This window comes from Neophocaena asiaeorientalis, unplaced genomic scaffold (assembly GCF_003031525.2).
Source record: "Neophocaena asiaeorientalis asiaeorientalis breed wild unplaced genomic scaffold, Neophocaena_asiaeorientalis_V1.1 scaffold484, whole genome shotgun sequence".
NCBI lineage: Eukaryota > Metazoa > Chordata > Mammalia > Artiodactyla > Phocoenidae > Neophocaena > Neophocaena asiaeorientalis.
Genome location: NW_020171830.1, coordinates 2,815,660 through 2,887,748, shown reverse-complemented (window position 1 = coordinate 2,887,748; position 72,089 = coordinate 2,815,660). Strand labels below are relative to the sequence as shown.

General features: G+C 37.6%; 3 protein-coding genes across 9 annotated transcripts in view; all 3 read right to left on the bottom strand.

Annotated features, from left to right (window-relative positions):
• ANXA7 (annexin A7) overlaps positions 1 to 9,478 on the bottom strand; it is a 23,208-nt gene extending 13,730 nt beyond the window's left edge. For 2 of the 4 annotated variants that reach the window (XM_024740526.1, XM_024740510.1), the window contains exons 1-6: positions 9,340 to 9,478; positions 5,784 to 5,838; positions 3,328 to 3,550; positions 2,625 to 2,726; positions 1,948 to 2,012; positions 1,455 to 1,520 (exon numbers count right to left, since the gene is read on the bottom strand). In XM_024740526.1, the coding sequence (XP_024596294.1) occupies positions 1,455 to 1,520; positions 1,948 to 2,012; positions 2,625 to 2,726; positions 3,328 to 3,550; positions 5,784 to 5,837 (510 nt within the window). In that variant the 5' untranslated portion in view covers position 5,838; positions 9,340 to 9,478. The remainder of the gene's footprint in view (positions 1 to 1,454; positions 1,521 to 1,947; positions 2,013 to 2,624; positions 2,727 to 3,327; positions 3,551 to 5,783; positions 5,839 to 9,339) is intronic. The other 2 variants (XM_024740520.1, XM_024740532.1) reach the window with 2 other exon arrangements.
• Positions 9,479 to 14,188: 4,710 nt separating this feature from the next.
• On the bottom strand, positions 14,189 to 18,979 carry MSS51 (MSS51 mitochondrial translational activator). The gene is given in 8 exon segments (XM_024740544.1): positions 14,189 to 15,413; positions 15,718 to 15,813; positions 16,126 to 16,351; positions 16,354 to 16,689; positions 16,895 to 17,032; positions 17,826 to 17,968; positions 18,250 to 18,283; positions 18,286 to 18,979. Coding segments are annotated over 8 exon segments (1,377 nt in total). The 5' UTR covers positions 18,470 to 18,979; the 3' UTR covers positions 14,189 to 15,193.
• A 7,529-nt stretch (positions 18,980 to 26,508) lies between these two features.
• Positions 26,509 to 60,380, bottom strand: PPP3CB (protein phosphatase 3 catalytic subunit beta). Of its 4 annotated transcripts, none has more exons than XM_024740782.1 (13): positions 60,180 to 60,380; positions 59,358 to 59,482; positions 55,754 to 55,865; positions 53,802 to 53,947; positions 53,398 to 53,537; positions 53,217 to 53,294; positions 53,017 to 53,111; positions 50,093 to 50,218; positions 42,360 to 42,437; positions 35,198 to 35,282; positions 34,369 to 34,466; positions 29,538 to 29,567; positions 26,509 to 28,127 (listed from the first exon to the last, which is right to left on the bottom strand). In XM_024740782.1, the coding sequence occupies exons 1-13, from the start codon at positions 60,328 to 60,330 to the stop codon at positions 27,949 to 27,951; spliced, it is 1,443 nt and encodes a 480-aa protein (XP_024596550.1). In that variant the 5' UTR covers positions 60,331 to 60,380; the 3' UTR covers positions 26,509 to 27,948. The 4 variants fall into 4 exon arrangements, with proteins under 4 accessions (XP_024596550.1, XP_024596558.1, XP_024596566.1 ...); XM_024740790.1 differs by having other exon boundaries at positions 35,198 to 35,279; XM_024740798.1 differs by lacking the exon at positions 29,538 to 29,567.
• Between the last annotated feature and the right edge of the window lie 11,709 nt (positions 60,381 to 72,089).

Genomic DNA, 72,089 nt, shown 5'->3' with positions numbered 1-72,089 from the left:
TAAGAGAAACTAACCCTCATCATGCACTATTTGACGACTATCATTTTCTGTCATCCTCTTGTTTCTAAAAACAAACAACCACCAAAAGACTTATTCCATTTTTCATCTGGAGGGAAAAATGGTTTTGTTTTATTCTTTGTTGAAAGTCTAAGTTTGAAGTGAATCTTCATCAAGAATACTATCATTCTGCAGGCATTATACTGAACTCAAAGAAATCAGGGTCTATATTCTTGAGGTCAAAACTCTAACTACAGAGGATTTCTCAGCACAGCAAAGCCCATACTATCTGCCACCAAAAGTGCCACCCTTTGCCTTCCATTTCATTCCAATCTTCCTGCTGAAAAACTGCCGTAGAATTAGAATTGGGTCAACCAGGAGATGTCACCTGGCCCCAAGACAAAAACTATCTTTACATCTTCCTACACACACACACACACACACACACACACACACACACACACCAACTTCTATCAGGGGATTTTCAGTGACAGGGAGCTCACCCCTCACAAGGTAGTCTATTTCACTTCCATCTATTCCACTTTCCATCTCCCAAAATCTACTGCTCTGTAACTTCCTGGTTTCAATTTAGGGTCGTAATTGTTATGCAAGATAAGCTGCACGTGTATGTATGTTTTACTTTTAGTGTTTTTATGTTTAAAAATCTTTTATATTCAGTCATAAAATGATGTCTTTAAAAGCAAATGCATGCTTAAACTAAACTAAAATAAAAATTCTCATAACAAATGATTAGAATAACTACAGATTTATAATATGATTAATAATCAACAATTTTTTTAAAAAAGGATTGAAAGCAATTTACTATGGGCTTTGGAGGAATATCATTTACTGTATCAGCAAAGTAGCACTGTATAACAGAGACCACTGGTCTGAGAGGCAGAAGAGCTAGGATCTAGTCTCAGCTTTGACTTTCACTAGCTGTGCGGCCTCTCTGGAGCTCAAAAATTCCTCAAATCTGGAAAGGAAGCCAGAAAATGGCTAAGTTGTTTTTCTTCCAATTCTGTAACCCCTTACCAATCCCAGCCTAAAAAAAGCTTTAAAATGCTAGATCTTTATGAGTAGACAATATGAAATGAGAAAATCAAGATAAGGTAAACATAAAACTGCTTATGTTCCTAGTAACTTGCATAGGATATAAAAGAATTAACAAGTCAATTAAAGAATAAAACTTAATATTAAAATAAGGAGCTATATTGAGATAGGGCAAAGATTTGATATACGGGAGACCTTCTGAGACTCCTGAAAAATCAATTTAACAGACATTAATTGACTACTGTATTTAAAGCCCTGCCAAGCACTACCAGGACATAAAGATAAAAACAGATACAATGAGCCCTCAAGGAAGTGGTGAGAGACAAATACAGGAGAAATTAGAAACAAATGAAGGCATATACAGGAGATCTAGTGATTAGTGAACATTAAAAAACCTTACTCACTTCACTGCTATAATCCAGAGAAACAGGAGAGAAAACAGGATAGGAAGGTAAGGATTCTGTATTGATCTGAAAGAAGAGTGGAAAGTTATAAAGGTAAAAAAGGAAAACAAAACCATACTTCATAAAACACTGCCAGAAATATCAACCACCCAGTCACCTGAGTTCATAGTTATACTGCCAGCAAGGGAGGAGGAAAAAGAACTAAAATCAACGCCAAGAGTCCAAGTGAATCACTATGAAAGAGTATGGGTGTCATCACCTGTGAGAAGGGACCTATGTTTGTCTTATTAAAGTCATCAGGACAGTACTTAAAAGCAGGTGGACCAAAGAGCATGGAGTCTAACAGAAGCAAAGATTAAAGTCTTAAGTGAACTGTTTTAGACCATCTCCTCTGCTTCATGGAAACCTCTAATGTTAGCAAAGGAGTAGTGCCCTTCTTTAGCATTATCCAGTTACCCAGACTAAATTTAAAAGGTAGGAAAAAAAAAAATACCTGACTAGGGTAAGGAGATTGTCCTCCAGGGTACTGAGAAGGCATCGGTCCCCCAGGAAAACCACCTACATATTAAGAAAAAATACAGCAATCAGGTCTTAACTGATTTAATTTTTCAAAACAGCACTGATTTATTATGAATACGGAAACATATGAGAATATTCACACTATTTATTCACTAGGATAATTTTTAAGTTTTATAATTTACTGAATCAAAAACCAACTTTGGTCACAAGGACCTTTTAAAATATTCCATGTCCTAATTTCTTTAAAATAATTTAACATAATTTCTTTATAAACAATACTCTAAAAAAAGAACAAAACACTTGAACCAGATTAAATTCTGATTCCATCTGGAAAGGATGACAGGACATAGTTCTGGGGGTTGTTTCCTTTGTGCTATACTAATGAGCAGAGAAGTTCCTGAAGGTTTTGCTTTTTGGCTTCAGAACAGATAATTTTTTTTTGATTGAAAAAATAGGTCCTTATTACCATCTTGCTGATTAAACTTTTTCATCAAATTAATACACTTCATGAAACCATATACTACCTAAGAAGTATTTAGTATAAACGTTTACTAAAGACGATCCCAAACATAAACTACTAAGTTCCTTCAACAGCAACTGCAAGATTCAAAATATCAAGCTACTGTTTTTCTCTGGACAGTTAGTACATACCAGGTAGTGGGACCTGGGATGGGCCCCCGCCATAAGACTGTGAGGGTGCCTGTGGATAGCCAGAAAAGCCTGCTCCACTTGGTGGGGCTCCAAACCCTTGGCCTGGAGGAAGAACAAGAGAAAAAAAGAAACAAACTACAGTGACAGTTCTCATGATTGAAGTGAAAACTTTAGAAACAGTAGAAGAAAATATACTATTAATGCTATAGCAGTAGTCCCTTTTGGTCTAAATTCAATTTCTCAACAAATCCTTCCCCATTAAAAAATAAATTAAAAAAAAGGTTACTTCATTCATCTGCCTTAATAACTTATAATACAAAAGTGCTAAGATTTTTGTTTGTTTGGTTGGTTGGCTTGGTTTTTTACATACTGTGGACAAAGCTGTCCTAAGGTCACAATCATGCCAAATGAAATATCTTAATCATTTCTTAAGATTACAAATTATCAACCAAACCATTATATATTGGTCCTTTATTACCATGAGATTTATTCTAATTCCTTTCACAACAGAATTTTGGAGACTGCTCCCAGCTTTCATGCCTCCTGAGAACCTTTATCCTTCTATCTTGCCAGCTAGGTCCTTACTGTCTAAGGTAGAAAGTAGGCTAAGAGCAACTCTGACCTCGTACAAAACAAGAAGGAACCGAGAGGATTAAAGAGAGAAGAAAAAAATGCTATACTAATTCCACAACCCAGGACTCACCTCCAGGATAGGATGGAGCTCCCCCTGGCTGTGGGACACTGGGATAGCCTCCAGGGGCAGGGTAGCCTCCAGCTCCTGGGTAGCCTCCAGCTCCTGGGTAGCCTCCAGCTCCTGGGTAGCCACTACTTGGTGTTGGTGGGTAGGCACCTCCTCCCACTGGAGGAAAGCCACTAGGATAAGAATACTGACCAGGAGGAGGAAAAGATGACTCCTGACCCGCAGGCTGAAAAACCAGAAAAATTTTCAAATGAATGTGATACCCAAGAAATAGAACCTAGCTAAGGAAACAAACAAAGATAACTGTTAAGGTCTAGCTTATTCTTTTACATATTAAAAAGCCCATTAGAAGTCCTGGTATCTCATACTAGTTTATCAGTATACTAGTTTTTCAGGACACTTGTTTGTCAGAATTCAGTTATATTTAAATCTACCTGTGTTAGGCAAGAAGGGTCTGTTTCTTTATTTGGGAGTAAGAACCAGGCTCTTTCCAAACCTCAAGCCTTCAGGAACAACTAGCAAAGCTCATTAGTTCCTTCATTTTCCTAGCACCTGGAAATAATAGGAAGATTTGCCTCTCTACTCTAAAGAGAAGAATTCATGGCTTTCTTGCAACACATCTGGACCTGTGCATAACAGGTGGCGGGGGGGAAAGGTGACCTGAGTCATACACTGGGTGTGACATTTTGGACCTCAGTTCAGATCACACAATGTCTAAGTGTGGAGAGACTGTTACATGTTCACTAAACTTTTTCCAAGGCCACAAAACTATACTACATTTCCCAGGACCCCGTTACAGTTAAATAGGACCATATGACTGAATACTGGTAAACGAATGTGGACAGAAGTAACATACACGACTTCCAGCCTGGTCCCCTTAACTTTCTGCCCAATCCTCTAAGCTCTCTCTTCCCCTCTCTTTTCCTTCATCTGCCAGCTGGAAGCAGAAGATCCAGTGGAGGACTCCAAGGCACTAGAGGATGGTAGAGCCAATATACCAAGGCAACAGAGGATGGAAGGAGCCTGGGAACCCGCAAGACGACATGGAACAAAGCCTCCAGCTCCCCACCACACCCTTCCCCTGGCCACCCCCACCACTGACTTCCAGGAGACTGAAGTAAACAAGTAATAAGTTTTTATTGCTTTAAGTCATTGGGATGTTAGGGTTGTCTGTTTTAACAATTAGCTGATATTGACTGAAATGGTGGTCAGAGTCCAGTTTAGTACATAGGGACCTGGAAACATATTCATAATTCTCATCTCTTCAATGATAAATTCAGGAGAGCTATATATTCACTTTACATAAGAATATACAGATTATCATTAATCTGTATAGGCCCCTCTTTCTGTTCTCCCAGAGTTAGAAAGAAGCCCTGCATACTTATGAGCATAAAATTGAAACACAATTCTTACTTATGCCTCAGCTATGAGGTTAGTCCTCAGAACAGTATAGACATTAACAAGGCAGAACTTGGTAGCACATTTATAACGTGCACGCCAAATACTAAAAGTCTCAGAAGTACTAATCCAGGGACCTCTAATCCACTGCAATTTGTTACCTATGAGTCAAGCTCCTCTTAAGTTTTTTTTTTTTTTTAAAGATGTTGGGGGTAGGAGTTTATTAATTAATTTATTTATTTTTGCTGTGTTGGGTCTTCGTTTCCGTGCGAGGGCTTTCTCTTAAGCCCCCTCTTAAGTTATTTTAAATCTTCTAACACAAAGATTAAAAACCAGTAACTCAGGACTTCCCTGGTGGCACAGTGGTTAAGAATCCGCCTGCCAATGCAGGGGACACGGGTTCGATCCCTGGTCCGGGGAGATCCCACAAGCCGCTGAGCAACTAAGCCCGTGCGCCACAACTACTGAAGTTGGCGTGCCTAGAGCCCGCGCTCCGCAGCAAAAGAAGCCACCATAATGAGAAGCCCATGCACCACAACAAAGAGTAGCCCCTGATCTCTGCAACTAGAGAAAGCCCACGCACAGCAACGAAGACCCAACACAGCCAAAAATAAATAAATACTTAAAAAAAACAACAACAAAAAACCCCGGTGACTCATAGGATCGATTTAGCTTACCTACATGTTGTACTGAATCATACAGCATTTAACATTTTAAAATATTCATTTCTCAATTTAAAAAATTGGGCAATTTCACATAAAATCCAGATTGTTGGCTTTACTTGAAGATATGGAATTATCCAGCAACACTGGGTCAGACTCCCTGCATGGACACATGTGGCTTAACCTGACTAACTGCTGCCTTTCCACAGGTGAGCCAACTCCCTGTAGTTCCCCACAACACCTGCCTTCACTCATGAACTCTACTCAGTACTTCTGGCCATTTGAATTTATGACCCCTGCTCTAGCATGTTTGTAAGATCTGTCATAGGCTGGCTAGTTCTATACAAGATCTGTGCCAAGGACATGAGCTATTTTAGTATCATAAGTGGCAATACTTACAGGATATCCAGGGAAAGCTGGGTAGCCTGTGGGGGGATAGCCCGGGTACGACATTCTGTAACAACAATAAAAAATGTCTTCTGTAATTTCCTATAAGGATTAAGGCCTTTGAAGATATATTTTGTCATAGGGTTTAATCAAAACACATCTTCTTTCAAAAGAGTCTAGCAGGCAGACTGATTCAGTAGTTCTGAGATGGGGCCCAAGATTCTGTATTCCTAACTAAGCTTCCAGGTGATGCTATTGCTGCTGGTCTGTGAATGATATTTTGATACCAGAATATTTTGGCATTTCTGAATCTACCACCTAATTTGCCAAATTTTTCAATATGTGTTTTGGCTCGTTTCCCCAGTACAGCTATAAATGATTTGTATTTCTTTTTTATTAAGACCCCAAACAATGACATATACACACTACTATATATAAAACAGATAACTAATGAGGAGCTACTTTATAACACAGGAAACTCTACTCAATACTCTGTAATGGCCTGTATGAGAAAAGAATCTTAAAAAGCATCAATATATGTATATGTATAACTGATTCACTTTGCCATACACCTGAAATTAACACAACATTGTAAATCAACTATACTCCAATAAAAAAATTTTTTAATAAAGGACCCCAAACAAATCCAGTTCAACACTTACAAAAGCCCACTATTTAATAAGCACTGTCCTAGGTGCTGATACAGAGATGCGGGGGGCGGCGGGGGGAGGAAAATGAGAAAATAAATTTAAGTTATTATAGTGCTCCTTATGACATAAGCACAGTATAGAAGCTAAAAACTTGCTAAATTGAGAATGAATGGGCATATATTTAGTCGAAGTTGAAAGAAAATAAGAAAACTGATCCAGTCAGTTTTAAAACGGTCATTTGGAATCCAAAGACCTGGATGCAAAGGACGTTAAATCATTTTTTGCTGTCTTCTTCCCCAAGCCCAGTTGATAAAAAAAAGGAGTAAAGGAGAAACAATATCATCCAATATCATCAGATGGACCAAGGGTAAAAGAGGTCAGGGTCGAAATAAAGTGAAAAAGTCTGAAAATAATTTATGGGAGAAATTAATAATTATTTTATTATTATTATTATTTTTTTTTTTTCGGTACGCGGGTCTCTCACTGTTGTGGCCTCTCCCGTTGCAGAGCACAGGCTCTGGACGCACAGACTCAGCGGCCATGGCTCACGGGCCCAGCCACTCCGCGGCATGTGGGATCCTCCCGGACCGGGGCACGAACCCGTGTCCCCTGCATTGGGAGGCGGACTCTCAACCACTGTGCCACCAGGGAAGCCCAATAATAATTTTAAAGGCAACAAGTTTTATAGCACCAAAGACTACAAAAACAATTTAAATTTCTAAATCTCAGGAACTGTTCCAGTGACAAAGTCCTATTTCTACGGCCTTTAGCTACTACATTAAATCTTACCTTTAAAGGCACTAGAGGAATTACGTCAACAAGAGTTTCTGAACAGAATGAAGATAAAGATTATCCGTACATGAGAAAACTTAAAGCAACTTTAAGAAAATGAATCTGGGTACATTTTGAAATATAATTATATAAAGGACTAGAATGCAATTCTATTTCCAGGATGTACCTCATAAAAATACTTACACAAGTGCAAAATTATATACGTACAAAGCTATTCATTACACACTATTTGTAACAGAAAAAGGTTGGGAATTCCCGGGCAGTTCAGTGGAGAGGACTCAGTGCTTTCACTGCCATGGGCTGGGTTCAATCCCTGGTCAGGGAACTAAGATTCCGCAGGCCAAGTGGCATGGCCAAAAAAAAAAAAAAGACGGTTAAAAACAATCTAAAAGTCCATTAATAAGGAACAGGTAAAACAGATTATGGATAGCCATACAATGAAGTGTCAGGCAACTATTAAAAATGAGCAGCTCTCTTTTTACTCATATGTGAAACCACTCTAAGTCATATTAAGTGGGAAAAAAGCAAGATGAAAAACTACATAGATAATTTGCAACCAAATGTGTAAAAATTACATTTATTTGCTTGTATATAGAGAGAATATCCCTGAAAGTATACTCAAGAAAGTAGGAAACAGTACTCCACTGCTGCCTCTGGAGAGGAGAGCTGGGGCATAACAAGGAGACTTTTCAATGTACTAAAAAAAAGGGCTAAGTGTCCTTTTGGAATTATGCATGTATCATCTATTCAAAACGCAGATTGAAAAAGGTTTTGTAAAAAGCTGAAACAAACCCGAGTTGGTGACTCAACAAACTACTCAACTTTGCCCAAGGAATAATCAGACTATACCAGTGAACCAGAACTTGTATTTCCTTTTCAACATCCTCCGTCAGCAACTACTTTCAAAAGACTAGAAAAGCATTCTTGGTTTTCCAAACCATCTCCACCCAGTGAGTCAACTACTAAAAGGGGTGGGTCTCACTATTCAAGTCTCAGAGATGGCATGAAGCCCAGGAACACAGGAGGCAGCTGTTGCAAATTTATGAAACAAATACAAAATAGAAATGGTGTATGAAGATGGCCAACAGCAGATACCACAATTTTCCAAAACCTGCCTCTTGATTGGGAAAGACCATTTAAATCTGTCAGCAAGGGCCCTTCAATAAAGAATTGGAGGCACGACTAGGCTCTGCATGGACAGGGTAGGCAGTCACCACCAGTGAGGACTGAAAGGAGGCATCACTTTGCAGTGGTCAAAATTCTCTTCTACCTCCCTATCTAGTACTTGAACTCCTTCCCTGCCTGATAGGTAACTCATTACACTCATTATCTAATTAGGACAGATTATCAGATCAGCTCCCCACCAGCTGGCAGAAATTAGAGAGTTTAAAGGCAGTTGGACGACTTCTTTTCATTTCTGTCACTTTATGGTGGACATCAGCCATCTCCTTCTGTAGAATTGTTCACACAGGTTGGGCTCAAATCAGCACACGTTTGCTGCTGCTAAGGTACTAGGAATCAAATCTGTAATGCCACTTCCCTGAATAGCTCCCAAGAATTATAAACCTGAACCAGTGTACAGTTTTAGGCTTCCGCATTCTGTCCTAGGTTCACTAAGCAAGTACAAACGTCCCAAGTTTCCCTAAATTTGCTGTGTCACCAGGAAGTCTAGTCACCAGCCGGACTTAGCTTTCGGTGCTGCTCACCGGTTTTCCTACTCAGCCCTCCTTGGGGTCGCTTCAGCAGGGCCATCCTCTGGCCTCAACCCCTCCACCTGTGGTCCACCTGCCTGCGCGGGAGGCCCCTCGGGCAGTGAGCTCCCTCGGACCTCCGGACAGCCAAGGGGCACAGGCGACCGGCGAACAGGACTTCCCGTTACCCGAACGCCTCGCCGATCCCGCCCTAATGCGCCCCCGCCCGAACGCCCCCACCAGGCAGCCCGGGTCCCAAAACGCGCACACCGAGTCGCCGGCCACTCCCGGGGCCCACAGGCTCCTCCAGCGCCCCCCGGCTCGTGGACACACGCGGGGCCCCGCCCTCTCCCGGCTGGCAGGCCTCAGAGCAGGCCGGGGCGAGGCGACCGAGGGGGACGAAGGGTGGCAAGAGTAGGGTACGCCGTTCCTCACCTGACCCGGTGGAGCAGCGTCTCGTCCCAAACTGATCTCGGGCAAGATGGAGCCGGGGGCGGGCCCGGGAAGGGCGGGGCGCCGAGGGCCGCCGCCCGAGGCCGTTAGGATCGCAGGGGGCGGCGCCGACAGGGCTAGTCCAGGCGGCTGTCGGTGCCGCTGCTCCGGCTTTCCCTTCCGCCCCGCCTCGCCGCTCCACCTGCGAGAAGACGCTCTCTTCGGATGCACCAGCCAGTTTTATCACAGTTCCTTCTGGGCTCTCTCAAGCCATTTGGGAAGTTGAAGCCGTCCTGAGGAGTCCCGAAGCCCCTTCAGTGGTGGGCGGCAAAGAAGGGCTCGAAACTGGGAGGCCAGGGGCAGCCTCTCCGCCTGATGTGCCGTCCTCCCTATCTTCTGAGGACAAAGACGGTGTCTTTTATTAGTCCCTTGTGAATTGAATTAATATTTATGAGGCTCCTAGATAGTGGGAACAGGAGATGCACTAATCAAAACCACTCCAGAAGGGAGTTGTTAGGTGATTCCAGGCTCCCCTCACACTAGAGCCCTACCATTAAATATTTGAGGCCAATTTCAAGGGCCCAGACCAGTATCTTAAACTCATTAAGAAAGTTTATATTCCAGAGCAAAGAACCAGTTGGCTACCTTTTACAGTGGTTCTCAAACTGTGGTCCCCAGACTGGCAGCCACCACATTACCTGGTAACTTGTTAGAAATGCAACTCATTGGGCTCCACCTTAGACCTAATGAATTAAATTCTAGAGATGAAGCCCAGCAATCTGTTTTAACAAGCCCTCCACGTGGTTCTATGCACACTAAAGTTTGAGAACTATTAACCTATTACTCCACATGCTTTTCTACCCAAAAGCTTCCTTATGGGGGTGGGACAGGGTGGATTAAATTTTTAAGTGGCAAAAGCAAGATATACATGGCCCTAAAACAGGGGTGAAGTGGAAGGTACTTGAGAAAGGTCACTGCCAAATTTAAACAAAACTGCACAACACTCTGGATACCCAGCATTAATTCCCCAGCTCTCACCAATCTGTCTGGAAAATATTGGGCCTTTCTGTCCAATCTGCCTGGAGACCTCTGGAATTTAAGCATTCCCTAAGAAGCCTGTCCTTACTCCTTTGCTCTACATTACTACCTCGGTGATCTCATCCCCATCCTTCCCTCTGCCTTAACTATCAGCTTGAGAGGTTATTTTCCAAACCTCCTATTTCCCGCCCACTTTCCTGAGCTATAGGCCCAAATATCCGATAGTCTATTCAGGTAGATACCACTAGATTTCCCACTTCATCCTTTCAATTTGTCCTTCTTTCTTGACATACAAGGCCCCCCAGGGCCAGAGACCCTTTCCTCATGCTGCCTCTGCCTAGAAAGCACTGCCCGCCTTTTAACAATTATGAATCTATTAAGACTCAATTCAAAGATCACCCATCTCCTTCCTGCCTCAAGAAGCTTTTCCTGACCTTCTTTTCTTTACCTTCCCTTGGGTAGACTCCCTTTTTTGCACACAAGAAAACCTTTTATAGATGTCTGCTGTGACACATTTAACAGTAGTCATGGGCTTCCCTGGTGGCGCAGTGGTTATGAATCCGCCTGTCAATGCAGGGGACACGGGTTCGATCCCTGGTCCGGGAAGATCCCACATGCCACGTAACAACTAAGCCCGTGTGCCACAACTACTGAACCTGCACTCTAGAGCCTGCAAGTCACAACTACTGAGCCCACAAGCCTAGAGCCCGTGCTCCGCAACAAGAGAAGCCACCACAATGAGAAATCTGCGCACTGCAACAGAGTAGCCCCCATTCACCGCAACCAGAGAAAGCCTGCGCGCAGCAACAAAGACCCAAAGCAGCCAAAATAAAAAAAAAAAAAACAGTAGTCATAGCACATGAGTATTTAACTTGCCTGTATTCAACCACATGAACTTAGGAAAAACAAAACACCTCTGAAGGTCATCATATGCTCCAGAGTTCACATAAAATAGGAGACATTATGCTTCTCCTAATGTGAATATTCCACTGTGTTTAAACACACATACCGGACTTCCCTGGTGGTTCAGTGATTGAGACTGTGCTTCCAATGCAGGGGAGCGTGGGTTCAATCCCTGGTCAGGGAAGTTCTGCATGCCAAGCAGTGTGGCAGCAAAAAAAAAAAAAATATATATATATATATGTACACATATATATATATATATAATTAAAATAAACACACATACGTTTTGTACAGACAGAGCAGTAATTTTGTCCCCAAAGGGACATTTGGCAATGTCTGGAGACGTTTTTGGTTGTCACAACTAGGGAGGAGGGTTTTACTAGTATCAATGGGGAGAGGCCACGGATGTTACTAAACATTCTACAATGCACTGGACATCCCCCTAAAACAAAGAATTATTCAGCCTGAAATGTCAGTAGTACTGAGGTTAAGAAACTCTGAGTTAGACTAATCTTCCTAAATAACGGATTTGGTCATATAATTCCCTTGATTAAACTCCTCCACTAGCTTCCCACTGGAACCAGAATAAAATCCGAACTCCTAGCCATGGTCTATTAAGCCCCATATAATCTGGCTACTGCCTACCTCTCTGATCTCATCCCTCTTCACCTTCCTTCTCAAGCACTAAACTCTGGTCAAAATGGCCTTCTGTCTAAACATACCAAGCTTGTGACCAAACACACCAGAGATTCTCAGGATCTTTACACTTGTTATTGCTCCTATTTGCAATGTTCTCTATTGCATGTTACATCTCAAATGTCATCCATCTCCTCAGAGAGGTATGTATTCCCTGAACATTGTAGCATTAGTAGCCCCACTGTCACTAACACCACCACCAGTTATACACACTAATTACCCTATTTAATTTTCTTTGTAGCACTTAAAAGCATATAAGATCCTGTATTTACTGTTTGTCATCTCCCCCTGCTGCCCTCGGAATGTACACTCCTTGAGAACAGGGATATCTCTAGAGTCTAGAAATAAAATGTTCAGTAAATACTTGGGGGCTTCCCTGGTAGCGCAGTGGTTGAGAGTCCGCCTGCCGATGCAGGGGACACGGGTTCTTGCCCCGGTCCGGAAAGATCCCACATGCCGCGGAGCGGCTGGGCCCGTGAGCCATGGCTGCTAAGCCTGCACATCCGGAGCCCCGCGTACCGCAAGAAAAAAAAACAAACAAACAAAACAAACAAACAAACAAAATACTTGGTTGACTACAACAGGGCCCCCCAGACTCAAGTCAATTATTTCATCCAGTGATCAACTAAATAAACAGAGGTCTGTTTCCAATAGTGGAGGAAATAACTGGCTCTGATAGACTTGTTGAGATAAGGATATGTTGGAATCCACAATGGAGTGTTATCCTAAGGGAATTTCAATGTAGTTTTGAAAATACAGCTTTTTCACTTCATATGCTGACTTTAGAAAATGTAACTCATTATATTGCCCCTGCTTAACATCAGTCTTTTATTAAACTGTAAACACTCTAAGGGTAAAAGCCATTTGGAATCCTCAGCATTTAGCATGAAGCTAAGGCACTTTTATGTACTGTCACCACCACTCTAAGCTGGAAATTTTTGTGTCACCTGTTACTGTGTGGTTTCTGTCTCCTGATTAGACTCTGATAGATATATCACATTTCACCCAAAACAATCAGTAATTAAGCCCTATAGATTTTACTTTCACATTCTAGCTACAAAATATTATCTACCTGTTTACTTTCCTTGTTATAGCTAGACCTCTTCTTTTCCCTAATTACTACCATTGGTCACTTTAGCTGATACATGCATTACATCATCTGAACCACAAAAATGGCATTCTGACTGGTTTTTCCATTGTCAAACCATCTTGCTCAGTAAGTTCAATCTATTTATGTTACTGAATAATATTCAAAGTGGTATGTATTCAATAATAGCTACCATTTATTAAATACATACTATATGCTAGACACTGTTAAGCACTTAAATATTCTCATTTTTTACACTGATTTAAAAAACTGTTTTTGGTAACAGCTTTATTGAGATATAATTCACTGATGTAAAGTGTACAATTCAATGGTTTTTAATATATTCAGAGTTGTACCATCACCACAATTTTAGAACATTTATATCACCCCAAAAATAAAGCCCATACACTTTAGCCATCATCCCCAATATGCTCACCATCCTCATCTCTATGCTGCCACTCATCTACTTTCTGTCTCCATAGATTTGCCAACTCTAGACATTTTATATAAATGCACTCAGACAATATGTGGTCTTTTTTTTTTTTTTTTAATATGTGGTCTTTTATGACTGGATTTTCACTTAACATGAACATGGATGAGTGTATTTTCAAAGTTCATCCATGTTGCAGCATGAATCAGTACTTCATTCTTTTCTATGGCCAAATATTTCATTATATGTATATGCCACATTTTGTTTATCTATTCACAAGTTGATGGACGCTTGGGTTATTTTTACCTTTTGGCTATTATTTATAATGCTGCTGTGAACATTTGTGCACAAATAGTTTCATTTCTCATGAGTACACACCTAGGAGCAGAATAACTGGATCAAATGGTAACTTAATGTTTAACTTCTTGAGAAACTGCCAGACTGTTTTCCAAAATAGCTGCACCATTTTACATCCCAACTAGCAGTGTATGAGGGCTGCAATTTCTCTACATCCTCGTTAACACTTGTTATTATCTGTCTTTTTTATTGTTGTCATCCTAGCAAAAGAAGCACTTTCTTTCATTGTGGTTTTGATTTGTATTTCCAGATGACTAACGATGTTGAGCATCTTTTCATGTGCTGATTGATCATTTGTATATCTTCTTTGGAGAAACATCTATTCAGATCATTTGCCCACTTTTAAATTGAGTTATTTGTCCTTTTATTATCGAGTTGTAAGAGTTCTATATATATATTCTGGATGTAAGTGGAGAGGCTGAGGTCACAGCAAGTTGTAGAAATGAATATCTAGGGAATATCCTAATCCTGAGAGTGTGATAAGAGAAGGATGACAACAGACAGGGTGTGGTAGAATGGCAGACCCAAACAGAGAGCTGATGTTAATCACTCCTTTGGCAAGACAGAAACCTCCAATCTTGAGATGTTCTGTGTAGACAAGTAACACTTGGCAGTGAATAGGAAATAAGATAAAACAAGTGACTTAAGAAGCCCCAAACGGAGTTTATTGTGGTATAGACCAGGTGATAACAAACTCCAGTGTATTCAAGTAACCCTGATACACTCTGGGATACCTAAAATACAACACAAGGGCAAAAAGCTGCTCTAAAATTAGAAGTCCCCAAGAGAAAATAGGAAAATGAGACATGTATCTTGAAAAAGCCAGGAAGTAGAACAGTGTGCCAATCCTCACAACCTCCCCCATGTTCCCAACCACTTCTCTGACTTCCTCATTTTTCCACTACTTCAAGTCATTAAGACTTCTGCATTTTTTAGCCCAAATTGCTGTATAAGAAGAAAGTCTTTTTCAGAAGAATAAGGTGCCATTCTTCTCCTTGGGGCCATCCGGTTAAAGTCAAAACATATAACTTTCTCATGAAGGAAACTCTTAGGAACTTAAGGCTCTACAAAGATTGATATAAGGGCCTTTTGCCACACACTAAATCTAGAATCCTGTCTCCACACACTAAATCTAGAATCCTGTCTCTAGAAGCTACATGTGGCTAACCTCTTGGAAATGAGTCACATCATACAGGATCTCCCATTCAGCTTAGAATCTACCAGGACAAATGAATTAAGTTTACGATATAGTGGATTTGAAAGTTGGCAATAATCTGGCATCAGCAGGTAATTTCATCACAATCTCTGCATTTTCTAGACATCCAGTCAGGATCTGGCTCAGCTATTTATACCCTGCCATTTACTTTCTCTTCCAATTGCCTCTTATCCAGCTGGCAGGAGCTTCCAAGAAACATGATATAGTAGGCACTGCAGTATACTGGCTGCTTGTTGGGGTTGGAGTAGACCTGTTCAGGTTTGAGGGACGCAAAAGGATTAGCTCCACAGGCTGTGATGTGTGTATCCAGGTCCACCAAGATCTGCAAAGAGGCTGCCAACTCCTGCTGGCTATGGGAGACAGATAAGAAAAATTGCTCTGCTGATTATGAAAGAGATAGGAGAGGAACTGCTCATCAATCCCAAAAATTACCTAAGGCTGGACTAACGCAACAGCTATCCCTCCCTCCCAAATGTCTAGACTAACTACTCAATTAACTAGCATAGCACTTTGAAGGGATGAGAAAGCCAAGCATGGGAAGGAAGAAAATCCTCACCAGAAGGCAGAAGATGAGCAAGGGGGAGAGAAATGAGCTCATCTACATAGAGGTGTGAGTGAATTGGGGAGGTATCACAAATAGGAGGAGGTCAAAACCTGTAAACAGTAATCATTGTAGGGATCTCATAATCACGAAGTAGCAAGAGGGTGGACAGCCAAGCCTCCATCAGGTCCGGGGAAGCATGGAAACCTATGGAACAAAAATGGAGATGCGAATAGAAAGGGGAAACGCTAAGGTAGACCCTAACCAACATACTTCTTTGACTGCGTCCACCCCTCACCTTGCTCATCTCCAATGCTCATTTACCACCATCACCCGCCCCAGATTCTTTAATGGAAAATTATGGACCCAGGTGTAGCACATGTGGCTAATGATCAACCAAGGTCTTCATTATATTACGCTTAACCTGACCAAATGAATGGGGTTCCAAAGGTACAAGAGCCAGGATGGAAAACTCCCAGAGGACCGACCCTGTATTCCCCCAAACAAATGACTCTTACCCTGGATGGAATGCCACCACCAAATCTGGATGGGCTATCTGCCCAGACTCTACTTGCTCCTCCCAGAAGTCATGTTAGAGGCCCCTATGGCTACTAAGCTGAACTGTGCCAGGTTCCAGGAGTGAAGGTGAGGCACTCTGTGAAAAGCCAGCAGCTACATCTACACCCACCATGATTACATGGAGGCCAAGGTGCCCAGGAAACACGTAGCCAAGTTCATCATAGTCCCAGGGTGAGTGAGGAATGTCTCTGCATGAGAAGCACCAACCACGTGCACTGTGCTTCCCCCGACCTTCCCAACATTTATCCCCAAGGCCCGAAGCCCAAAGCCCAGTGTCAAGGGCCGTGACAGGGCATCTGTCAGCAACCGCTTCAAAGAGCCCTGCAGGACATCTGGATCTGGCCCTGGCCATCCTACACTGGCCCACAGGGTGGTCATGGCCTGACTACCAAGCATAGCATCCAGAGTAGCCTCCAGCTGTAAACGTCACATAGAAAACCAGGTGTCCCAGCCCTGTGCGCCTTCAGTCAGCCAAGACCAAGGTCCTGAGGGAAGGACAAAATCACCTGCAGGAAAGAAGGAATAAGAAATGACCTAATCCTTCCCTGGCTTCAATATTCCCTCCATGTTCATTCTCCCAACCTGTCCCCAAGACTGCCCTGTCCCACTCAGTTCCTCATTTTTTCCTCAAAACAACATGCTTTCATATATTTCTCCAAGTACCATCAACTATGACCATTATGGCAAAATTCCCCAATACTGTCACTCCACCTGTGACCAGAGGCCATTCCATGAGACGGTCCACAGCTACAAGATGCAGCTCTTGACAAACCCTCCTGTGTGCTGGCCAGTCTGACTTCTGGCACTCTGGACCACAGTAATAGACACTTCTGCACCTGAGAGAATGAGGCCCAGAAACAGATGTTCCTATACCTCAAAGGTGAATGGGGGACTCCTGGGGAAGGGAACTGATATTCCTGCACCTGGGAAGAAAGATCACCGGGTGAGGAAAGTAGGGAGAGGAATGACAGCTGCTGCAGCAAATTTGGGGACTATGTTTGGCACAGGAGGCAGGAGGGAGTGGGAATGTAATTTTTCTCTTGGGTTACAGTGACACCTCAGCCTCTGTCTAGAACTAACTTTTTACATCCCTTACAGAAACAAAAAAACAGCAGGAGTTTGTGGCTGCCCTGTTATCACAGGTGTGGCTTGACCCCAACCTCCCCAGACAGATACGGTCTTACCACTTAAGTGCTCAAGAGAAGAGAGGTAGGGCTTCCCTGGTGGCGCAGTGGTTAAGAGTCTGCCTGCCAATGCAGGGGACACGGGTTCGTGCCCCAGTCCAGGAAGATCACACATGCCGCAGAGCAGCTAGGCCCGTGAGCCATGGCCGCTGAGCCTGCGCATCCGGAGCTTGTGCTCCGCAATTGCGAAAAAAAAAAAAAAAAAAAAAAAAAAAAAAGAGGAGAGAGGTAGAAATGATTATACTCTGGTCTCTGTCTAACCTCCCCATAATACCAAAATAATCAGGAGCCTTATAAGCAACCCTTTTCTAATTTCTCTGTGGCCTAGATCACACAAAATGAGGAGCAAGCCTGAAGTTATTCTGAAAATTCTCAGAACTTTCCTCCTGCAATGAGGTCTTAGAATAGGATCATTCCGGATGTCTCCCCTATTAGCCCCCAACTAATCACCTCTTGCCAGAGGACCCTGGAGTTTGAAAGGCCACTAGGGAGTACTTTACAGTGAGCACAGAATCGGAATGTGTCCTCCATCTTCTGGAACATTTCTTGAAGGGATCGATATCCAAAGCTTGATACAGGAGTATCCCCATCTAGCACCAACCTGCAGAAACAGCATGAAGAAGGAGTGGCAATAGGAAAAACACTTCCAAAATTTCTCATGACTCTTACCTTGCCTCCTATATATTTGCACCTCTCCTACTCCCATTGTTTCTCTTTTAAGCAAATTATATTTCTTCTATAGTAATAAAACTGGCAAAAGTCAGGATGAGAAAATCCCTCATTGCAAATACCCCATATTCCCCAAGCTATACTCCCTCTCCACCTTATGAATCACTTCTACCAGTGACAATATATCACTCTTCCATAGAGCTAGTCACTCACTTGTATTCCTCATAGCTTTTCATGTTCAGCTTTGAAGGATCAGCTGGGATAGGCCAGGAACATTATTCTCCAAGGAGAAGAAGCCAAGTGTATCAATGCTAGGGCCAGGTTTTGAGAGGCTCAGAGGCACAGGAGTCACAACTGTGGGTGGGGTCACAACCACGGGAGCCACTGATGAGGGGAGTTTCTTGTGCCTTCGTCATCAGGACCATGGAGCCATGGCCTGTCCAGTGATACCTGGGGACTATACGTAGAACAGATATGGAATGGAATTTTGTAAGTTGGACACATATGATGCTTTTTCGTATGTTTGACCTTTCACTTGTCATTCCAGTCTCTCAGGCCCAGGTATCAGTAAGATTTATTTCATATCTACAGATTATTGATCACCACAGGCAGTTGTGAAAAAGAGAAATAATTATGTGACTATAATTATACATATATGTATTATACATGAAGTTCTATATATAATATAGATGCCTAGAAAAGTCTGGCAGGGCTCATATAAAATTGATAACAGTGATTAACTCTGAGGAGGGGAGAAGGCACTAGGATGGGAATTGGATCGATAAAAAGGAACTTTAGACTTGTTTGTAATGTGTGACTTTTTATACAAAGAATATATTCGTATACTATTCGTGTATTTTAAAACATCAACTTAGAGGAAAAAGCAACAAAAGTTTTGGTTGGGCTTCCCTGGTGGCGCAGTGGTTGAGAGTCCAACTGCCGATGCAGGGGACACGGATTCGTGCCCCGGTCCGGGAAGATCCCACATGCCGCGGAGCGGCTGGGCCCGTGAGCCATGGCCGCTGAGCCTGTGCGTCCGGAGCCTGTGCTCCGCAACGGGAGAGGCCACAACAGTGAGAGACCCGCGTACTGCAAAAAAAAAAAAAAAAAAAAAAGTTTTGGTTGTCCGAAACTACCATCTAACTAGAGAAACAGTCAATCTAATCTAGTTGGGGAAGGAAAACATTCATTTTAAAAGACCTATCATCACATTTATAAGCAATAAACCAAAAAGTAGAAATCAAATGCAATACCAAATGAGCACTAGCACTACAATGCCAAGTTATGCACATTATTAGGAAAATTTTCTAAAAAGGTGAGCTCTGAAGTAGAACTAAACCCACACCCACTCACTACCTAGAGAGAACTCTTGTGGTGTCCTCCTTCCCTGGCCTGTCTTTTCCCATTCCTTCCACGAGGGCTGAGTAAACAAAAGGGACTATATTGGAAAAAATAAAACATAAATATTTATTGATAAACAGATAAAATCATTTGCAAAATACTATAACAGAAACAAATGTGAAAAAACATACTTAACATCTATATGTCTTAGACGTTAGATATAAACTATAATATAAGGCAGTGTATAAATCCTACAAGAAAAGTGAAACTAGAGCACTAATGGGAGATCAGAAGAAGAGAGTCTCTCAGTTGGTGAGCTACAGACAGACTTTATGAAGCAGCAGTTGGAACAGACCATGAAATATGGCAATACTGTGAATACACAAAGATAGGGAAACAGGAACTCTAAACACAAAGAAGAGTGTGACCATAACAAATGTAGATGGGAAAATTCTGGGAACTAAGGAACTAGAATGGTTTGAGCTGGATTATTAAGTCTAAAGACCTAAGTGTAAGAGATAAAACTATAAAGTCTTAGGGGCTTCCCTGGTGGCACAGTGGTTAAGAATCCACCTGCCAATGCAGGGGACACGGGCTCAATCCCTGCTCCGGGAAGCTCCCACATGCCGCAGAGCAACTAAGGCCGTGCACCACAACTACTGAGCCTGCACTCTAGTGCCCATGAGCCACAACTACTGAAGCCTGCGTGCAGCAACGAAGACCCAACACAGCCAAAAATAAATTAACTAATTAAAAAAAAAATTTTTAATGGTAACTTTCATGTTAAAAAAAAAACCACTATAAAGTCTTAGAAGAACACAGGGGAAAAGCTTCATGATACTGGATTTGCCAAGTTCTTGAATACGACACCAAAAGCACAAGCAATAAAAGAAAAAATAGATAAACTGGACTATATCAAAATTTTAAAACTTTTGTGCATCAAAGGACAAAGTGAAATGGCAACCCATAGAATGGGAGAAAATACTTGTAAATCATATATCTGATAAGAGATTAATATCCTGAATATGTAAAGAACACCTGAAACTCAACAACAACAAACAGCCCAATTACAAAATGGGCAAAAGACTTGAATAGACATTTCTCCAAAGAAAATATACAAATTTCCAAGAAGCACATGATACTCAACACGACTAATCAAAAGCAAATCAAAACCACGGACACCACTTTACTACCATTAGGATGGCTATCATCAAAAAACTAGGAAACAACAAGTGTTGGTGAGGATGCAGAAAAACCGGAACCTTCCTGCACTGATGGTAGGAATGTAAAATGGTACAGCTGCTGTGCAAAACAGTATGGCAGCTCTGCAAAAAGTTAAATAGAGAATTATCATATGACCCAGCAATTTCACTCTTAGGTATACATCCAAAATAACTGAAAACAGGTATGCAAACAAATGCTTATACACAAATGTCCATAGCAGCACTATTCACAGTAGCCAAAAGGTAGAAACAAACTAAAGGTTATCAAAAGATAAATGAACAAATTGGGAGACATATATACACATATATGTGTGTGTGTGTATATATATATATGTATATATATATAAATTCAGCCATAAAAAGAAATGTACTGATACATGGTACAACGTGGATGAACCTCAAAAACATTATGCTAAGTTAAAGAAGCCAAACACAAAACAACACATTATATGATTCCATTTATATGAAATATCAAGAATAGGTAACTTCAGAGACAAAGCAGATCCGTAGTTGCCAAGGGCTGGGTGGAAGGGGGAATGAGGAGTAACTGATAATGGTTATAGGCTTTGTGGGGGGTGTGATGAAAATGTTTTAGAACTAGATAGAGGTAGTGGGTGCACAACAATGTGAATGTACTCAATGTCATTTAATTGCTCACTTTAAAAGGATTAATTTTATGTTATGTGAATTTCACCTCAATTTAAAAAAGAAGAAAGGTATCTATAGAGATTTTGAAGCTAAAAAATTGTTTTATTCCCCAGATAAACTGCCTCCAGGGACAGGGAAATGAAGAGGATAATGCTAACAGTGGTTGTTTTTATTGTGAATGAGGTAAAAGTTCAAATCAAGAATTGTGTTTTGTTACAAAAATGGTCTGACATTTAATCCTTCTGAACTAGATCTGTTAGGAAAAAACTCCAGAATGATCATTCAGCTGAGATGTAGGTGGCAGAACAATCAAACAAAAACCCTCCCCAAATCATCCAGCTAATATCCATTATCTTACAACATGGCTCTTGCAAACCACGGTCCTCAGGTTAATGGAGGAACTAATTTGATTTTCCTTTGTAGTTTCTTTCTTCTTGTCCTTGCATTCCACCCCTATTCTCCCCCCTCATCCCACAGATGAACGGCCAGTTTCAGAGTCCACAAAACAGAGATAACTAAGTTCATCTGCGTATCGTATCTTCTACATTCCCACCAATAAAGAAGAAATTAGACCTAAAGATAGTACATTATTTTAGGATTTAAGGGTTATCTCTCTTTCCTAAAGGGTAGATGGAATTGCCTTCAAACCTTAGGACACCATTTCCAAAAACTGACCTGGCTCTTCCCTCCACTTTTTTTTTTTTTTAATTTATTTATTTTTGGCTGCATTGGGTCTTTGTTGCTGCGCACAGGCTTTCTCTAGTTGCGGCGAGTGGGGGCTACTCTTCATTGCGGTGCGCAGGCCTCCCATTGCAGTGGCTTCTCTTGTTGCGGAGCACGGGCTCTAGGCATGCAGGCGTCAGTAGTTGTGGCTTGCGAGCACTACAGTGCAGCCTTAGTAGTTGTGACACACGGGCTTAGTTGCTCTGCATCATGTGGGATCTTCCCGAACCAGGGCTCAAACCTGTGTCTCCTGCACTTGCAGGTGGATTCTTAACCACTGTGCCACCAGGGAAGCCCTTTCCTCCACTTTTAATCACCAAACATTCTCATCACATTCCCAGAACCACTGCAATTCTAGAATAAGTACTCATATGCTGTATCTACCCAGCCCCCTCTGGCAAGACACCACCTTCTTAAACCTTGAAAGAATGGACTCATCTTTTCTTTACAGGTATGGAGGAAAAGTATCTTTGAGATAAATTGAGTCTTAAATTCCAGAAGTAATAATAAATATCTTCCTGATATTCAACCAAAGGCCTTTATTCTGCAATGGAAGCCAATTAAGACCAGAAAGGTACTTATCCACCTTTCCAATGAGAGGTCTTCCTCCAAAGGAAGATTAAGTCCACTGGAAGACTGGCTGAACTGGCTGGAAGTCAAGGGATCACACAGCTTGGGGAGGCATGAAGTTGGTGAAATCCCTGATGCCATATTTTCCTCTGTGTCTACAGTGGGTTCCTGATACAAATGGATAATTTTCTGGCAGGAAGGTAAGAAGGCGGGATTGAGGAGCCAGGTCTTTGCATTTGCATCTGTATATATCATCAGGCTCATGTCTGAGTTTGTGTACCCAGGCCCCCTAGTTCTAACTTTCCTGCAATGAGGCCTAGTATCCTCCTAGTTCGGGGGTGGGGAGTTGACCTGAGAGAAACAAAGGCAGTGACTTGGGGTCTAATTTATTCCCAGTATATAAGAGAGAGAACACCAACACCAAGGACTGGAGAGGAGAGGAGACATGAACTAGATGGCCTACAAAAACTCTTATCCTTCATCTCTAAATTCTCTAAAATATTAGCTAGCTTATCCCCACACCTAGGTCTCCCATATTCACCCCTCCTTACCACCAACAGCCTCAAATTTCACCTAAATCATAGTCATCTTCTCACCATCCCAGACCAGTGAGGCCCATCTAATTTTCTCAAATTCACCAGCAAACAAAAAATGTCTTTAGGTGGTAGGGAAGAGAAGGGTGAGTGAAGCTCATCATTGGGGATCCTCAAAAGGGGTTAGGAAAGAGAAAAAGAAAAGGAGAAACACATTACAAACATTGCTATTAGGACAACATTCAGCTGCTTTATCAGTGATTAACACTCCCTGGAGTGATAAATACTTTACTCAACTATAAACTAAGCAAGCAGAGGAGTTGATGGAAAAGTAACTTACCCTGCTAAGCCCTCAGCTTCCTTCCTTCTCTCTTTCTTCCAAGTGAAGTAAATGCTTGATCTCCTCAGATCTACGTTGTGGCTGATTTGCAGCTGTCCCTTCATATCACTTTCCTTTGCAAACTGCTGAAATGCTGAGTCTCTGTGATTAGGTATGCCCTGCCAACCAGAGAGACAACACTGAATTCTCCCTAACGAGGCAAATAAGGACCTGGCGCCCTGCCCTTGGACTTCTTTCTGACCTTCCTTCTCTGCCAGGAAGGCTCAGAACTCTGTTAACACTCCCAAACTCACCAAAGGCCAGGCAGGCTGAGGAAAGATGAAGCTTACTGCTTCCTGGACCTCTCTTATTAAGGCAGCATTTCTGCTCCCAGTCCACAGCGTCAGGAAAAAGCCCTTGGGATTAGTTCAGAAGTCAGTATTTGATTGGAAAAGGTAAACACTAGCCCAGAGGAACAGGAACCCCTAGAGTTCTAGATGTCAATCTAGACACAGGATGAGTTCTCCCAAGGCCCAAGTCCTTTTTAACATAACAAACACTGCTCAAACACAACTCAACAGTGACCAATGTAGGTTTAAGTACAAATATGATACCCAGAAAAGGAGAATACAAATGGTCATTTAATGGTACAGAAAGAAATCAACTGGAGGGGAAACGTCCAGAATTAATTTGTAAAATTCAATTTCCCTGAAAGGAGAGCAAGACACTTTCTGAGTGAATGTCATCAGGGGCATTCCACCTGTTTATTTTAAAAGAGGAATAAAATTTTCTGGAATATTAAAGTAAGCAAGACCAAAAACACACACTATTTCTAGGAAGAGAAAATAGAAAAGAACTCAAACATCTCATTCCTTCCTGTAATGGATGCTGATCCAGGGAATTTAATTCCACATTTCTAGCTCCTTTTCACTTAGAGCTATCAAGCTCCAGAACCTATCAGAGTTGTTAGTGCAGTGGTCCTATATGACTCTACGACCTGACGCTGCTTATATGTGGCCCCAGCTATGTCACTTACCTGCCTCTGTGAACATCAGCAAATTGGGGAACAGAACCACTTGCAATAAGGTCCTGGACCGTGGCAAATAAATCTATGCATGAACAGACGCAGAGAATGGATTCCAAAGGAACCCCAAACTGTAGAAAGCACAAACTACAAGCAGGGAAGGTGGAAGAAAAGTGTTAAGGATGCAAAAAAACATTACATAACATTATGTAGAATAGCTGTGGACAAAGGAAAATCAGTTGCAACAGGCAAAAATCCTGAATAAAATAGGGGTAATTCATTTTAAGCAAAGGTTTCAGGCCAATTTCAAATTTAACTGGCAGAAAATTGAAAGGTTTTGAGGTTTGTTAATGGCTGAACTGCAAAAGGTAAAAGAACTCAGATTGTCTTTTCTAACTCAGAAGTGTCATCTTTGAATATAAAGGGAGATGATATATAGAAAAAAATTGACATTGAATAGTTTACATTTCACCATCATTACTACTGTTCCGGTAGACATTTAAATGTACAATTTAGAAAGATCTGAACTTTTCACAATTTGCATTCATCATGAGTTACATTTAAAAAAAAAACCTTTAAAAGTACTTCTATGGTTCGTTGTGAAACTAGTTAGAAGACAGACTAGAAAGAGCCTCCTATTCAACAAGTACAAAGGGGGCTTCCCTGGTGGTGCAGTGGTGAAGAATCCTCCTGCCAATGCAGGGGACACAGGTTCAAGCCCTGGTCTGGGAAGATCCCACATGCTGCGGAGCAACTAAGCCTGTGAGCCACAGCTACTGAGCCTGTGCTCTAGAGCCCGCGAGCCTAGAGCCCATGCTCCGCAAGAAGAGAAGCCACCGCAATGAGAAGCCCACGCACCGCAACGAGAAGCCCCCGCTCTCTGCAACTAGAGAAAGCCCGTGCACAGCAACAAAGACCCAACTCAGCCAAAAAATAAATAAAATAAATTAAAAAAAAAAAAAGTAGGAAGGGATCTATGAGGCACTGGGTGATTTTTACCACTCTTCATGTATACCACTTTTTTTGAGTTCCATTCCTTCCTCTTATTTTCTTCTTAATTTTTGCCATTAACCCTAATTCTTCTGATTTGCTAATGATATTTTATGTTTACCCATGATTCCCATAAACACTATATAACCCTAGTAATGGACCTAAGGAACTAAAGAAGTTCCTGCTACCTGATATATTAGTTAAGCTTTTAATTTAGAGATGCATAGTTTTCATAGACCAATAACATCAAGAGAATATTTAAGGTATACAGTACATAATAACTGTAAAGGCAGCTCATGGACTGGGATGCAAGTTAATATTACAGCAAGCAGAAGCTGTAATGATCAACAATTTGAGTTCTGTTTGCTACCTTGAATTAGGCATGTATATATACTTCAATTTAAATTAATGCTTTTTTTAAAAGTCTTTATTGAATTTGTTACAGTACTGCTTCTGTTTTATGTTTTGGTTATTTTTTGGGCCGCGAAGCATGTGGGATCTTAACTCCCTGACCAGGGATCGAACCCACACCCTATGCATTGGAAGGCGAAGTCTTAACCACTGGACCACCAGGGAAGTCCCTAAATTAATGCTTTATAATGTGTATCATTATAATTATTGTTGAAAAATGTAATTAAAGTTGCTATACAATTATATTATTATAAAATGTTGAACAATATGCAAATTTCGCTCAATTTGCAAAATTCTATACTTATTTTGATTGTGACAAAGAACGAAAGTGCAGTATTCTTTTCTTATTGTTAAAACACTTAGTAAATTCCAAATACTACTGTAACAAAATTCTAGACAATAACATTTTCTTTCAATTAAAAGTTAAGTGAAACACTGATTTTAAATAACAGATTTAGGCCTATAATAGGCACCCAGAGTGCTCAGTTACTAATGCTCATGTAAAACAAGTATAAGCAAAGTAAAAAAAAAAAAAGAAAAATTTATGAAGACAAGAATTTAATTCATCATATTACCATGAACTACCCATTAGATAATTTTCTCTGAATATCCCAATTCTACTAACAGGATTTTCTGATTTGCATGAGGTCAAATCAGACTACATCTTCCAAATAAAACCCAACACAGAGATAGGAGCAGCGGCCCATGCATGGAATTTATTGTGTGCTACTGTTTATAAAATACTCAAATAGTCCTGCACATGCATAATATTTCCAACTTAGAAAGGAGACCATACAGGGTGCACTTTCTGGCAAACAAACAATAGATGGTTCCGCTGCCTGGAGCTCTGAGTTGTATTCCAGGGCATGAGGGAAGCAGGCCACCAAAGTAAAGGGAAATACCAAACTACTGTGGCAATCAATACAGGTCAGTAATTGTGAAAAATTAGCACATGGTTCCATTTAGTCTAACCAAGCAGTTCTGTAACTATCAAAAGAAAATGTTCAACATGCAGTCTTGACTTTTATGCTTCCACTAACATCTGAATGACTGAACAGAACTGTTGCTTCTATGCTGCACTGCTTAATCAAAAACACTTCCAGAACATTTTAAAATTTCCTTTGCATCAAAACATAAAATGATAGAAAGCCAGCAGTAAATCACCCTGGTGGCTATTTAAGCAACTTGAGTACTCACAGTAAACTAAAATTTCTCATAACATCTAGGTAACCTATACATGTCGTACCTGTACATCATAGGTCTATATATTAAATATTTGCAAAATGAAAACATGCATACACAAAATACGTCAAGTTTTACAGACATGATTTGAATTAAAATTTACTTTGACAATGTACAAACTTCTTTTAAAGTACCTTAAATGAGTAATTCTATAATTCTTCATAATTCTGAAATTTAGAGATTTTCTTCTTAAATCTCTGGGGTGTAAATCTCAAAAGATCTGGGCAAGAAAGATTCTAAATTAGTTTTTGGATTTGTGTACAAGTAAGAGAGTCTGCCTAGAAATAGGTTATGCATTCATAATTGAAAAATACCAAGACTATATTACAGAATTAGCCACATTTAGGAACTACAGACCTGAAGTCAGCATTTTGTATAAATGCCAACTGGGTTTCTCAGCATTTTGCCCATAATTCAAAACACAGCTTAGTAACCTCGGAAATGTATTTTAAGACCATGCTAACTCATCCTTTAAAGACATTTCATGGGGGAAAAAAAAAGTCCACATTATCTCTTAGGATTGTATTTGAAGTTATGGTTGAAAAACAAAATCTAATTCTACTGAGGGGAGAAAGAAATCTCATTTGTAAACTTAAATGTGTGAACCACAAGCATAAATGGAGGTGTAGTTGCCCTCCACTGGAAATTGCCCCAAGCCCCTTGCTCACTGCTCTCCACCTTGGCAGCGATGACCCAATCTTATCAGATAGCACAACATGTCCCAGGGCCCTCAAGCCTCCATCCAGGAAGGGGGCTGGGGTCTCAAATGCACAATGGTTTCTCCAGAGGGACTGTGACATTTACAGTCAGCTTGACCGACCCCTCCAGCTCCTCGGGTGATCTGTCCATTTGGGGCCCGAGCTGTGAGAGTCCCTGGGAAGCCGTGGGTCACTGGGCACCATGGTTGCCAGTCCCGTGGTTCTCAGTGGCATGTGCGGTGTTCAGAGAATTGAAACCATCTTGCTGTACAGCATCTTTCCGGGGTGGCATTCTCTCATTGATCCTATCCAAACCCTTTGCCTCTTCAAAACTGCAGATTCTATGTGGTGGAGAGAATCCTCGTATTGCTTAACAAAATGCAAATTTGATAAGTCAGTAATTGAAAAACATTTCTGAGATTTCAAAAACATAATTAATGATTTTTAAGAAGAAAGAAATTAGTTGTACATAGCAACATTTAAATCTTACTTTAACTGAAGCCTATCCCCATTCTAGATTTCCCCTTAAAAATGTGAAATGTTTAAACCTAAATATAAACATGACAGCTTCATAGACGACAAGTGTTACATAGCCTTAAAAAAAACACACACACAAAAATAATCCTCCCCTGCCCCCAAGACCTCCAGGCAATGGTCTCAGGGTCTCAACCTGACTTCTACTACATCAATTATCTCCTACCTCAGGCCCTAAGATCACCAGTGACTATCACAGTAAGGCAGCAACAAGAGTAGGGGCAAGTGAGGAGGCTAAACAAGGTTAATCCTCAACATACAAATCTGTACCAAGAGCGTGGGAGAAGAAAAGAAAGTTAAAATTTAGCAGATCAGAACTACCTTGGAGGTCAAGGTATTATCGCCCCATTACCACCAATATGAAATGAAAAAGGTAGGAAATGCCTCCAGGAGTTAGATCTGTGTTTGGCAGATTGTAAAATGTATTTATAGTTCCATATTTTAGGATATGTTTTCCTTAATTCACTGGCCATTCACTGCCTGTTCTTTGGAAACCCAAATCAAAATAAACGGCAATCCTCCTCCAATTGTTATGGTTTCTCATTCACTTCATCTGGAGTGATGTATCCTCTATTATTAAAATGTACATTAAAAAAATTTCCATACTATTGGTTATAATTTGGTTGCTTTAATATGCAATCCCTGGGACTCAGAGTCTGTGCATGTGAACCAAGTAAGGGGTTGGGGCAGCAAAGCTTTCAGCAACGTGGAATACCAACCCAATACATGATATACACGGATGTAATATTATCAGCAAACACTAGCCCAGACTGCAGCACAAAATCATAGTGACAACTCTGCACTCTCAGGTGAATTACTGAAAATGAGTATGTCATTTTTATATCATGAGTATACCAAACCTACATCTAGAGAGGATTTCACTTCAGAATTAAAAAATCTGAGTAGCACAGAATCATGCAAAATATGGAACAGATCTTTATTTGCAACTGTAAATGCTATAATATTATACCATAACATGCTGTACTCTAAAGAATTCTGGAACATTAAATGCTGGTTGCATTACTATACTAGAAAAGGGAAAAAACCAAATTGTCACTATGGAACTCAGTCCTTGTGATTTAAAAAGAAGAAGAAGAAAAAGATATGACTGTTAAACTTGATGAGTCAGTGAGTCTGATTCATCTTGGACTGTGCAAGCTAGAAGTAAGACACACCCACAGGACATTCTCTGATGCCCACCCACACACCACAGATCTCTGCCCAGTGCAAGGACTCTGATCGTACCTTTTTCAGCCTCAATAGCCTCAACTGTGGCTGTACAGAAGTGAGCAGAGGCATGCAAAATGAATGAGAGAGATGAGAAGGGTCATATCGTACAGCAGAAAAGGCAATGATTACTTAAAATATAACAGTACCCCATACTACATTATCATTTACAATTTAACATATATAGTACCCGTATTAGAGAGCCCCATCCAATCCCCCAATTCCTGACACAGCACAGTTTACACACAGCACTAAGACACCATCGCTCAGAGCACAGAACACATAGACCTATTGTAAACACAGACACCTCAGCATCCATGCAAATGCACACTAGTATTAATTACCCATCTTGAATTCAGTATTTTGATGACCTTAGAATTTTCCAACATGTTTATTATGTCACATCCATCACAATCACAAGGAAATTCTCTAGAGTGAAATTATGATGGTAGAATTGCAGCAGAGCAAACAGAATGAGATTCTTTTCTTTCATGTCTAACTGAAATAATACTTATCACCAGTTGGTTCCCTAAGATATAAACTAGAAGGGATCAGCAAAGCTTTTCCTGTCCCTTCTAATTCATAGGGCAAAGCATAAGCTGCAAAAGTTGGTATCGCTACAATGAAATTTATGGTCAGTAAACTTGGTGAATTACTCTAATTAGAACAGTTCCATAGTGCTGTCCTCTGTGGGTAATCTAAAAGGACTCCTCTTATCTACTAGAAATGTCCTTTCTATTATAACTGGTGTTCCAAATATCTAAAGATATCAACGTGTAACATATATAAAAATCCATTTATGTTCAGTGTATCACGAACTCAAATCTACCTCAGGTACTAACAGCCTCAAGTGACGATAAGAAGGCTACTGAGCATGTTTTCAAGCCCATCTACCAACTAGAGAGGAATCAAGAGATAGAACTGAGGTCTTACAGGCAATAAATCCTGTTCATTTCATGATATGGACATACATATAGGTCATATAAATGAGAAATACATTCTTGGTATAGCTTGTCTCTGGCCCATTTAGAGAATTTCAACATATTTAGTCATACATATTTTTGTAGTCAAAGATTCTTTTGGTTCATTTCTGGGTTCAAACTGTATAAAGCACTCACACTGAGGACCAGGACCAAAGATTGCAGAGGACATTATTGCCTGATAATACTGCCAAGTCTCAATTCTTACTTTACCCAAAGTGCACAAACTCGTAATATTGATAATGTTCCATCCCTTCTACTTTGCTTCTTCAATGATAAGGCCAATTAGAATAATTATTCCTAAAATGAACTTTTAGCAGTACACATGATTTAGAAATAATAAAATTTATCCAAAGCAGTTATTAATGTGAAAGGACACTGATGAATCTAAGGAATTAAAGAAGGCTAAATTAGATGTTTGTAATCTCAATCAGATAGTAAAGTGGGGACCCCCAAAAATGGAGCATAAACACTGAATAAAGGAAGAATTAATTTTTCTCCACTGTTAAATCATATTACAAATTAAAGCAGATATACTTATTGTATACCCACTGTACTTATTTAAATCACCATTTAAAAAATCTAGCCCTGTACACTTGGAAAATACTCTTGGAATTTGTCCAGACAGAAAACTGGGATAAATGACCCACCTCTACTGGATCAGCCCTGGAATTCCTATTCTTCAAAACATGGACTATTTTCTTTATAATTTAGAAATTAAATAGGGAAAAATAAAATACCTATCAGAATCTACGTTTTAAAGAGCTTGTGGTAACAGAAGTGATTTTATATGAGATATTTCATAATTTGTATTTTATATATAGTAATAAATTAAAAATAAAAAACTGATTATCACTGTAAGAATTAGTATCTATTTTAGTATGTCAATAGTTTTAAAGTCTATAAAAATTTTTTTCAAATTATGAAAATGACAATACACTTTTGGGGGCTTTTAATTTTATATGCATTTTCTAGGTCAATTTATATTCTCTGCTCTTTCCCAAGGCCTCTAAATGCTCCTAAATGCTTTTCAGGACACAAGATGTACATCACACTCAAAATTGCATACCATGTTAAGCTTGAATGCTTAGAATTGAAAGAAGATCATTTGAAGCTTACATATTAAGCTGGAAAGAAAGAGATCTGATAATTGCAAAATTCTATCTGAAAAGCACTATTTTTCCTCAATTTTTTTCAGTTTTATGGGGCATCTTGACATGGCCTTACTAAGTTTGAGTGTAATGCTGTTTCAGACTGTGTTCCTCAATACTACACAGGATAAGTGATCAAGAGGAATTGACCTTACTATAATACAGATGGCCACATATTTTCTCATATAGGTCCTCATGAAGGTAGCATTATAACGGCTAGCTCCCAATCAAACTTCCAAGAAGAAAATGCACATAAAATATGATTATCAAATCCTACTCCAACAGAGTTATGCGGTTTGTAAAAACACTTGAGAAACATCATAAATTAACTGAAAAGTTATTGATGAGACAATTTCTATTTTCTGACAATAGGACGGAGGTCTTAGAATTTTAAAACTTTCTTTTTGCAATACTTAGCTCTCAGGTATTCACGTCAGGGGTCACGTCTACTAAAATTTTAAATGTTACATAAATTTTTTAAAATCACATGGGTGATCATACTTCTGTAAGAGTTTTGTTATTTGTTTCAAAATGGGTTTGTCTTATGATAGAGAAATCACTTCAACCAAATGTAAACCACACGATCAAGATCCATTGCTGGCAGAGCTAGGGGGCTATCTAGTTTCCCAAATCGGACCCCTTAAGCTCAGCACCATCCAGTAACTCACTCTACGCCGGGAATAGACAGTCCCTTCAGTAAAGCTGTCTTTCAATCCTTCCCTGCAGTTGGGGGTGATTTCAAAGTTGGAAGACTGAGCTTCAGGCTGCATGCAAATTAAGAATAAATAGATGTGCTGAGCTCTCAACAAAGCATGTAATTAGCAGGCACTAACTGCGAAATCTGAAAGAAAGGTTTGCTGTGGATACAACATAAAAGTAACAAAATATCCAAGGATAACTGAGAGATGACCATAGTTTAGATTTACTTAAGTATGAGACCCTTTCAGTTTTCTTTTCCTTTTCTGAACAAACAGGAGGAAGGATATGGCATTTTTCAAGTTATTAAAATTCATCCTTTTTTATTAACATTCTTGCTAGTTTTATTGAATGTTTAAGGTCTTAATTTGTTTTAATGAAATTATTTTTTGCTCATTTTCCTAATGTTTACAAGATAATAAGAAAAATGAAGGGCAAGAAATATAAAGAAAATCAAAGCAGATTTTTTTTAAATCAAAAAAAGAAACCTCATTCAAAATGAAAATTTGAAGCTATAATTTCAAAACATACTTATATATCTCACATATACCAGTAGTGGTAGCAGACAACACAATAACATATAAATAGAACATGTATAGACTACAAGTAGAAATTATTTGTCTACAGAAAAATTCTTTTTATTTATTTAAGTATTTATTATGAGACCGAGTGAAATGAAATTGTGAAAAGTCAATCTAATTTAAATTTATTCAAAATTTAAAATTAAAATTTCCTATTTTTTTGCCTTAAAAATTTGACTAATTACAACACCAAACATGACTGAGAAGACATCAGATCTGTTGCTTCCTGTTTTAATACAACAATGACCCTTGGAGGGCTGTCAAAAGTGACTACAATAAAACATAAATTAAGGCTTTACATATCACATTTTCTGCTTTCCAACCACAAGGGAAAGAAATCTAGACTTTCAGTTATTGGGTATAGTCTATAACATTCACATCACTTTCTTCTATTTAATCTGTAATGGGCTTTCAAAAAGTTAACCCAGTATTTACACAAATACTTACTCCAAAAAAACTTAAGTTTTTTTTTTAATATAAAATATTCAATGAGCCAGATTACAGGAATGCTTTACGTATAATTCTTTTTATTTTCATGCAAAATAAAGGCACACTTAATAACACCCTTTCAATTTTGACTTACAGGATTTAAATTCCACCCCTTATAACAATGACTTAATATCTAACGTTACATTCATGTTCAGAATGCACAAAGTACAGCAACAATGCAGCAAACCTCAAAACAAGGTGCTACAAAGTTGCTTCTACATCAAGACAGACAAGTGTCTGATAGAGTAATTTAACTTAACATACTTTTACAGACATACAGCTAACCTAAAGAGAGACAGACAGATTTAGGAAAGCAGCTACATCTGCAGAGGAAGGAAACAGCGTGTTACAGACAGTCAATTATACATAGAACATTTGACAAACACCACAGAAAACAAACTTTGGCATCATTTACCAGGGTACAAAACCTTGCACAAATGTTTTGGCAAGTGAAGTGCATAAGTAATGTTCTGGGGCTCAAGCAGATTGTTAATTCTAAAATTAACATCTGAAAATATAAGCACAGTCTAATACAATTACATAAATTAGAAAGATAAAAAAATAAGAAACTTGGAATTACATTTCCATTTAAGTAATATGGATATCCTTGATTCACATTCTGAAACTGAAGCTTTAAAAAGAAAATGGTGCATTAGACAAACGAATAAATATTTCAGACATTATGATATGAGTTATTCCCATATCATTTCATGAAAAGCTGAGAGACCGATCATTATTTTCAATTGAAAGGAATACCCATTTTATCATTTTCTGGCCTGGTCAGGTTATTAATCAGACACTACCTATCATATAGTATTCTGCTTGTATCAGCTGCTGAGACAAGAACTAAAAAGCAGAAAGAATTCCCTGCATGCATTATGTGTATTGTTAGCAAAAGAGTGAGGTGTGCCCCAGTCCATGTGAGGCACAGCAAGTTGCATAACATCATTACCACTTTGCAGGGTCTGCCGTCCTCCAGCTAACACTCCACTAGGCAACATCCCTGTGGGAGTCAGGCCCTTGAGTGTCAGCACACTTTCACTCTCCTCCCTATAGCAGAGAGATATAACAAAGATCAGAGACTTCCAACAAGTACTTAGGTTAAAAGAGGAGATGGGGCCCAGATGTAGGCCATGTATGTAACTTATGACATTCATTGCTATTACCATATTTTCCTCAATTCCAAGATATACGTTTTTCCACGTTCTAAATGTTTCAGATATGAGGGTATGCCGTATAACTGAGACATATATTGTTCTTCCTGAAAAGTTTTATTAAATATGTGGTGAGATTCATCACCAATGGGTATCATAATATTGATAAAATATGGTATTTCATGTCTGATATAAGCAGTTTTGCAAACAAATTTTTAAGGACTAACCCATTCATGTGCACCCTTAAACCTGGTCTTCCTGAATTAACCCCAGGAAGACAATCTGTGACTCCAGCGAAAGGGACTTCCTTTATAGATGAGCAAGTTCATCAGGAACACTCTAAAATGTGCCCCCTCCTCCTTATTATGCTCTAATTTTAAGGTATAGATCTAATACTTTCATCACAGAAGGACAAGAGATGCCAAGGGTGAACAATAATAATCACAAGGGTCAAAAATACTAGTTTCAAAGGGACCTGTGTTCCCCTCTTCCACATGTAAGTATACAACTTCTTTATAGGAAGAATGCTACTATATTGCTTTTAGATATCAAACAGGACACCGCTTATAATAAAGTATAATAAAAGTGATTTCTGTAAAACAAATCATTGGGAAAATACATCATTACCTGAGAACAGAGAAGACCCTTGCCATCTTGCCAATTGCTCGAATTTTGTTTCTTATGATTTCTTTCCGGGCTGCAGCTGAACCTACTTTCAATGGAATAAATAGAAAGAAAGACTCAAGTTTAGGGCATCCATACTTGTACCATTCTATTAGCCTGCTTCACTCTCATCTGAACCAACACCAAGCCCCTCGCCACCAGCTCACATGGAAGAAACTAGATGAACTCATGCCCAAAAGCTTCTCTTTCAATGTTTAGCTCAGCACTGGTCTAATACTGGGATCTGACACAGATACAACTGAAAAGTAATCAGCCAACTTTATCACTCTCACACTACTGACTAACCAGTAAAACAGCAACGGGAAAGAAACTAGAGTCCAACCTGTACCACAAACCAGAGGACAAAAAAATGGTAACAATTCTACAGTCTTTGTTTAATTCTCATGAGAGCCTATGGCATGCAGACTAGCAGACTAGAACTGGTCATAACCTTTAGACTTCTGTTTGATTATCATAAAAGCCTTTGACATGCAGGCTGGAAATATCCCATCATACTATGACAAAAGAAGCTTCCTTGCTCAAAGTTGGTCTGAAAACAGTGATATGAAGCGACTACTGGCAGGTGACCCAGAACGAGGGACCACAGCAGCATTTCAACAATGTACATCTCAACCTCATGGACTAGGTGTCCTCCAAGGTCATGCAAATATATACAAGCTTTTACATCCCTAGGTGAGTATGACACAAGGAGAGTGAGCAATGAGAAAAGACTCCCCAAAATCATGGCTAAAGAATCACTAATGCTTCATCTCCAAAGGGTTAGCTGCACTGCCTATCACTGATACAGAAGAGAATATATCAAAATAACTGAATCTTTGCCTGAATAAAGACTCAAACGTTGTTATCTTCCTTCCCTTGGCCTCCAGAAAAAACAACAACAATCTCAGTCCTGTTATCTCATATACAGCAACTAGAATCACTCTGGACCCAAGAGTGTGGTTCCTTAGAACTGTGCTTCAACATGATGAAAACAAACATATGGAAGCACCGTGGTTGAGGAGAAGGTTAAGGAAAGGCTAAAGACACTAGACCAAAAGGGGCCTTAGGTACACAGAGGTCTGAACAACCAAAAGTCTTTTGGGCTAGAGCATCTTATTTAAAATTCAAGCAGTCCAAAAATACATATAATTAAAAACTAAGATGATGACTGGACCTTACTGCAAGGAAACAGAAAAAGAGATCCAATTTCAAAGATGAAAACAAAAGACATATTTTAGAGAAAATAGGCTCCACAACCATGTTTATGATGCTCTAAGTGTAATATTATGAGTGCTGAAGCTATAGCTTTTACAAATCCAAAACTGTGTAGGTCCATGGTACTACACAGGTATTTTTAAGATGCCAAAAAAATTACTTAAAATCTCAAAATCATAGAATATTGGAATCTGAAGACATTAGAGATACTGCAAAGTTCAATTTCCTCATTTTATAGACAAAGAAACTAACTTTACTAAGTGTCTTGTCCAAGGACACAGGGTAAGTCTGATTCTCTTCAAATAAATTAATATATTTTGTTTTAAAATTGACAGAATTTTTGAAATAGCCAGACTGGGGGAGAGGAGTACAGAGGTGGGGGAGGATGGCTGTAATGAGATACATTCACATTTTCAGCCTTAATTTATATATCTATAAAACTGAATGATATGTAAACTATACTGATTTCAAATTAAAAATTCACTGGAATATAAAAACACTTTACAAATCAGGATTTTAAATCAGTCTACAAACACATCATGCATAATATTAAAGTAAATGTCCACAGTAAAATTACTTTGGGGAATCAGACAGACAATCAAACACCCCTAGTCATGCAGGGAAAAGTACAAAACATTACAAATAAGCAAAAGAATGAAATTTTAAAACAAGAGGAATGAAAAAGAGGGAAAAATATTTCCATGCACAGAAAGACAGATATCTTGGAATATGACTTCTAAAAACATCAAATTCTAACTTAGATAAAACTTAAACTAAATTTGCACAAGGCCCAAGAGGACTCTGCATAAGTATACTTAATGAATACACAAACTTACATGGACATGAGAATAACTTATGAAGTCATATTTCAAAACAATGTTACTCTGTCTGGTCTGTACCTTTTTTATTGCCATATATGAGCCGTTCTTCAGATGGAGAGTCCAGAAAAAAGGAAGTGAATGATGGAGAAAAGGTGGTTGAGACAAATAAAAAGATAGAGATTTAACTTGGCAGTGGTACTGAAGAATGAATGTAGAAAGAAAGGGAGAAAAATGAAGGTCCTCATATTCGAAATTTGAAAAATGTAGTACTGTAAGATCTGGCAAATAAAGGAGGGATGCCACTGGGTAGAGCTCTAAAGGAAAGATTTCTTAAAAGATATGTGTTCAGAAGAAATTATGGACAGAATGACTATAATATTTGATGAAAGTAGACAAATTAGGGACAGAAAAAAACACGTGAAAACACATAAGACTGATAAAAGACTGTGCTAACAACAATCGCACATTTATATTAATACCCTTAAGGAAATGTGTCACCCATGGAAGTATGTTAAGTGAAAGGTAATGACACAAATGAGATACAAACTCATGTGGTTCTTCAAGGACACCAACATCTGCAAAATCTGTAGCATACACAGAGAAATGTAGGTAACTTTATAAACTACCTCAGTGGAAACCTTACCCACTCCCAATAAAGGAAAGGCTAAGCCTCCCACACTCCATAATAACAAGAGCACACAATTTCTTGAATCAGAATTGTGGAACTTTTGCACATACTCAGGATCAACAGTATGTGCTGTCTGTTCCCAGTCCAATCTGGGAGTTTTAGGGACATCTTTTTGCACAAATAGCAACAGATTGTTTCAAAGCAAGTAATAGCTCTTAGAGTAGGCAGCAGAGATGTCTCATTTGAGCTTTCCATTCTAATGCTGAGATACATGATTCCATTATAGGAAATGCAAAGTTTTAGTTTAGTAAAACTATAACACATATGGATTATGTATTTCCTTTACCAAACTCAAGACAAAAGATAAATAACTGAAAGAAACAGTATGCATTCTAAATATCATAGAAATCAGTGTTCAAAAATTCCCTTTAATGATTACATAACACCTCTAACAGGAACACTATGTGCATTTACACATGCAATATGTTTATGCAAATTTTTGCCTTTAAAAATAAACCCACATGTACATTAAACAATACAGAATACCAAAGGCCATCACTTAAGAAGAAAGAGAGTCTTATTCCTTTAGCCAATTTCAGCCTTGAATATGCAAAATCTACTCTTTCCTTCCTCCCAGTGGGAAATGTCCAATCCTGTTCTTTCCTTTCCCCCACAGAAAAGCTAAACCCTTATTGTGTCTCCACAGCAATCCCCAACCCAACAAGTTTTCTTTCTAAGTCAGATTTCTTCCCAGGCCCAGTCCATAACATGGTTCCACTGCTGAGTAGGAAAAGGGGAAGGAGAGGAGAGAAGGTATGCTATCATGCTCAAAGGAAAGAAGAAAAGACAGGGTTAAGGGGAAGAAATAAGGGAATATGTGTAAGAAAGGGAAACAAATGTAGTTCTAGTAGCTCTTTTCCCTATCCCATCCTAGTATCTATCCTAAACTCCCCCCCTTTCCTCCATTCCTCAAGGTTCTTTCTCCCCCAAGCCACTCTCATTCCTTGATGCAAACTCCCATACCCATATTCAAAAAATTTTCTTGGGCTTCCCTGGTGGCGCAGTGGTCAAGAGTCCGTCTGCCGATGCAGGGCACACGGGCTCGTGCCCCAGTCCGGGAAGATCCCACATGCCGCGGAGCGGCTGAGCCCGTGAGCCATGGCCACTGAGCCTGCGCGTCCAGAGCCTGTGCTCCACAACAGGAGAGGCCACAACAGTGAGAGGTCTGCGTACCGCAAAAAAAAAAAAAAAAAAATTTCTTGGCGTCCCTGCTCTTAATACTTGGTAGTGTAAGGGTGAATAAATGTGGAGTAATTGCACCTGCCATGTTGGCAGTGAAGGGAGATCTATTTCTAGTATTCAAAGCTGGAACTCAGTGTATTTTCCCATAGAAACATTGTCATAATTTTTTAAATTACTTAAAGAGTGGGAAAGAATTTTCATCCTCTCTATTCCCTCAATCTATGGAAGAGAAGATTTTGAGAAGTTGGGTGACTTTCCCAAGATTACACAGCTAGTATAATGGTAGCACCAAGACACCTGAACCACTGATCCTTTTCACTAAACTACAGTGCCTCTTTAATGATCAAATTTGATTCATCTCTGGAGTGTAAGAATGATATAACAAGTTGATAAATAAGCATAATTTATCATTAATAGGAAAAATGTTGATAAGATACATAAAATCTCATTAGAAGGAATATAATAAAATTTTATATTTACTTCTCGTTGAATTCCCAAAAATGATTCAGTATCTATCTTCTTATAAATCATCAGTATCTAAACCAATTACTATATTAGACTTAACAAGGAAACTTTTTTCCCTTTTTACTATGGAAAGAGGACTAAAGCATCACCTATCACTACTCCTATTTAACACTATTAACAATATTGATACAAAATTTTTTTTTTTTTCGGTATGCGGGCCTCTCTCACTGTTGTGGCCTCTCCTGTTGCGGAGCACAGGCTCCGGACGCGCAGGCTCAGCAGCCATGGCTCACGGGCCCAGCCGCTCCGCGGCATGTGGGATCTTCCCGGACCGGGGCACGAACCCGTGTCCCCTGCATCGGCAGGCGGACTCTCGACCACTGCGTCACCAGGGAAGCCCAGATACAAAATTTTTGAAGAAAAAGAAATAAAAGGTAAAAATGTAGAAAATAAATAATATCAGCCTTATGCAAATGACATATTTTTTAAAGTGAAGGAAAACAAAAATTACCGTAGGAAGTAATTCTGCTGATCCAACTTGTTGAACATAAGATAAACCCACAAACATATAATTCCTTTATACAGTCAGAAAATATAAGAGAGATACCAGTTGCAATAGTAATAAGAACGTAAAACACTGAAATATTAATTTAACTTGGTAATAACAGATTTTTCCCAAAGAAAAACTATATAATTTTACATAATTATATATTAAATATATTAAAAGGAGTAATTACAGTAAATGAACTAATTATATAGAGCAAGAGATTTTGATCTTAGATTAGAAAATTAAATATTATTTTTTAAAAACTTCCTAGATTCAGATATAGATTTAATGTAACACCAATTAAAACTCCTACTAGATAGTTCACAGAATTTGACAAACAGAAAACTCTATTGAAAAAATGAGTGGAACATGTACAAAAATGATTTCATTATATTATTGATCATTACATCAATACCTATAAAATTATGAAGTAGGAACTATTATCTTCATTTTGAAGATAAAAAAACTGAGGCTCAGAAAGGTTAAGTAACTTGCCCAAGGTCACATAGCCATTATGAGGAACTAGAATCTGAACCCAGAACTAGTCTTACAACAGTGATTGCAGAACACGGAAAATAAATATTTAATTAAAACTATTTAAAAATTTTATGGAAAAGACAGATATGATGAAATATGTTAGAATTAAAAGCTTCTACAAAATATCACAGAGAATTAAAATAAGGAAAAATTAATATTATTCATTAAATCTTATTATCCAAACAAAAAAAGAACTGATATAAGTTAATTTATTTCAATGAACAGAACTATAAACCAGAGTAAAAGCACATCCCTGCCTGCCACCAACAGATGGCACTAGCAGACACTTGTATATAGTCACTTTGTGCTTTCAACAAATGGACTTAAAACTGTGGTTAAGAATCAAACCTGTTGGTAAGTAGAGAAATTTCTAAACAGTTTTTACTCAGATTTTACTTGTTAAATGGTCACTTGATAGGGACAGTTTACATAGTTGGGAAAGCAGATAGTAATTTCTCCCTTAGCATCATGAGAATTCAAAGAAATGTGAATTAAACCAACTGTAATTTATAGCCACCAAGCAAAATAAGTAAAAACAACCAAAACCCAATTAGGTGGGCCTGTGAAGAAATACAGGTCTATAGATTCATTGCTAGAAACACTTCATATTGGTCCAATTTTTATGCAAATTAATCTGGCAGTTCATAGCTAAAGTAATGAAGCTAAAACTCTTCATTCTCTTTAACTCTGTAATTCTCTTCAAGAAATTTATTCCAAGAAGGAAAATTAAAACTATTGTATGAATGTTTATTGCATGCTATTCATAATAAAGATAATTTAAAGCAACCCAAATACCAAACAATATTAACTACAAAGATTATGGTATATTGATATACTTAGAAATATGTAGGTATTGAATTTTACCAATATGTAGACCATGTTTAATACATGGAAACGTTTATATGCTAATTAAAACTATGAAAAGTATGCTGCAACAAAGATGTGAGGGGCATATGGAAGGGAATAAAGAGTTTTCAGCTTACAAACTGTTTATGTTTTTGTTCATTCAGTTAATTAATATAAATATTTAAATTTAAGTTCTAAATAAAAACTTCAGAACATAAAAATAAAAGTAATTTTGTTTCTATCGTATTAGTTTATACTATAAATGTGCATTAGGTACATAGGCTGGTTGGCTTACATAAGAACTAACAACCATGTGTAACTTTGTATGGAAAAAATGCTTGCTGAATTTTAAACTGAACTAACAAGTGGTCTCTTAGAACATAACCACTCATAAATTGAGAACAGCTTACTTTGAGTTTTCAAAGGAAGAAGTGACAACGGCATTGGGTATTCAGGTATGTTTCTGATGCACTAAGAATACAGTACCAAGGAAAAAAAAGCATTTTTATCCTCCCTTCTCTAAGTAGTGTCCATATTCATGAAGAACCACATTCTATTAGCACTTCAATTTTCCTTTCCTTCTGTTCTTTCTTCCAGATTTCCCCTTTCCCTAAATTCATTTTCTTCCCCATACCAACAGAAAAAAAAAAATTACTAAAATGATTTTAAAATCTTAAAATAAATAATATCTGAAAAACTGACTTGTCACTTATCAAATAGCATAGCCATTTGAGAGCAATGACTATATTTTACAAGAGTATATTAAAGCTGGGCAGTTAAAAGATTCTATTTCACAATAAAAAACAGTAAAATGAATAGTCATACCATCAAACTGGTCTTCTCCTTCAGTCATAAGTTCATCATCAGAGCAAATACTCAGAACATTTACCAACATTTCTGTCACTATTAAAAAAAAAAGTTACACATTAGTTTATCATATTCAACTATCTATATGTATACAGGGCAACTATTTATACAAATGATCCAAGAAGACGAACATATTCTGATAGCAGAAATGATGGAATTAAAAGCTATAAGGGCTTTCAAAATGAAAGAAATTAAGTGGCTAACAAGCCTGAGAGATTCTTTATGGAATAAGTTTTCAGGTCTCTCAGGAAAAAAAAAAAAAAAATGAAGCCCACACAGGGCTAAGAACAGGGATGAATAACATCTAAATACATACATTTAAATTCTTCATTTATGGATACAGCATTAAGGAGTAAGAAAGGGACCTCCCTGGTGGTCCAGCGGTTAAGACTCCGTGCTCCCAATGCAGGGGGCCCGGGTTCGATCCCCAGTCAGGGAACTAGATCCCGCATGCCGCAACTAAGACCCAGCACGGCCAAGTAAATAAATACATATTTAAAAAAAAAAAAAAAAAAAAAAGGAGGAAGAAAAAACCATGGCACAGTTCCACTGTTTCAAAAAGTTTCAGGATTCAATCTTTTAAAAACTGGCTCCAGCAATTCCCCTGAAACTTAATTCTTAAGACTACTAATGACTATCTAACAACTGGAACCCATGGTTCTTTCTTAGGTTTAATTCTCCTTCATCGTTCTATATATTTTTTTTGCCTTCTCTTTTCCCTTGGTTTCCAGGATTCTACTCTTCTGTTTTTTCTACCTCTCAGACTATTTTTCCCACAAATTTGGACATTCTCAAGATTCTCTCTGCAGTTCTGTTGTTTTTATATGTTCAATCTCTTGGTGATTCCATCCATTATTATATATTTTCAACTACCACCTTTTGAAGATGATTCCAAACTCTTTATTGCCAGTCTCAACCTCTCCTTCAATCTCTAGATTTCCCTGCTGGTTTTACTGCCAACTGTCTCAGATTATTTGTATATCGTCTGTTTCCCCTACTAAAATGAAAGCTTCATGAGTGCAGGGTGCTGTTCTGTTTACTACTGCATCCCCAGAGCCTGGTACCATGCCAGGCACATGAGAGGCATACAGTAAATATTTGACAAATGAGTAAATAAAAAAATTAAAGGTATAAGCAAATTTCAATTAATAATAAAAACGCCTATTGAATATTAGCCCCTGGATGTCCTGATGGCACCTTGAAATGAACACATTCAAACAAAATTCAATACTGCCCCTATTATTTCCCCTATAGTATATTAATAGCACACCACATGTCAGGCACTGTGCTCAAGTTCTGGGATTCAGATATAAAAGGTCCAGTCTCTACCCTGTAAAAGCTTACTAACTACTAAGGATAAATAGTTATATATATACATATTATATCACAAAAAAGTGATGAGCACTATGCTGTAAGTACGCAGAGTTATGCACAAGATCTGCTGAAGAAAAGAAGGCTTTTGGGACTTCCCTGGTAGAGCAGCAGTTAAGAATCCGCCTGCCAATGCAGGGGACACAATTTTGATCCCTGGTCCAGGAAGATCCCACATGTCACAGAGCAATTAAGCCTGTGTGCCACAACTACTGAGCCTGCACTCTAGAGCCCGCAAGCCACAACTACTGAGCCCGCATGCCATGACTACTGAAGCTCACGCACCTAGAGACCATGCTGTACAAGAGACTGCACCACAATGAGAAGCCCGCACACCGCAACGAAGAGTAGCTCTCGCTCACTGCAACCAGAGAAAGCCCACGTGCAGCAATGAAGACCCAACGCAGCCAAAAATAAATAAATAAATTTATAAAAAAAAAAGAAAAAAGAAAAGAAGGCTTTTGGTAGAGGAATCATGAAGTAGAAATTTGCCAGGTGGAGAGGGCAGATAAAGCACTCTAAACAGAAGTTAGAAAAAGTATGAAGAAGTCATATAGATCAGTGGAATAAAATTGAGTCCAGAAATAAAACCTCACATTTAAGGTCAACTGATTTTCAACAAGGGTACCAAAACAATTCACTGGGGAAAGAATAGTCTTTTCAACAAATGGTGCTAGGACAACTGGATATCCACATACAAAAGAATGAAGTTGGACCCCCACTTCACACAACACACACACACACACACACACACACACACACACACATTAAGTCAAAAAGGATCAAAGACCTAAAAGTAAGAGCTAAAACTATAAAGTTTTTAGAAGAAAACATAGGAGTAAATCTTCATGAGCTTAGCAATGGTTTCTTAAATGTGACACCAAAGCACAAGCAACAAAAGAAAAAATAAAGAGGACTTCATCAAAATTAAAAACTCTTGTGCTTCAAAGAATATCACCAAGAAAGTGAAAAGACAATGTCACAGGAGAAAACATTTGCAAATCGTATATCTGATAAGGGACTTGCCTCTATAATATACAAATAACTCTTACAACTCAATAGTAAAAAGACAAATAATCCTTTTAAAAATGAATCCATTTAGAAATAAACATTTCTTCAAATAAGATATGCAAATGTTGGATAAGCACATAAAAATATACTCAACATCATTATTCATTAGGGAAATGAGATACAATTTCATATCCAATATGATGGCTATAATAAAAAAAGATACATAATAACAAGTGTTGGCAAGGATATGGAAAAACTGGAAACATTATACACTGCTGGCAGGATTGTAAAATGGTATAGCTCCTTTGGAAAACAGTTTGACAGATCCTCAAAAGGTTAAACATAGAGTTATATGACCCAGCAATGCTTACTCCCAGTTACATACCTAAGAAAAATGAAACCATATTGTACAGGAATGTTCATCGCAGCATTATTCATAGTAGTCAAAAAGTGGAAACAACCAAATGTCCATCAGCTGATGAACGGATAAATAAAATGTATATCCACACAATAGAATATTATTTGATCATAAAAAGGAATAAAGTACTGATTCATGCTACAACATGGATAAACCTTGAAAACATTATGGAAAGAAGCCAGTCACAAAAGACTACATATTGCATGATTCCATTTACATGAAATACCCAGAATAGGAAAACTATGGAAATAGTGAGTAGATTAGTGGTTGCACAGGGCTGGAAAGAAGATGTGGGGGGAACTGGGGAGTGAATGCTAATGGACACAAGGTTTCTTTGGGAGGATGGTGAAAATGTTTCAAAACTGATTGTGGTGACAGATGCACATCTCTGAATATCTAAAAACCACTGAATTACACAGTGTAAATAGGTTAAGTGTATGGTATTTGAATTATACCCCAATAAAGCTGCTATGAAAAAATAAAGAAAAAGTAAGAAGGCATGAAACTTAAACAGCATATAGTACACTAAGGAAGCTGGCTGGGCTGTTTCATACCTGGAACATAGAGAACGCGAAAGAAAAAGACAAAAAGTGAGGCTGAAGAGAAAGCAGGGAAGGTCCACATGTGACAGGCTAAGGTTTATCCTGAAAGTTACCAGAGTCATTTATGGATACTAAATAGTAGCTTTTAAGTGTGTAGTGCTTTCCATCTGGAAGCTTAGCTGTGAAGGAAAGGCAAGAGAATCATAGCACAGTAGTAGTCAATGAAAGATATCAGAAAAAGGAAATGTTATTTATTTTTTATTTAAAGATCATATAGATTTGAACAATTTACAAAAGAGCTTAGAAGAGAGAGTTTGAAGATATAGAAGATGTAAATAATACAGTAACTTTCCTGAAAAAGCAGAAGGGTAATGAAATATAAGGACAAGTTAGAAAGGCTAGCCCTGGATAGAAGGGTCACATCTTCAGCAGGATAAGAATTCAAGATGAGTGCAGTTTATTGGGAATTCCCTGGTAGTCCATTGGTTAGGACTCCACACTTTCACTGCCAAGGGTCCGGGTTCAATCCCTGGTTGGGGAACTAAGATCCCTGCAAGCGGTGTGGCATGGACAAAAAAAAAAAAAGACTGCAATTTATAAAGCAGGGGAACAGTCAGTACAGAAAGCTCCCATTAATGGTACGTGTTCTCTCTGAGAGTAACGGAAGTGGCTAGAAAAAGAAAATGTTTAAGTAAAAAAGATAAAATTTTGGAATATATCCTAACGGAAATGAGTGAGGAGGCAGACTAGTGATATAAAGGATGTTTGGGTACTACTGAGAGCCTAGCTAATGCTAGAAATCAAAGGGTGGTACCAAATCATAAGGCTGTATAAATATCTCCAACAGTGCTTTATATGTTGACTGTAAGAATGGAAAAAATGGATAGTTAGACTTTACTGGGGCTAAGATTTATAGAACAAAGTAGAAAAACGAGAGAAAGGAGTTTGGGGGTGTGTTAAGAAGAAAGAGAGGCAAGGGGGGATCTGACTAAAAAAGAAAATAACACGTTCAAAGGCCTAGCAATCCCAATGAAGATGAAGAGAAGCTATAACTGAAGTAAGGGGTTGCTAGAATAACAGAAGTTTCATCAGAGTGTGTTAATAGCACTATCATTACTAGACTCAACACATCCAAGCCATTTTCAACCATTCCCTCCTCTTAAACATGCAATCTTGTTAAGTCTCACTGATTCTTTTAGTTCTTGCAGTTCTCCCATGCTCTCCATTCCTAATGCTAACAGGGTTTCATTACGTTTCCATTTTGACTCCTGATGAAGCTTCACAACAGGTCTCCCAATCTCTAGTCTTCCTTCCAGTTCACTTCACCAGAGTAATTTTTCTAAATGACTATCATGATTATATTCTGTCGCAGTTGCTTCTCACCATTTATCAAAGTTCCAGATTCTCTGTTTAAGTGATCAAGATCCTCCTGATCTAACCCTGACTTAACTTTTCATTCTTTTTCTACTACTGTCCTTCATACATCTTACTTGCTAATCTAATTGAACCCCTCAACATTCGTCAGTGACGTTATGCTTTCTTCCTTTCAGACTCAGGATTGGGAAGTTCTCTCACCTAGAATTCTCTTGCCCAGATCTACCAGCACAATTCCACCATTCTTTAAGCCCCAGTTCAAATGCTACTTAAATCCCTCTGACTGATATAATCTCCTCTCTCTTGTTAATTCCTATAAAACTATGCTTGTCTTGGAGCGCTTACCATATTACATTTTATCATTACTTATGTATATTTAGTCCCCTATTAATCTGCAGAGACCCAATATCTTACTTGTATTTTTGTATCCTTAGTACCTTGAATAAAACAGACTTTCCAAAAAAATCTAGCAAATGAACAAATCCTACATGTATGACCTTCTACGGAAGATCACACCATGCTGGACTCTCTGAAACAGAGGTTCTTAAATTGGGGCCAATAAGCCTGAGTGGGGTTACCAATCCACTTCAGATCTGTAAACATCCTCAAAATGTTACATACGTACAGATGGTACACATATTTCGTACATGAAATTTTCTGGAGGAAAAGTCTGTAACTTTCACCAGATTCTCAAAAGGGTTTGGTATTAAGAAATTAATACATGTATTTGTGTACTTTAATTTTTTTTAAGAGTCCTTATCTTTGAGATTCATTCTAAAATATTTATAGATACAAAAAATAACAGCTGAGGTTTGATTCAAAATAATTGAGGTGTGGGATGGGAAGTAGTGGATGGCGATATAAATGACACAGTATTGGCCATGATTTGATAATTGTCGAAGCTGAGTAATTGGTACATAGGAATTCATCATATTATTCGCTATACCTTTGTATCGTGCTGGAAATTTTACAACATAACATTTTTTAAAAATAAAATAAAAAGCCCCCAAAAGGCTAAAAAACACTACTTTCATCTAACTTTGAGATTAAACCAGCCTCCAAGGAAGCCTCTGGCTTAGTTAGGTTAGTTGCTTCCCAGGGACTAGATCAGAGTCAAACTGGCTTTTTCGATGTGGAATCAAATGAAGTGCCATTTGCTGCTTTTCACACCAAAAGAACATTTTCATTAGAATGAAGAAGTAGTTAGGCTATTTAAACAGCTAGCATGTATTAAAATGGAAAACTAGGCAAAGAGTTTGAGAAAATTTTCTTACTGTGCTCAACATTGGTTAGGATTCTATTCGCATATAATGTTCAAATCTGAGATTCCCATTTTTAGAAAGATATGAATAATTTAGAGAAGATCCACAGAAAAACAACAAAAATGGTCAAAGGGTTTGAATACGTCCTCACAATAGCTAAGATGATTTAGAGTGGCAAAAAAGAACAGACGATCACTTAGTAGCAGACTTCAAATGTAGGATCACTGAATTCCACTGTTCTTCTTCACTTATGAGAGAGCCACAGAAACTAGATTAAATTTTCTCATTTCTCAAAAGGTGTTAGACTACATGATTGTTAAGTATACTATGAGATCTAAAATTCTATGATGTCCTGGTTTTTGATAGGTGCATTCGTTGAGAAAACCTATTATCTTCTCTCTCCTTGTTTGAATACTCATAGCATAAACATTTAGATTAGATATAATGAAATATTTCCTTTTTTGTGGAGGCATAAGAAAATCAAATTAGAAATATCCATTCTCCTCCTACCTTATCTTCCCTGCTCTCCCCACCCCCCACCCCACTTATACTATATTAAAATAGTTGTGTTGCAGTCTAGCCTGGAGGCAGGAGAATGAGCAAGATGAATTCTTAAATTTCCTTTAGCTGATGATGCTATCATTGAACTATTTCTCATATACCAAAGATAGAAGGTTATAAGTGTAATGCATCCCTTGCACCTAAGCCCTTTACTGGCCCCCTTCTCAAATGCTAAAGTGGGTAATTCTATCCCCATATTAATGTTGACCTACGGAATAACTGACAAAGACCAAAGGCAATCTGCAAAAAACCTGTTTAACATACACAGTTTAAGTATTAACTCTGAATTGCAGAACGAAAAATTGCCTTGGCAGAAGTAACATATCTCAGACAGAAAGGAACATTCTGTAACACAGAAGAGGTGAGAAAAAATAGAGAGGGATATAGAACAAAATGTTTTACAATCATGTCTGTACTCTAACATTCTTATATTCCATGTATGGAAACTGAGGTATTGCTTCGTGGGAAAATTAACACTAAAATGGAAAAAGAAGAATGTGATAAAGTAAGGAAATCTTAGGAACTCTAAAGAACTAGAATAAAATACAAAAACAAAATCTCTTAAATAGCATTTATTTTTTTTAAAAAGCCTATTAAATACATAGTAATAGGAACCTCTAAATTATCAGAAAAGCATTACCACTAAAATTGTATACATATTTTTTTATATAAGAGAAGAAATATCAGGTCAGAATCTGAATTTCTCTTTATCATTTTGAGAGTACAGAACTGCTACAAAATGACTAATATTGCCTCAAATGAGGGCAATTAAATTCTCCCATGAATTGCCATGACATCCCCAAAAGTGGTGTTAAAATATGTAAAAGTGTCCATTCCAAAGCAAAGCTATTCCTCTATTCCTTCATAAAATATTTAAGCTAAAGAAAAAAAGAAAGAAAACCCAACAGCTGAAGACAACATCAGGCTATTTATAAGTCTTCTCCCAGTCCTCCAGACACCCTCAGATGGGGGCTGTAAACAGCTAACTAAAATATCTTTGAGGCTCTCATATCCACACCCACTGACACAAGTAGAGCTGTAGCCACAGTGAAATTAGACTTCAGCTTCCTTTAGCAAGTAGTATATGCCTGCAATAGTACACTGGAGCAAATATAACAGTAATAAAACAATTTTTTTTAATAAAAATCATACCTTTTTCTCCAACAAATGGTAAAGACCATGTGAAGACATCCATAAAATTGGGCAACCAGTAAGGATGTGGAGAACAGTTAAATTGTCGAATATTCATCACATTATTTTCATACTTTAATACAGCAGCTGCAAGATAAGTCTGAATGTCAATGTAACAATTTGCCTTTAGCTCTAAAAGTCTAAAAACACATATAAGCAGAAAAATATCTTTTTAAGGGGGTGGGGAATCAAGGGGTGAGTAGAATGAGGGCTAGTAGAGGGAGGTAGGAATTTTTAGTAGTAACACACTTCTGCTTTTAACATACTTTTATGTAGAGCATAGTCAGATCTTCACTTGTCATTATTAATGAAATTCCCAGTTTTTCTTGAATGTTTATTTTACTTTATAATCCAATGATAAACATGCACTTTTACTAAATCCAAAATTGTGAAAACTCAGTTTTTAGAGGAAACACAGAATGACAATGAGCAATTTTCTAGGTTTAAAATTTCATACAAGTTGGAAGAATTTAAGAGGGTGTTTTTAGTTGCAGGCAACCTGAAAAGGACAGATAAATGGAAATAAAGCAAGGAAAAAAAAAACAGAAAAGAAAAAAAATTTGGAACATTTTATTTATGAATGTAGGAATGTACTTATTTCATGTATTATAAGAAATCAAATGAAACTACTACAAAAAATATTTTACTTCATATAGAAAAAAATTCCATTAAAATACCGAAAGAGAAAATATTATAGCCAAATAACCCGCAGGTAACATACTCTTCTCAATTTCAGGTATCTTTCTAATGTTTCATAAGTTGATATAAACAATATCTTAAATTAATCTGACATAGATTTCAGTCACTAGTTATTTTATGGGACACTGGACTAGATGGGCTAGATTCTAATCTAAGCTACAGCATATACTAGCTGTGCAACAGTTAGCAAATTAACTAATCTGCTTCTCATTTATAAAATAAGACTAATATGTTCACCCTGCCTACCTCAGAAGTTTAAGGTCAGAGAATGTATTTCACATGAAAGTACATAAAAGTATAAAATGCTTTGTAGATACTATAATAATTATGTGGTTACTTTTCTTTTTTCATTTTAATGTAAAGCACTGAAATGTAGATGTTAAATTCCAAGATTTGGGATTCTAGCTCATATAGAGTCAAAAGTAATATGTTTGTTTCCCTTATGAAATAAACACATTTTAAATTTAGCCTCAGAAATTAAGGGCTGATACCAAGCATTTGGCTTTAAAAAAGAGAGAGAAAGAATCTAGAAAATTGCCTTACAGATGGAATGAAACATTACAAACATATCCCATACCATGTAAGCACTCAAGTCATTAACACTATGTACAGAATCAGAACTACCAAGAGACATTTGATTCTGACAAGACAGATTCAATGGTTTGAGTTTCTTTTCTGAGTACTAAGAAAAGTGATCCCTTAACCTCCTGAGTTAAACTGACGAAGGACAACCAGTAAGTCAGTAATCAACAGAGCACTGAACACTAGCTCCTTTAGTACTGACAAGGGGAGGTTACAGGTAGAAAGTTAAATGTAACGAATCAATTCTGAGGATGGCATCCAAACTTAGATATGTTCCTCTTCAAAAATGAAGCCATGCTTCATTAGGTATCTTTATAGAAGCGTCAAAATTTATAAACCAAAATATAATTTAAAAGACTATTTTAGCACTGGCATAATCCTTGGAGGCTACAATGATACTAGCTTCTAAAGATTACCAACTCAGTTAATGTCAATGGTATGGTTGTTTTGGTAATTAATACAGTATGGAGTTCTTGTAGCATACTCTGTATCCAAGTTATTATACAGCTTGCTACTGTCTGATCTCTGGCAAATGTCTTAATCTTTTAACTATGATCTATACTCTTCCAAAAACTCTTATCCACTCCTCTTTTGAACTCACACCACAACCCATATTTAGCAACGACCTCATTATTTCTCTAAACGTACTTTTAAAAGTCTTTAACCTTCTGTTCTTTCCTCCTGGTACAACCACTCCAGTGTGACCCTGGAAACTATGGCATAGTCAACTGAATTCCAGACATGTCAAGACAGAATAGAAGCTGGCTTCTTAATTTCCTCTTCTGAAAATGTGAACTACGTAAACATACTCAAGCTCATCTTCAGTGTCCCTGGCACACACTTAACTAGATTAAGATCCTTTGGTATTATCTCTCAATAAACTGTGTTCAAAGTTAAAGTTGGGGCTTCCCTGGTGGCGCAGTGGTTGAGAGTCCGCCTGCCGATGCAGGGGACACGGGTTCGTGCCCTGGTCCGGGAGGATCCCACATGCCTCCAAAAAAAAAAAAAAAAAAAAAAAAAGACATAAGAAAAAAGGAAGAAAGATCAGTAAAAAGAAAGGAAAGGGAAGAATGTATCCCAGAAAGGAGGTCAGATTGACTTAATCAAAGCTTCAACTACAAATCATCATGGGGCAGTAGAGATAAAAGTAGGGAATAAGAAAGGGAAAGAAAACCTAGATCAGTGAACATAAAACAAGAGACATGATAAACAATTATGCGGTACAAATACATGAAATGGTCAAAGCAGCAACAGCAGCTTTATGCAAACAAGAAAACATTCTCTTGACTATAAGGGGGAAGATTTAAGAAAGGGGAGTTTGAGAAAATCATGTTTATTTTTGCTTGACGTAGTTACCTCAGAACATTCTTTCACAAGGCAGCTTTTGTGAATGACAAGTTGTGGACTGGTTACATATGACTTAAGTTTCACATTTTGGATTTTTATTTCTTGCCCTCTCCCCTCCCTTATATCTTATACTTTTTTATAATAAGATTTGGATAGTTACAGTTTCAAACAATACCCCTTTTCTATTATATTTTCAAAAAAATAAGTCAATTTATATATTAAGTTGTTTAACAATTTTTTTATCAACAACATCTTACCTTTATTATTGTAGACATCTAAGTAATTAGGTGCCGAAAAAATTGTTATTAATGAAGGGAACCCTGTAGTTTGACTTTTTCTGTACATTCTATAGCTGCAAAACAAATAGCTTAATATGCATCGTAAAGCATCAATCATGGTTGCTAAGTTTGATTTGTACATAAGGTGTTAATTTGGGTCAGGGAAACAGAATTCTTACCCTGCATCTTGAGCTTCATGAGCTCTAATAATCGATAACAAATTATTGTTTTGCAAAAATTCACACACTGCTGGATAGCTGTGGGGAAAAAGAGTAAATTAAGTAAAATAATGACTTTCTATATGTAGCATATGCTATTTTAACAACTACAATGTGATTAAACTTGGATTTTTTTCCTTACTTATAAAAATAAGAACATCCTCGAACTGTATTGTGACTAAAATGTTCCTGTGATTTTTCATTTCCAAAATCTTCAGAAGGATCAGACCATAGCAAGTCACACATTGGTCCAAATGCAGGTGGCTCTTTGAATCTATCTAACTGTGAAAGAAGAAAAGAAACAAAGAACAGAAATAACTTGTCAAAAAGTGAGAATGGAATGGACATAGGAAAGTGGTACCAACTTTGAATACTGTCCATACTACATTGTTCTGAATGGTTAGAAGATATTTCCATAAAATATCAGTATATTAATTTTTACCATTACCTAATCTTGGCAGTGAAGAGAGGTTTGAAGCTTCTAGTCTCTACCCAACAAAATACTATAAATAGGAATCAACTCTTGGAACTAAAATATATACTCACTCTCCTAATATCATCCAGTGTGTGTATTTCTGGTGAAAGTCCACCATGAACGCAAAGAAATTGTTGGTTTAAAAGTGCAGCAAGAGGCAGGCTATCAAAAGCTTCCATACAAGCTTCATAGACTCTTTCTGAATATTTAATTTTACCTAGAAAAAGAAAAAAATTCAATAATTGAAAACTGCATAACTTGTTGATCATTTTGAAAACATGTGTGTGTGTATACACACGACTATTAAAACCAAGGCAAGAAAATTAAAGATACGGGAAACAGCCAAGTGGCAGCCAGGGGTTCCGACTGGGTAAAGGGGTGAGTTTAAAAAGGCAGCAAGGAGAAATTTAAGGGACAATGAAACCTTTCTGTATCATGACTGTAGTGGTAGGCAGCTCTATTCATTTGTCAAAACTCAGAACTAAACACCACAAAGAGTAAATTTTACTGCGTAAAAAAATGTTTTTTAAAAAGGCCAGCATCTTGCCCCATTGAATCAAGAAGGATAAGCAATGTTATTGATCTTGTGAAGACAAAATATGTGCTCTCTCTAAATTTATTTTGTGTATGCAGCAGATAGTCATAAAATGTTACTAAAAATAAATAAGTCAAATCTCTAAAAATAGTTAAACTCTTCACCTTTATAGGCCAAGAAAGGCAAAATTAGAACTAAAAGTTAAAATAGTGTTAATACTTTATTCTAAGAGTCAGTGACTACTTTGTTGTTATAGGCAAGACTACTATATCACCACAACAAAACTCAAGGTCCATCCAATTAAAAAAAGATTTTATTCATATGTTGCAGGAGCAGAGGCTTTCCTTTAGTCTACAATGAACACTTAAAATGGGCAGTGAAGCAAGAAGCCAATATAACACAAGAAAGATTCTACCAAACTAAACTCTCATCTACTTTAAAGTAGATATCATACACATTCCCTTGCTCCTTTATACTTTTAAATTCCTGGATATTTTATGTTTTGGGTGGGATTTTGGCGGACCGTTTGTTCCTTATCTAAGGGAAAAAAAGAACTTAGTTCCTACTTCACTTTTTAGAATTGTAACATTCAAATATGAGAAAGTCTATATCCAGCAAGCAGAGGTTATAAACTGATAGTCTGCTGACAGATCTGTTTTCCAACACTGTGGTTTAATAAAAATTTTAATTTGATTGCTTTTAGGTCAAGCATGCACTTTCCAGGTCTCATCTTATATTCTTTAGGTTACCCACCTGATCCTTGAAGTTATATGAGCTTGCCACCTCTGCCATTATCCATCACTATATTGATCTTTATTGAATCATGTTTTGAGCCTCAATAATTCTGAAGTTATTTCTAATTTTAAATCTTAACTCTAAGACTTAATACAGCCATGAATATTAACAAGTACACAGCTATGAGGTGTGAAAAAAGGTCAAACACTGCTCCATACCATATGGTTGCTTATAGCTATTAGATTACCACAGCCATAATAATTTAAGAGAGAAATGGGGTAAACATTGTAGGTTACGACCTTCCATTCATTAATAGTGGGTTTAAAACAATCTGCATAATTAAAAAATAAGCAAAACAATCTGCAATGATGACAGGATGATTAATTTGCTAAGAATTTTCATGGGAACGCCTCAATATTGATGGAGAGAAATCTCCAACGCAACATTTCTTTTCTTTTGGTTTATATTCATCCTGTTAGAAAAAATAATTCTAACATTAAAACTACATACAGAGCTCAAAACTGTTCCTAGGTACATATGTAAAAATCAAACTTAATAGGAAATACTGAAATGAAAACATCTGAATAAAATTAAACACTAGAGATCACTAGACAATCTTCCTCAAAGCTTGACACATTTGGACACAAAATCTGTTCTTACATGTTGCACTATAAAAATCTTCAAACTCTTACTACCAACATCACTCCAAAAGAATACTGAGGAAGTGAAAATATTTCTCATGGCAGTACTCACATTCCTGCTTAAAGGTAAAATATTCAGTAAGGTGTCTGCATTCATGGTTGCCTCTCAGAAGAAATAATGTGCTTGGGTATAGAATCTTCAGGACCCATAAATATAAGACACACTACAAAAGAAAATGTTTCCAGTGAATTAATCTTATATTTTTGTTTAACTAAGCTGTTTGATCTTTGCTTCTTTTCTTCTAACCCTATTACCCTTACAATCTCTATCACTCTTCATTATCTTTTTTATTATCTTTTTCTCTTTGTCCCTTACTAAAACATAAGCTCCATGAAATTAGGGACTTTGTCATCTTATTCACTTCTGATTCTCCACTCTTAGAAAAGCACCTAGCAAATAGTAGAAGAGCAATAAATATCTGTTGAATGAATGAGTCAAATAATTTAATTACTTTAGATTTACAAATTGTTTGCTGTAAAAACAATTAGCAGATTGGGCTCCTCCTTAGGTATACCAATAAATAAAACAATAACAATGTCAAAAATAATAGCAGCTAACATTTATTGAGTACTCATAATGTGCCAAGCACTATATAATTAATTCCCCTCCTTTATTCCTCAAACAACTCTATGAAGTATATAATATTATCTCTATTTTACAAATGAGGAAACTGAAGCAAAGAGCTTAAGTAACTTGTCCGAAATCACAAAACCTCTAAGTAATGGAGATAGGATTCTGATCCTCTGATCTTAAACATTATGCCATGCTGCCTAATGAAGAGAATAACCATGCTTTATATTTACATTGTTGGTTATGAATGTTGCCTTATATAATGTAGGTGCTTATTATGTGAAATGATTCAAAGATAATGCAATTTCTTAATAAAAAGAATATTAAAACAGTACAGCAACTATTTTTCCCTAAATACACCTAACATAAGAAACAGACTCAATCCCACTACTGGGCATATACCCTGAGAAAACCATGATTCAAAAACAGTCATGCACCACAATGTTCACTGCAGCTCTATTTACAATAGAAGGGACATGGAAGCAACCTAAGTGTCCACCAAAAGATGAATGGATAAAGAAGATATGGCACATATATACAATGGAATATTACTCAGCCATAAAAAGAAACGAAATTGAGTTATTTGTAGTGAGGTGGATGGACCCAGAGTCTGTCATACAGAGTGAAGTCAGTCAGAAAGAGAAAAACAAATACCGTATGCTAACACATATATATGGAATCTAAAAAAAAAAAAAAAAAAGTTTCTGAAGAACCTAGGGGCTGGACAGGAATAAAGATGCAGACATAGAGAATGGACTTAAGAACACAGGGAGGGGGAAGGGTAAGCTGGGACAAAGTGAGAGAGTGGCATGGACTTATATATACTACCAAATGTAGAAGAGCTAGCTAGTGGGAAGCAGCTGCATAGCACAGGGAGCTCAGTGCTTTGTGACCACCTAGAGGGGTGAGATAGGGAGGGTGGGAGGGAGACGCAAGAGGGAGGAGATATGGGGTTATATGTCTAAGTATAGCTGATTCACTTTGTTATAAAGCAGAAACTAACACACCATTGTATTATACTCCAATAAAGATGTTAAAAAAATAAAATTAAAAAAATAAAAAAAGAAACAGACTCATATTTTACTTATTTGGTTAAAAAAAAAAGGAAAGACTATTTCATATGTAAATAAGCTTGGTTTACATAATCATATACAAAAAGAGAAAACAAACTTCATTTATTTATTTTTTTGGCCGCGCTGTTTACGGAATCTTATTTCCCTAACCAGGGATAGAGCCCGGACCCTTGGCAGTGAAATCGCAGAGTCCTAACCACTGGACTACCAGGGAATTCCCACAAACTTTATTTTAAACAAGTTAAGGTATATGAAATGTGTAACTATTCACATCTTCATTTTATTCACAAGAAAAAAATAATTAAACTGGGGAAATACTTATTAAACACCTGCCCTTTTTCCTTATTCTGATTCTTTATTATTTTCCTTTTATAACAATAAAATATATTAACAGTCAGCTACTAAACCCTCTAATACAAAGACATACATACCAACATGCTCAGGTACCAACTAAGCTTCCTAAAATTTTTTATTTTATTGTTTTTGTCAAAGCCCCCAATCAGAATAGAATTTTTAAAAAAAGCCCCCAATCTTTATATTAAGGAGGGCAATTTTCTAGTTTTCTTGAAGGCTCCAGGGAAGTTTGAGGAGGCTGATGATGAAACTATGAATGGAAAGAGGAACAACTAAGGATAATAAAATTCCCAAGGGAATTTGGGTGGACAGAGCCCTGAGCTCTCTTCCCCACTAAGGATCCTAGCATACCTCAGAAAGGAGGTTGAAAACACTGGAGGAGAATTAAACAACAGTAATCGGCATGGAAATTCACCAGGCAAAGCTTCAGTATCTAGTGGGGGAGATGGTTAAGAGCACAGGCTTAGAGTCAAACTGCCTAGCTCCACCATTTACTAACAATATGACCATGGGCAAGTTATTTAACCTCTCCAAGCTCAGACTCCTCTATAAAATGGATAAAATAATAGTACTTACCTCATAATTTTGTTGTAAAGATTAATCAATGTGTATTAAGTGCTTAGAATATGCTTGAAACACATTAATGCTAACACACCTATCTATTTGTAGAGCTTCTACCCAACAATTTTACCTATAAGAATCTGTCCTGTAGAAATAATTGGGCAAGTATATAAAGATGTATAAATATATATATATAAAGTATATAAAGATGTATAAATAATATGGCTCACAGAAGCATCACCTATAATGGCAAAAAAACTGGGAACACCTTATATGCCTAATAAGAAGCTGATTAAATTGACTGTGACTTGTTTAGTCGATGGAATACAATGCAGCTATTAAAAATGATGCTATAAATTTATAATTATTTACCTGGAATGACATCACAGCATAGGGATTTATGAAAAAAGGAAGTTACAGAACCTTATAATAGGGTTCCATTTTCATTTCAAAAAAGGAAAGAAAGAGATGCATATATTAGAAAATACAAATTGTTCTATATTTATATCTTATTTTAATTTATATAATTAGAAAAGTAAAAGGAGCAAAAAGAACCATCTACTGCTAAGTGATAATCAACAGGTCACTTTAATGTCTCAAGTTTTTTAAAACAAATACTTTCAGAATGCATAAAGATTCTATATGATATATTTGGGTTTTAATTGCTATGGAAGGAGGGATAGAAGTACTAGAGTTTGAGCAATAAACGCACTGTAATATATTTTATTTAATCGGAAAAAATACAATTAATCTTTTTCTGCATGGGTGAATGCCTTTAAGGGCAAGAGAGATAAACAGCATTAGCTCCTTAGGGCCACTAGATAACAGGGCAATAAAGACCCCTTAGTTTGCTTACAATTTCCACTGGGAAAAATGGCAATTATAATTACATTAAGAGTGGCACAAAGAAAATTAAAAGAATAGTTTGAAAGACAGAAGAGGAATAAATAGTAGCTTTACTAAAAACTTTAGAATATGCAGAGGTATTAAAAAGAACCCAATACAGGTAATTTAAGGAACTTATTTTATTAGGAATTAATGGAAATCATCTACGATAACACTTAAAAGCAAATCAAATGACAGTATATGATTATTACCTCTATACTAAAATAACCTCTGTCCACATAATCACCAAGAAAAAGGTATCGTGTATTAGCAGGTGATCCTCCTACTTCAAAAAGTTTCATCAGATCAAAAAATTGGCCATGGATGTCACCACACACTGAAACAAGAAGATTATTAGATATGAAAAAAAACTCTGAAATAACAAATTTTACTTAAATTCTAATTTATTTTACATAAGAGATAGTGTAAAATTCTATCAAGAAAGGTCTAAGAAGGAAGTAATCTATGAGGAGTCATGATAGGGATGATGTGTATACAAGTGTTCATGTGCTCAAGATCTAGAACGAGATATAACAAAAGTAATGAAATTTGTAGTCAGTGACAAAATTCATCTAACTTTATAAAGCTCCTCTTTAGGAAGCCAAGCATGCATGTCTTAGGATGACAAAATTATAATGGTGGCAGTAAAATCTCCATTCTAACTCCATACTTTCTGTTGACCTGTAAATGATCACTTTTGGTATCTGATACAGCATTGAGGTATTTGCCCCTAATGACTGAAAACAAAGTAAATAAGTATTTGTTGAATCAAATTCAGTGATGGCCAACACAACTAATGAAACCTTCACAAAAGCATACTAGACTAACTTCTGCACTCAGATTATTTAGGATCATGTTTATTCATTGAAAACAGGCAAAAACTTTAAAAAGAAAATAATCTGGAAATTCAAGATAATGTCCATGTAATATTAATTTAGTATACAATATGAATGAAGAAGAAACAGCTTTATATTTAGGTAAGTAAATAATGGTGCAGTAAAAAAAAATAATATCCAAAACATAAATAAGTGTACCTGTAATTGGAGCCTCTACTTCTATCATGGTTTTCTCTCTCCGAAGAATGGCAGCACCCTCATTGATAATTCTAAGTGCAATTTCTTCATCTACCCGACCTTCTTTTACTAAGTGGTTCTTCAAAACATCAACCCTGGGTATCCCATCCATATCAAAAACTTCTTCAGATGTCAAGCGATGCGTTGGGGGGAAAGGGACAGCTGCAATTTTTTTTAATTAATAAAAAATAAATCACTATTAATATATTAACATAAAAACTAATCAATGGATCTAGGTAAATAAGAGTAAAAACTGAAAAGCTGAAGTTTTGCTTCTTCATTTACTGGATGGGGTATTAATTTTTTAAAAGCTTTTTTTAAAAAAAGAGTAATCAAACTATACTTCCTTTTTAATAATCTATATATAATAACAGAAGAATTATTGGAGAAATAAACTGTCTCACAAAATTAAAAGTTCTTTCAGGATAACTAAAGCTTTTTTCTTTAAGCAAAAACATTTTTTGGTAGAATTCTCAAAACATACACTCTTCATCTTAAATGAAGTACAATAAATATAACTTAATACCACACAGGCATGAATAGAAAGAAATCCCAAATATAAGGTGATCTAACAACTTCCTATTAAAAATATATAAAACAATGCCTGCTAGCCAACTTGAATAGAAACTTCTAGGGATATAGATTAAAACAGCCAAATGCTTATTGATGGAATTTAAATTAATTCAGATGCACATATAGATTTGAAATAACATTAATAAATCACGATAATTTTGAAATACAGCTTTTTCTCTTACCTTCATGTTTCATAAAATACTTTCATTCAAAATCTTTACACAAATTTTTGACATCAGTGTATTCCTTATCACTGGATTCATTTTTTGAGTCATCTAACATACTTTTCAAAAGCAAATCATCCTCACTCCCATTTAAGTTGTTTGAGATACAGCACTTTTTAAATACATATTCAATGCTATCACTGCAAATTTATCCTAAGCCACAATTTCCATTTGTCTAAAAGAGTTGGCCTTTTTACTCCTGTAGCATATATTTACGATTTCCACAAGTAATTACCAACTGTATTGTTTTAAACTGATATTTGCTTTTTTCTATTCATAAGAATTTAATCATAATAAGAAACGCTAGATGAAAAAACAGACAAACTGATTTCAACCTAAAGCTCTAAATCCATTGTCACTGAAAAATCCAGTCACTTATTCTTACTTATAATGTTAAAATCAATACTTTTCTCTCACGCCTGTGATTCATTTCTCATGACTGTATTACCATTCTCTTTAAACATTATTGTCTTTAAACATTATTATCTTCTTCATATACTGGGAATTTTCAACAAAAAATAGTACAATGATTTTTGTCTTCACTATAATTGAAAATACTTTGCTCCTGTTTAAATGAAATGAGATTTAAAATATTGAATTTAAACTGTTATTTGTTAAATGGAATGGAAAACGTGAAGGTCCATTTTCAATGGTAGCTACCACAATTTTGAGGTCATATACCTAGGAAAAGTTACTACATATCTGTTAAAATTTTTTATTCCTTCTTTACTGAATCCAACAAATGACCTCTTTATGCATTCAAAATCAGCTTGGATTGAAGTAGTTTTAGGCCCTTTACCAAACAGTACTTTGCTTTTCAAAATAAAGAAAGCAAGAGGACTTCCCTGGTGGTGCAGTGGTTAAGAATCTCCCTGCCAATGAAGGGGACACGGGTTCGAGCCCTGGTCCGGGAAGATCCCACATGCCCCAGAGCAGCTAAGCCTGTGAGCCACAACTACTGAGCCTGCGCTCTAGAGCCTGCGAGCAACAGCTACTGAAGCCCGCACGCCTAGAGCCCGTGCTCCACAACAAGAAGCCCACGCACCGTAACAAAGAGTAGCCCCCACTCGCTGCAACTAAAGAAAGCCGGTGCCCAGCAACAAAGACCCAACTCGGCCAAATAAATAAATATATATATATATTTTAAAAAAAGAAAGCAAGAGAGAAATTTATAGTAAGAATTTAGTCTACCTATAGACTCAAATGTAAGGCAGATCTCTCTTTTCTGAAATAAAATTTTTAAAGAAAAAAGTCACTTTATATTTGGGCATACAGTACATACTATTTTCTTGATGTTTCAGGGCCATCACTGGGATCATCAATTATTATGCAGAAGACTGGAAAAGTATAGGACAAACTGTTTCTTCACAGTACAACTTTAAAAAACTAAAAACAGGGGGCTGGGTTAGAATTACATCAATTACCTAAGAAGAGTAAATAACCACATTCTCATAGGAGGAAAAAAAGTTAGGAAGAACTCAGTTCTTATAAGTGAGATAAGAACTAAGGCAGAGGGATATCAACCATTTCTAAAAGACTTTGAAATCATCAATCCCTGTTGCTTTCATCTTTTTTGATACTTAGTAAAACAAAACTTGAACTTGCATTTCCCCCCCCTTCTTTAGAACACATCTATTCCCATTACTTTTTACTGCATCTAGAATAAGACATTAAAATACATTTTGTTCCCCCAAATATAGTATGTCAGATTCCAAAAAAATAAAAACCTTTCTTAACGTATGTTCTCCAACCAAAGATTAAACAAACCATCATACTATATGCTATAACCAAATTTGCCCCTAACAGTAAACCAATTGTTTAAAAACTACAAAATGTAGGTTGAGAGTCCGCCTGCCCATGCAGGGGACACGGGTTCGTGCCCCGGTCCGGGAAGATCCCACATGCCGTGGAGCGGCTAGGCCCGTGAGCCATGGCTGCTGAGCCTGCGCATCCGGAGCCTGCGCATCCGGAGCCTGTACTCCGCAACGGGAGAGGCCCGCATACCGCAAAAAAAAAAAAAAAAAAAAAAAAAAAAAAAAAAAAAAAAACTACAAAATTTAACAATTACTAAATAAAAGTTACTTCTGGGACATCATGAAAATGAAAAGTTTAAATATCTCTTAAATACAAATTTCTGAGATCAAGATGGGGTCATATTTTTCTCATCAGGCCAAGAGAATTTTTCCTCTACTTAGGAAAAAAGATACTGTTTAAAATGTTGCATTCTAGATTATGCATACTTCCTAATAATCAAAAACATAAATCAACTAACAGGTGAATTCTGTTCAAAATACAGAACTTCCTAAAAACACATCTGGGAGACAATCTCTCTCTGCCCCACTCAGCCAGTCGCCTGTGGTACTGCATGTTTTCATGCACATTGCGAATGCCCCACTGCAAGTCACACTGAGCTATTATTGCTCCTCTTTAACCAAGAGTCAGAATGTCTTTATTCATCTGGGGAAAAAAAGTATAAACTGCCTCCAGACCTATGTTTTCTACTTCTTTTTCAATTCAAGGTATACTTTTAAATTTCAACACCAGTTGGTATACTTTTTAAGGAATGGGTACAGGTTGAGGGGTGAAAAAATGCCACCATAGGTAAAAGTAGACGAAAAACTGTTGTTCTAACAACACAACACTAATAGTGGAGAATAGAGAGTTTCAAAAGAATGTTTTAATATATCAGTAAATAAGAAAATAAGAGGCAAAAAGGCACTGTGCTCTTTGGCAGCTGGAGAAAGGAACCATAGCAGGTGATCTAACTAAGCAAAAGAAAACTAACCAAATAGAATTTGGCCTAATAGGAAATTAATTACTGACCCTGTTGGTCAATAGAGGGTTAAATTTTTTTCATCAAAAATTAATATTCTCAACTACTACCATCAACTCCTAAGGTACTTTAAAGCATTTCCATTTAAGTTCAGGTTTTAAATGGTTGTTTGGTTTTTTTTTTTTGCGGTACGCGGGCCTCTCACTGTTGTGGCCTCTCCCGTTGCGGAGCACAGACTCCGGACACGCAGGCTCAGTGGCCATGGTTCACGGGCCCAGCCGCTCCGCGGCATGTGGGATCTTCCCGGACCGGGGCACGAACCTGTGTCCCCTGCATCGGCAGGCGGACTCTCAACCACTGCGCCACCAGGGAAGCCCTAAATGGTTTTTTACATTTCTAATTCATCTTCAGCCAACTATTCCTGTATTTCTAGGGTTTTCATCCTATATATTTTTTTCTCCTTATTTTCAGAGTATTTTTCCAACTCTTCTATGTTTGAGATAGGGAAAAACCAGTACATAAAATGTATGTAAATATAATGTGAATGGTCAATAACTGAAATGAGGATAAGCTTGAACAACCTAAAGAGCTATAAAATCATAAAATCACCAAGTTTCCAAAACTAGAAAACTTGATTTGGTAATATTCACTTTAACCAAACTGTTCTGTTGAAAAATTTCCTTTAACACAAATTTTGGCATGAAGGTCATATCTGTATAGTAATCAATAACCTTCACAAGGTATTTTAATTCAGATTTAATATATGGTGGCTGATAGACAAGGCCTCAAAAAATTTAATGTAGGAAGTTGAAAAAATAAACCAGGGACACAGACTGATCAAGGATGGGGGAAGAGCAGAGATCTTATTTTTTCTACTAATGGTAAGAAATCCTGGGACTTAACTAATCCTGTTGCCCAACTCTAAGCAAAGGCTGCAGACTATTAGCCCCGTGAGGCCTCCAACACCAACTGGGGTGCAGCCTGTGCCACCTAAAAACTACTCCAAAGTATCATTCAGATGTCTGTGCTGCTCACCATTGCCATTACTGGCAACTGTCCAAAATAAAGTTCCTCCTGATTTTTTTCTCTGTGTTTCTTTTGTTCACACCATACCATCCTCAGGCTGTTCTCCTCCCTCCCAATCCTCTTCATTGAGGCCTGCAGAATTCCCATTATAAAAAATAAAAAAAAAATTCACCCTTCTTTCCTGTGTGCACACGCGTGGGCACGCACACACACACATTTTAGCTCTTCACAGAATGCTGTCTTCATCTCTCTAGCTTAATTAAATCTTAGTCCTCCTGAAGGACAACACTTCTGAAACACTTTTTCCAAAGTTGACGAAGCTCATTTTTCCACACTCCACTATTTGAGCAGAAAAGGCTACAGTCTTTCAGCTCCCCACTACCACTTCCAACATCATCACTCCCATGAAGAAGAAAATGCTTCCTCGTTTGAGGTTCATGACTTCTGGCTAGTTTATTCTTGTCCCAGCCATCTACTAAATTTCTGGTCATCTCTCACATGAAACTCAGTTTCCTGGTTTGAAAGCCTTCTCCACTCTAAGCACCACCATCATCAATGTCCATGTAGATGACCTATGTAAACCCAAGAACTGAGAGGTATGAGCTCCATTCTACTTCAACTCCCCTAGCCTTAGCCATAATTTCTGCTCCAGCTCTGAAATCATGAATTCTAATCTCTTACTCCATGATCAAAATCTCTAATCCTTTCAGATTCAGTCCCTTTTCTTCATCTGTTCTCCAATTATATCAAGAACGTGGACAGCCTCTCCTAACCAACCCCCTTCTGGATACCTTTGCTTGCTGCAATTCTGAAGTCCCTGCATCGGCAGGCGGTCTCTCAACCACTGCGCCACCAGGGAAGCCCCCCACCCACTTTTTAAACAACATCCTGAATTGTTTAAAGTCCTTTTGTCCTTCTACCCTACTTACAAAACTCCGATTCTTGGATGAGTTAGTTTCTAAACTTGGATGCTAAGTATAAAATCATCAAAACAGGGCTTCCCTGGTGGTGCAGTGGTTGAGAGTCCGCCTGCCGATGCAGGGGACACGGGTTCATGCCCCGGCCCAGGAAGATCCCACATGCCATGGAGCGGCTGGGCCCATGAGCCATGGCCACTGAGCCTGCGCATCCGGAGCCTGTGCTCCACAACAGGAGAGGCCACAACAGTGAGAGGCCCGCGTACCGCAAAAAAAAAAAAAAACCATCAAAACAGCTCAGTGCTACTACAAATTCATGGTCTCCAACTTAGTTGGTCACTAGCACTTGCCATCAATCCTATTCAACGTTCTAGTCTGTGCTCTCTCCCATTCTCCTCAGTGGAGATTTCAAATGATCACCTCTTCCTTGAACCCTACACTTAATTTCTCCCTTACTCAGTAGTCAACTTGAATCTTTTTCAGAGAAAATTGAGACCTTCAGACCAAATGTCACTTTTCTGTCCCTCTCCATCCACATCTATGCCAGTATCCACTTTACATTTCTTCCTATCAAGGAAGAGGTATTCCATCCATCCAATACTAAACATTCTACTGTGCTCTGAATCCCACTATCCCAACCTCTTCACTTCAGTTCACCCTTCCCAACCACCCATGCCTCTATTCTGTTTCTTCTGCCTCTGACTCTCCATTGGTTCTTCCCTTTGAGCAGATAAACATACAGCCAGCCCTCCACAACCACAGGCCTGCCTGTGCAGATTCAACCAACCTCGGATAGAAAATATTTTAAAAATAAAGTTCCAAAAAGCAAAACTTGCATTTGCCTCTCTGGCAACTATTCACATGGCATTTACATTGTATTAGGTATTATAAGTAATTTAGAGATGATTTAAAGTAAATGTGAGGATATAGGTAGGTTATATGCAAATACTAAAACATTTTACATAAAGGACTTGAGCATCCACAGATTTTGGAATGGGGAGGGGTATCCTGGAACCAAATCCCCACAGATACCGAGGGGAGACTGTACTAAAGTCTCTATGATCTTAAAAACAACCCCAACAAGTAATTCTCCCTTACTTCTCATCCCTGTTTTTACCATATATATCCCTTATTTTACAACTAAGCTTCTTGAAAGAGTAATCTACAGGGTAAAGCTTCATTTTATCACTTTTTTGTCTACTTTCCTCAATCCACATTTATCTGGCTTCTGCTCTATTCCTTCACCTGATATCTCTCTCCTCTCTTGGGTCCTTGAACTCACTCACCTGGTTTTTCTCTTAATTCTCTGGTCATACCTGATCAACCTATTTCATGAACTTCTAGTCCTTTTTCTGGTCCTAGGACAGTGTGACCTAGGATTCTGTCCTTGGCCCTCATATCACACTCCTCTCATTCATAACTATGGCTTCAACTAAAATCTGTATTTTGTGGACTCCCAAATATATTATTCAGTCCAGACCCTGCCCCTAACTAAACTCCAAATCCTTATTAAACTATCAAATACCTTCATTTGGATGTTCCATAAGTATCTTAAACTTAATATGTCTAAAACTTAATGTCCTCTAAACTATCACCAATATAGCTACTCATCTGGAAATTATCCTAGAAGTCTTTTTCTTCCTTGCCCTAACATGGTCAATAGGTCCTAAATAATTCTCTGATCTGGTTTTGTCCCTTTGGTCCTGGGACACTGAATAAGGACTTTTTTTTTTTTTTCTCTAAAATTACTAAAATCTTTTCAATTTTGCCCATGCTTCACAATAACTCAGAATACTTTTTAAAATTCAAATCTCAACATCCTCCTGTTTCAAGACAGGCTTCATCATATAAAATCCAAATTGTGTCTCTTAACATACCATATGAGATCCCTTGTAATCTGACCCTTCCCTACATTTCCAACCCTCATCTTTTGCCACTAACTCACATTCCGGACACATCCTATACCTCAGATAGTTAATCTTCATTTTTAAAGTTACATCACTTTAAAAAAATCTCTGTACTTTGCACGCCCTATTATTTGGGGGTACACTAGTCCCACCTTTTGCCTAACTTCTCCTTGTCCTTAAACCTCATTTCAGTGTTCCAATTCTTGAAAATGTTTCCTGTTCCCAGGCTAGGTTAATGGTGCCCCCTCCTTGTGGTCCCATAGTAAAGCATTTGATGCACACCTACATCATGGCACTTATCAATTGTACTGTAAGTATCTTGTCTCCCCCTCAAGCTTATGAGCTCCTTGAAGGCGAGGGAGCTGTCTTTCATCTCTACATACCTAGTGATTTGAACATGTATACTAATGTCTACTGAATTAATGATACATTAGTTACAGTTTCTAAATTACTTATAACACTAATTTATGTAGCAATGACAATATATTTATAGTGCTTTACTTACAGTTTACAAACTGCTTTCACGTACATAACGCTATGATTCTCAGAGACATCCTGTGAGTTCAGTAGGGCAAGTTTTATCTCAATTGCACAAATAGGATAACACGTTCAGATAAGTTAATGGCTCTCTCAAGGTGTTTCAACTAGTAAGGGGTAGAGCCATGATTGAAGCTGAGTTCTTCAGAATGCTACTCCAGTACTATCTGTCTTATACCAACACAATGACAATGCTCTTCTGACTAAAAGAGTCATCAAAACTCTCCTCTTCACCAAGAACGGTATAACCCCTTCAGATGCCACAGGTCGAAGCATGCTCTAAAGAAAGATTCAGCAGATCCTACAACACTGTCTTCAAAATTTCCAGGTATCCCTTGGATTCCTTTTAATTTGTGGTGGTTCTTTGAACACAATAGCCTTCCCTCAAAAACTGGTTCCCCTTCCTGGCTTATTTTTGTTATGGTATCATCATTCTCTGTTACTCTGACTTAAAATTTTGGTGTCATTGTTCTCTTTCTGGACTCTAAGTCCTACTGATTCTTCAAATTCTCTTTTTTTTTTTTTTAACACCTCCATTGCTGCAATGTTAGTTCAAGTTCTTATTACTTTGTGTACGAGAAAACTCTAACTAAAATCTCTACTTTCCCTCCCCTTTTTTGTACAAAGCATAGGTAGATAAATCTACCCAAAAATTTGGGGTGGTTTCTTAAGGACTAAAGAATAAAGGGAACAAAAGCCTGAAACTTATTTTCAAAGTCTTTCTTAACCATTCCCAGTATCTTCCATGTCACTCCAATCTCTTCTGCTTTCAACTACCAATGCTCAAACAATCACTAAAGCAAAATTAGTCTGATTACTGTTTTCTCAAAAAGGTTTGCTCTTCCACCTGTTTCATCCCACACCCAGTCACTGATCCAATATATCTACTTTCTAATATTACTCAGAATTTGTGTCATATCTGGTTTTTCTCCTTCTCTTAATTCATACTGTGGTCATTCTGCACTTGGACTACTCCATTAATCTTCTGACATCCTGATTTAAGCCTCTCCCATTATAATATTTCATTCTACACAATATCACGTTAGCTTTCAAAAACCAAAATACTGGGTCATTCCTTTACTTTAAAACCTTCAATAATAATAATGGTGATGGCTACCATTAGTTGAGTACTTACCATGTGTCAGGCCAGGCACTGCGGTACAAATTTTACATGAATTGTCTCTATTAATCCTTCAAAAATCCCATATTATTAACTCTATTTTGCAGATGAGAAAATTGAGGGTTGGTGATATTAAGTATCTTGTCCTCAGTGAAAAGGTTAAAGTAGAACTAGGTTCAAACCCAGGCAGTCTGACTCCAGAGGCGTAATCATCCAGTGTTCTTAATCATCCAGAGGCTATACTGCTTAGCTTAAGTTTCAGATCCTCAACTTGGTGTACAAAAAATCCTTTCCAACTTCATCTCCTGCTTGCCAAGAACTTTACACAATACTGTCACACATTTCAGGCTTTTTTCAAACTCCATGCCTTTCTGCTACTGTTTTCTCTACCAGAAAATATTTTCTCTACCCCAGCCCTACCTTATATCTGAAGAAATTCTACTCATCCTTTAAGGCTCCGCTCAAAACATAATCCTTTCAGTAAAGTTTCCCTCCAATTAAGACAGTTAATTCCTTTTTTACAGCTCCAACAGCACTTTGTACCTAATTCATTATATTATTTATTTGCAATAATGTCTCCCCCACCAGACTGTCTCCAAGAGAATCTATCTTACTTATTTCAATTCTGTATCCCTAATGCCTAGTATTATGTCTGGTACAAAGCACATACTCGATAAATGTTGCACAAATAAATGGTCCCAATCTTTTGCTTATTTGAATCTTACCCATTCTTCAAGACCTCTTTCCTCCTATACAAACCCTTGCTACACCACTCTAGTCCAGAATCATCACTACCTCCTTTGAACTCAGCTTGCTGGGTCTGCCACTTATCTGGCAATTATTAATCACACCCAGCCTTATGACATAAATGATTAACTTTTTATGAGTACTTATTTCCCCAAGGACCAAGACTGTAGTTTATCTTTCACACTTCTGTTGTTTCCCTACAGTTTTTAGCTATACAGCAGGCATTAAATAAATATTTGCTATTTGATTACTCTGAATTTCCAAAATAAATTTTACATACAAGGATGCCAATTAGCTTTAGCTTATTTCATCTCTGTGTATAAACATTTTTATAATGAAATGAAGTCATATGATTGGCACTAAAACACACCTCATCTAATAAATCAAAATTCTTTCACCAAACTTTTCCTTATAACTCTTGCCAATTCATTCAATAGCTCCGAACCTAAAGCTTTTGCCTCACTACTGAACAGCTGTATTTCCTCCTTGGCATTTTCCTTCTAAGATGACCTGTTGCCAGTGTTCTCTTTCCTTCTCACGCTCTCTCTCTCTCTCTCTCTCTCTCTCTCTCTCTCTCTCACACACACACACACACACACACACACACACACACAAATATTCTCTGTTCCTTTGCTTTCTATAGGACACATGGTACTAAAGATTTATTTTAGTATGCTGAACAGTTTAATGAAGGTGGAAAGAAAAAGAAAAATCATTTTCAAGAGTTATCTTTTTTAGATAGGTAAGTCCACAAAATAGCTTTTGTAAACAAAAATTCAAGTTGCTTTAAAATATAATGAAATAGAACTAGTAAAAAAACATTGAAGTAGCTATGTGACCCCGAGACCTATGTGGGTCATCTAAAAATCTGTAATGAAAATAGGCAATCCTAATAAAGCTAAGGTACTGGAAAACATGTTAGCCTCAGATTTATAAGCAGGGCAGCTGGCAAGAGAACCTAAATGAATCATAAGGCTGCCCATCAGATATATAATAGCTAAAAAACTTACAACACACACTCTTTAGCATTTTGGTTCAATCTGAAAGTCTGATAATTTAAGAGATAAGGATAATATAACCTATGAAATAAAGAAAACATGTTGAATGCAAAAGTGAGTCACATTGTGGGTGCTAAAATGAACATATACACAATATAGACAATGCATTCTAAGTGATAAAGGTGAATTTTTGTATCAGGAGTAATAGATTTAATAATCTCAAGGGATAATCTAGTTTTACAAATCTGGGACCTGATCTATACGGCAAAAAGTACATTTTAAAAGTATCTGGAAAGAAAAGGAAGTACCTGAACAATTCAGGTCAAGCAAATTTCCAGGCGAGGAGGGAGAGCAATATACATAAATTCAGGGTTTTATGCTTAAATTACACACACCAATTTTGCTGATGTGTCAATAAGGCATTCACACCAATACAATCAGCTGTTTTTCCTAGTTTGTTTCTATTTTCTTATTTTCAACTTCCTATCTTAGCTAAAGATAGAAAAATGCTTAACAGAAAATTGTCAAGAGGGCATACTATCTCACCTAAACCACTTGGGCTACACCAACTTTCAAACAGAATTTGACCAGAGCCAGCAGCTGGAGCAGGCTCAGAACTGAACTGCTTTAACTAACCAGGAAACCTAATCACCCATAATCAGGGATATGGAATTACCAATAATAATTTCAGTGAATAGATAATTTATACATGAATCACCTATAGTAACCCACGATCTCAAACTTCACATGATGTGAATTTCAGGCATTTGATATTAAATACAGAAAGACCTATTTCCCCTTCAAAACCTATGTGACCATAAAATATAGGCCTCCTGACTAGAAGTGTAAGAGTATAAAATATAGAGACAACAAGGAAAAGTTTCAGGGAGTAAAAAGACTACTTGTATTCAACGTCAACGATGGTCTCCATAACATTACTACTATGAAATGGTACTGATGCAAAACTAGCACATACTGGACTTAAAAGAAATCTGGATTTTTAACAAGTTAAACCTAAGTTGAACTAGCACTGTGGTCATATATCTTCA

Coding starts and splice junctions, on each gene's coding strand:
- PPP3CB (XM_024740782.1), bottom strand. CDS start 60,330: ATGGATGGGATACCCAGGGTTGATGTTTTGAAGAACCACTTAGTAAAA. Junction 59,483..60,179: donor AGTAGAGGCTCCAATTACAG/GTACACTTATTT, acceptor TTCTTGTTTCAG/TGTGTGGTGACATCCATGGC. Junction 28,128..29,537: donor GGCTATTGAGGCTGAAAAAG/GTACGATCAGAG, acceptor CATTTTGTTAAG/CAATACGAGGATTCTCTCCA.